The sequence below is a fragment of the Lactuca virosa genome, chromosome 9 (assembly GCF_052849685.1).
Source record: "Lactuca virosa cultivar CGN04683 chromosome 9, Lactuca_virosa_CGN04683_v6, whole genome shotgun sequence".
NCBI classification, from domain to species: Eukaryota; Viridiplantae; Streptophyta; class Magnoliopsida; order Asterales; family Asteraceae; genus Lactuca; species Lactuca virosa.
The window spans coordinates 10,258,486-10,329,148 of NC_136434.1; the positions used below are offsets into that span (position 1 = coordinate 10,258,486).

General features: G+C 36.2%; 7 protein-coding genes and 1 pseudogene across 29 annotated transcripts in view; 2 read left to right on the forward strand and 6 right to left on the reverse strand.

The window, feature by feature from the left end:
- Positions 1-9,510: 9,510 nt before the first annotated feature.
- On the reverse strand, positions 9,511-11,691 carry LOC145136362 (aluminum-activated malate transporter 13-like). Its single transcript, XM_079070489.1, has 6 exons — positions 11,374-11,691; positions 11,103-11,243; positions 10,716-10,991; positions 10,520-10,626; positions 10,208-10,351; positions 9,511-10,097 (listed from the first exon to the last, which is right to left on the reverse strand). The coding sequence occupies exons 1-6, from the start codon at positions 11,657-11,659 to the stop codon at positions 9,777-9,779; spliced, it is 1,275 nt and encodes a 424-aa protein (XP_078926615.1). The 5' UTR covers positions 11,660-11,691; the 3' UTR covers positions 9,511-9,776.
- A 2,971-nt stretch (positions 11,692-14,662) lies between these two features.
- Positions 14,663-19,234, reverse strand: UVH6 (RAD3-like DNA-binding helicase protein). Of its 2 annotated transcripts, none has more exons than XM_079071748.1 (12): positions 18,522-19,233; positions 18,040-18,320; positions 17,860-17,942; positions 17,377-17,780; positions 17,091-17,284; positions 16,840-17,020; positions 16,645-16,769; positions 15,994-16,083; positions 15,531-15,609; positions 15,363-15,439; positions 15,092-15,200; positions 14,663-14,909 (listed from the first exon to the last, which is right to left on the reverse strand). In XM_079071748.1, the coding sequence occupies exons 1-12, from the start codon at positions 19,053-19,055 to the stop codon at positions 14,796-14,798; spliced, it is 2,271 nt and encodes a 756-aa protein (XP_078927874.1). In that variant the 5' UTR covers positions 19,056-19,233; the 3' UTR covers positions 14,663-14,795. The 2 variants fall into 2 exon arrangements, with proteins under 2 accessions (XP_078927874.1, XP_078927875.1); XM_079071749.1 differs by having other exon boundaries at positions 14,731-14,985; positions 18,522-19,234.
- A 1,484-nt stretch (positions 19,235-20,718) lies between these two features.
- Positions 20,719-23,267, reverse strand: LOC145138633 (non-structural protein). The gene is made up of 7 exons (XM_079072681.1): positions 23,011-23,267; positions 22,240-22,297; positions 21,858-22,166; positions 21,732-21,780; positions 21,549-21,643; positions 21,311-21,435; positions 20,719-21,116 (listed from the first exon to the last, which is right to left on the reverse strand). Exons 1-7 carry the CDS (start codon positions 23,238-23,240, stop codon positions 21,059-21,061), a joined length of 924 nt encoding a protein of 307 aa, XP_078928807.1. The 5' UTR covers positions 23,241-23,267; the 3' UTR covers positions 20,719-21,058.
- A 9,643-nt stretch (positions 23,268-32,910) lies between these two features.
- On the reverse strand, positions 32,911-36,682 carry LOC145138828 (preprotein translocase subunit SCY2, chloroplastic-like). 2 transcript variants are annotated; one of them, XM_079072848.1, is made up of 13 exons: positions 36,410-36,682; positions 35,496-35,999; positions 35,326-35,414; positions 35,176-35,255; positions 34,992-35,087; positions 34,824-34,915; positions 34,654-34,737; positions 34,443-34,581; positions 34,237-34,353; positions 33,942-34,071; positions 33,709-33,832; positions 33,482-33,588; positions 32,911-33,368 (listed from the first exon to the last, which is right to left on the reverse strand). In XM_079072848.1, the coding sequence occupies exons 1-13, from the start codon at positions 36,492-36,494 to the stop codon at positions 33,279-33,281; spliced, it is 1,737 nt and encodes a 578-aa protein (XP_078928974.1). In that variant the 5' UTR covers positions 36,495-36,682; the 3' UTR covers positions 32,911-33,278. The 2 variants fall into 2 exon arrangements, 1 of the variants encoding a protein (XP_078928974.1); XR_013721744.1 differs by lacking the exon at positions 32,911-33,368 and having other exon boundaries at positions 33,938-34,071.
- A 3,498-nt stretch (positions 36,683-40,180) lies between these two features.
- LOC145135841 (pentatricopeptide repeat-containing protein At4g02820, mitochondrial-like) lies at positions 40,181-42,318 on the reverse strand. Its single transcript, XM_079070044.1, has 2 exons — positions 41,966-42,318; positions 40,181-41,698 (listed from the first exon to the last, which is right to left on the reverse strand). The coding sequence occupies exons 1-2, from the start codon at positions 42,269-42,271 to the stop codon at positions 40,442-40,444; spliced, it is 1,563 nt and encodes a 520-aa protein (XP_078926170.1). The 5' UTR covers positions 42,272-42,318; the 3' UTR covers positions 40,181-40,441.
- A 13,498-nt stretch (positions 42,319-55,816) lies between these two features.
- LOC145138757 (preprotein translocase subunit SCY2, chloroplastic-like) lies at positions 55,817-59,588 on the forward strand. 2 transcript variants are annotated; one of them, XM_079072782.1, is made up of 13 exons: positions 55,817-56,089; positions 56,500-57,003; positions 57,085-57,173; positions 57,244-57,323; positions 57,412-57,507; positions 57,584-57,675; positions 57,762-57,845; positions 57,918-58,056; positions 58,146-58,262; positions 58,428-58,557; positions 58,667-58,790; positions 58,911-59,017; positions 59,131-59,588. In XM_079072782.1, exons 1-13 carry the CDS (start codon positions 56,005-56,007, stop codon positions 59,218-59,220), a joined length of 1,737 nt encoding a protein of 578 aa, XP_078928908.1. In that variant the 5' UTR covers positions 55,817-56,004; the 3' UTR covers positions 59,221-59,588. The 2 variants fall into 2 exon arrangements, 1 of the variants encoding a protein (XP_078928908.1); XR_013721706.1 differs by lacking the exon at positions 59,131-59,588 and having other exon boundaries at positions 58,428-58,561.
- Positions 59,589-66,285: 6,697 nt separating this feature from the next.
- LOC145135915 (pentatricopeptide repeat-containing protein At4g02820, mitochondrial-like) lies at positions 66,286-70,261 on the reverse strand. Of its 19 annotated transcripts, none has more exons than XM_079070112.1 (6): positions 69,685-70,261; positions 69,463-69,544; positions 69,215-69,291; positions 68,528-68,642; positions 68,007-68,360; positions 66,286-67,726 (listed from the first exon to the last, which is right to left on the reverse strand). In XM_079070112.1, exons 4-6 carry the CDS (start codon positions 68,630-68,632, stop codon positions 66,470-66,472), a joined length of 1,716 nt encoding a protein of 571 aa, XP_078926238.1. In that variant the 5' UTR covers positions 68,633-68,642; positions 69,215-69,291; positions 69,463-69,544; positions 69,685-70,261; the 3' UTR covers positions 66,286-66,469. The 19 variants fall into 19 exon arrangements, with proteins under 19 accessions (XP_078926238.1, XP_078926241.1, XP_078926237.1 ...); XM_079070115.1 differs by having other exon boundaries at positions 69,532-69,580; XM_079070111.1 differs by having other exon boundaries at positions 69,463-69,580.
- Positions 70,262-70,540: 279 nt separating this feature from the next.
- The window catches only part of LOC145135760 (pentatricopeptide repeat-containing protein At4g02820, mitochondrial-like), a 2,019-nt pseudogene continuing 1,896 nt past the window's right edge, over positions 70,541-70,663 (forward strand). The window contains exon 1 of the transcript XR_013720027.1: positions 70,541-70,663. This exon is cut by the window's right edge and continues 207 nt beyond it. The product of XR_013720027.1 is annotated as a pentatricopeptide repeat-containing protein At4g02820, mitochondrial-like (transcript).

Genomic DNA, 70,663 nt, shown 5'->3' on the forward strand with positions numbered 1-70,663 from the left:
TCGGGCACGTTGGATTGCCCTCTAGAGGTCGAGATTGCGGACGACCGGTCGGTACGAGCGTCAGAGGTCTACCGGGATTGTGTTTTGAGGTTGTTCGAGGAACGTTACCTGGTGGACTTGGTTCCCATACCTTTGCGGGGGAACAAGGTTATTATTGGTATGGATTGGCTGAGCCCCAATGGGGCAGTGATTGACTGCGTGCAGCAGTCAGTACGGATTAGGACCCCTAGTGGGGGAGAGCTGGTGGTTCAGGGCGAAAGGCCACAGCAAGGACCATCTTTATGTTCGGAAGCGAGGGCTAGGCGCTACCTCCAGCAGGGTTGTGCAGGTTATGTCGCCTATGTTATGGATACCCGGGAGGCGGGTAGGGCGATGGTGGGCGATGTGCCCGTGGTACGAGAGTGTGCGGACGTATTCCCCGAGGAGTTGCCTAGAATACCTCCGGAGCGACAGGTGGAGTTCAGGATCGACCTAGTCCCTGGTGCGGCTCCGATAGCCAAGGCACCGTATCGGTTGGCTCCTCCTGAGATGCAGGAGTTGTCTACACAGCTGCAGGAGCTGTTAGACAAGGGATTCATTAGACCGAGTAGTTCTCCCTGGGGAACCCCGATTTTGTTTGTGAAGAAGAAGGACGGGTCGCATCGGATGTGTACAGATTATCGGGAGCTGAATAAGGTAACGGTGAAGAACCGTTACCCACTCCCGAGGATTGATGACCTCTTTGACCAGCTACAGGGAGCATCTTGGTTCTCCAAGATTGATTTGTGATCAGGGTATCATCAGATGAGGGTCAGAGAGGAGGATGTACAGAAGACTGCGTTCCGGACGCGCTATGGCCACTATGAGTTTGTGGTGATGCCTTTCGGGCTCACCAATGCTCCTGCCGCGTTCATGGACCTCATGAACCGCGTGTGTAGACCGATGTTAGACTGGTCTGTGATAGTGTTTATTGATGACATCTTGGTTTACTCCAAAACGCGAGAGCAGCATGAGGAGCATCTGCGAGAGGTTTTGGAGACTTTGAGGAGGGAGAGCTTGTATGCTAAGTTCTCCAAGTGTGAGTTTTGGTTGCGCGAGGTGCAGTTTCTTGGGCACCTTGTCAACCAGAACGGGATTTCGGTAGATCCGGCCAAAGTGGAGGCCGTGATGAGACGGGAGGTTCTAAGGTCTCCATCTGAGTTTCGGAGCTTTCTGGGATTGGCAGGCTACTATCGGAGATTCATTCAGGACTTCTCCAAGATAGCCTTGCCCCTGACCAGGCTGACGAGGAAAGTCGTGGTCTTTCGCTGGGGGCCTGAGCAGCAGGCCGCATTCAAGACACTGAGACAGAGATTGTGCGAGGCGCCAATCTTAGCCCTACCAGAGGGCATGGAGGATTTTGTTGTATACTGTGATGCGTCCATCTCAAGTTTGGGCGTAGTATTGATGCAGAGAGGTCAAGTCATTGCTTATGCTTCGAGGCAGCTGAAGCCTCACGAGGCGAGCTACCCGACGCATGATTTGGAGCTGGGGGCTGTGGTGTTCGCCCTCAAGATTTGGCGTCATTACCTCTATGGTGTTCGTTGTACCATCTACACGGACCATAAGAGCCTGAGGTATCTCATGGACCAGCCAAATCTAAACATGAGGCAACGTCGGTGGTTGGACGTGGTGAAGGATTACGATTGCGAGATCCTGTACCACCCGGAGAAGGCCAATGTGGTGGCCGACGCTCTTAGCCGCAAGGTAGCGCCGATCAGGGATATTTGTCTGAGGATGACAGTGGTGACTCCGCTGTTGGAGCAGATTCGGGAGGCCCAGCAGGTGGCCATGAAGGAGGAACATCGGAAGAGCGAGCGGATTGTGGGGCAGGTTTCCTCCTTCGACTATGATAGCCGAGGGTTATTGATTCTTCACCATAGGGTGTGGGTCCCATATCATGGAGGCGTGCGCCAGATCCTGATGGAGGAGGCACACAAATCCAGATTTTCTATCCATCCCGGAGCGACGAAGATGTATAGAGATCTTCGTCCTGATTATTGGTGGCCCTGCATGAAGCGGGACGTAGCATGGTATGTGGAGCGGTGCTTGACCTGCAGGAAGGTCAAGGCCGAGCACCAGAGGCCACACGACAAGATGCAGCCGTTGGATATCCCGTTGTGGAAATGGGAAGACATTACGATGGATTTTATCACAAAGCTTCCCAGGACCGCGCGGGGAGTGGATTCGATTTGGGTCATCGTCGATCGATTGACCAAGAGCGCCCACTTTATCCCGATTCAGGAGAGTATTTCGGCCGAAAGGTTGGACGATATCTATATCAGGGAGGTAGTGGTGCGGCACGGGGTGCCAGTATCAGTGATTTCAGACAGGGATGTGCGGTTCACTTCCAGGTTTTGGAAGAAGTTTCATGACGAACTAGGTACTCGTCTGCATTTTAGCACCGCCTTTCACCCGCAGACGGATGGTCAGATCGAGCGGACCATCCAGACATTAGAGGATATGATGCGGGCATGTGTTTTAGACTTCGGAGGTAGCTGGGATACCTACCTTCCGTTGGCGGAGTTCTCGTATAATAATAGCTATCATACGAGTATCGACCGTCCTCCCTTCGAGATGTTATACGGGAGGAAGTGCAGAACCCCGATATGTTGGGGTGAGGTTGGCCAGAGGGTCATGGGGAGCACCGAAGTGGTGCTCAAGACAACAGAAAGAATTCAGCAGGTTCGGAGCAGACTTCAGACTGCTCAGAGTCGGCAGAAAAGTTATGCCGACAAGCGCCGATCGGACCTGGAGTTTCAGGTCGGGGATATGGTTCTTCTGAAGGTGTCGCCATGGAAGGGCGTCATCCGATTCAGGAAACGGGGCAAGTTGGGTCCCAGGTATATTGGAACCTTCAGGGTTATAGCCCGGGTGGGCAAGGTGGCATATAGGCTGGATCTGCCAGCCGAACTCAGCCAGATCCACAACACTTTCCACGTCTCTCAGTTGTGTAAGTGCTTGGTGGACGATTCAGCAGTGGTACCCTTAGAGGATATTCAGGTCGATGACAGCCTGAATTATATTGAGCGGCCAGTGGCGATCCTCGACCGGAAGTCGAAGGATCTGAGGAACAAAAAGGTGGAACTAGTGAAGGTGCAATGGCAGCACCGGAAGGGCTTGGAGTGGACTTGGGAGCCGATGGATGAGATGATGGAGCATTACCCAGAGCTATTCCAGGATCGAGCAGCAGACTTCGAGGACGAAGTCTAAAATAAGTGGGGGAGATTTGTAGCACCTGGTTCTTGGTATGTATTTTTATTTAAGTATTTTGCATTTTTGACCTTGGACTCGGCGAGTTGAAGGACCAACTCGCCGAGTAGAAGCGGGATGAGGCGCGGGATTTAAGTGATGGTCTCGTCGATTCGGGTCCCGGACTCGACGAGTAGGCTCTGACTGGACAAAACCCTAATCTGAGGGTTTGCACCCTATTTAAACAACCTTATGCAGCCTCCGTCGCCCCTTTATGCTCCCAGAAACCCTCCATAGCAAACCCTAAGTGTTTTGGTGCAAGATCTAAGGCTTTTGAGTGATTTTGGTGGTTTTGTTCACAAGGAAGAAGGAAGAGCATAGAAGGATCAAGAGGGAACTGAAGGATTCGAGTTTGGTTCATCATTTGCAGTCTTTGAGAGGTATAAAGTCTGTACCTTGCTCTTTCATTTGATAAATCCCTTTTTGGGGAGATTTAGGGCTTTTATAAGCCATTTTTGGTAACCAACCATGATTGCAAACATGGTTGGGGGTTGAGGCTTTGGAATCAGGTCTTTAAAGGGGTCACAAGGCAGATTTGGGTTGCTTTTGCACCCAAGGAAGGCCCCATGCAACACTAGAGCCATTTTAGAGCCTTTTTGGCTCAAAAGTCCCATGCATGTACGTAAAGTTCGTAACTTTACGTGCTAGATCGAGCTTAGGGGATTGGATCTATCATTTGGTCAAGTGTTGTACATCAGAAATCGAGGATTTAGGGTGTGGATGTTATCGACTCGGCGAGTCCGTTCTTGGGACTTGACGAGTCCAAGGCTTTGAGCCCCATATCTGTTGAGGGTCAAAGAACTCAGTTGGGTGTTAGAAGGGTTGTAGCAGGACAGAAAGGGCGACCCAACGCATTGGACTTAGTTTTAGACCTGGAGTTCATGGGACTCGACGAGTGCTAGACCAGACTCGGCGAGTCCAAGGCAATCTCCTTATGATTGAAGATGAACTCGACGAGTTGTTCATACAACTCGGCGAGTCAAGGTTAGAACTTGTTCATCTGATGAAGGTGAACTCGACGCGTGTTCATACAACTCGGCGAGTCGGATGAAGTTTCATTCGATGTTCATATCGAAGAGGAACTCGTCGAGTCGTCGCTAAACTCGACGAGTAGAATCGTGGATGAGGACAGTTGAAGAGATAGGGACTCGACGAGTTGACGGCCCAACTCGGCGAGTCGGGTCAACTGGAAGTTGACTTTGACTTGGACTTGGTCAGGGGTAAAATGGTCATTTTACCCTAAGAATAGATTTCAGACTCTGATTAAGTGTTTTGTGGGGATTGTAGCCGGAGGATTTCCGGAGCGGCAGCAGACAGAGGTTTCCCGCACAGATTATCAGCAGCTACTTGTACGAGGTGAGTTACCTTCCAGTAGGGGTGGGTCTAAGGCCACAATGTCGGCCCACCAAAGAGGAGTATTTGGAAGATGATTGTCTTTGTGATAATTATCTTGGTCTGGTTACATGCTTTGGTCATGAGTTTTATTTGTATGATATGTTACGTGTATGATAGGGATTGGTTTCCCTGATAGCGGTCCTTAAGACCAAAGGGTAGGTCAGTACCCGGATATGCCTGACTGTATGTTTATATCATGTTGTTGTATGCTAGTGGTAGGGGGTGGAATAGTCCCCAGTTACCGGTTGAAAGATACCGATGACAGTTACCGGTTGAAAGATACCGATGATGATTACCGGTTGAAAGATACCGACGATGATTACCGGTTGAAAGATACCGAGGATATTGTATAGTACGTGATGATTACCGGTTGAAAGATACCGATGATGATTACCGGTTGAAAGATATCGACGATGATTACCGGTTGAAAGACACCGAGGATATTGTATGGTATGTGGTATGATGGGGGAACTCACTAAGCATTATGCCTACGGTTTCGGTTTTGGTTTCAGGTACCTCTTCGTCTAAGGGGAAGGAGTCGGCGGCGTAGCATCGCATCACACACACACATGATTTCCGCATGGAGTTTTCTGGGATTGTACTCTGATATGTTATGATTTTATGACTTGGGTCTTCAGACATGATGCATGGTTTTATGAGATGATGTGTTTCCATAGTATTTTCTTATGAATGTTTTTATGAGTCAATTAATTAAAAAGAAATTTTTGGACTTGAAAATTGGGATGTTACATCATTTATGAAAAATCTGTCAAAAAACAAAATCATACACACATCCAGATCTGAGTTCGTGTTCTGAACAAACACACACACTCAAATATGAAGAAGCCCTCAAGAACATGATGAATAACCCTGATGAACTAGATAAAGATCTGAAACACACAATGAACAAATCCATACGAAAAACTCCAGACTGCGAGTTTATTTTAGAAGAATCCATCTGCAATTCGAATTCTTTCCACATTATGCTCATAAACTCAGATTTGGGGTAAGTTATTTTTTTCAGAAATCGAACACAGATGGAGATGAATACATACACGTGATGAACACACATGCACACGCCTTCGATTTTTTTAAAGCTTACAAACTCGAGGATTGGTATGGTATTCCAGAAACACATACAGACGAAAAATCAAACTCAAGACCAACCCTTAGTCGAGTTAGGGTTTTCAAACCCAGAAATCGATTTCCAAGAACAAAGAAGAAATCGATTTTGTGTGTTTTAGGTTCCTTGAAGATGAACACACTCACATGTGGAGGTTTTCTCAAAATTGAGCTTGAAGATCTGGCGAGTTCTTGAAGGTTTGACGAGCTTGAAGATGAACTCGAGTTAGGATTTTCAAACCCAAAAATCAAGGTTAAAGATGAACTTGAATCTGGAATATATATATATATATATATATATATATATATATATATATATATATATATATATATATATATATATGGGCTAGGTTCAAATGTTCCTGACATCTATTGTGTGCCCGTAAGCACAAATCTAGACCACCGGATGGAATAGAATCAATGGTCATGATCTAGGGGTCTATGATATTAAAATAGGGTAACATGTACCATATAATCACATAAATTTCAGCATAATGATGTTTTGGTCAATTAACCTATATTAAAAAAGAATTTTCCAGATTTTTTGGAATATTTAATACCCTTATTTTTAAAAATCTGAATTTTTTAAATTAATTCAAATTTAATTCTAATATAATTTTTAATAATATCCGATTTCATTCTGTTAGATTGGCATAAAATCAACCATAAACTAGTAAATATATATTTGATTTTATTCTTGCAGAATATGGTTATATTCAACAGTAACATTTTATAAAGAATACAAGTCTTCTTGCACTAATAATATATCAAATAATTACATTGTATGATTGTGATACAAAGAACATTCTTGAATAATAACAACATTCTGAAAGAATAACAAGTGTAATTCTTAAAAAATAACAAGATTCTTAAAATATGAGTGTAATCAATCTTTAATTCATTCTTCAAGCCTTTCATATCATGTCTTCAAACCATTCTTCAATCCATTCCTATCACAAATGCAACAAAAACTAAGAATGGTTAAAAAAAATATCATATTCTTTAAGAATGAGTTTACTGAACCTGTTCATTCTTTGAGAAAATATCATAGCAAATCAATTACAAAAAAGGAAAACACAGATTCTAAAAGAATGATTAACTCTAAAGTGCAATTTTCATCTATTCTAGCAGAATATTCTGACAGAATATATATGTCATTTTAAATTTTGGCAGAATGCATACAATATTTTAAAATGACATATATATTCTGATAGAATAATCAGGGCAACAACATTATCAGTTAATAGTAATTGATCCATTCTACAAGAATAATCAAGTAACACATTGGATCATGAATGATTCAAATCTTTATTGTTTTTTTAATTATACTTAAGCCATTATATAGGAACGTATGCATAAAGAATTACACACAAACTCCAAAGACAAGTAATCATTACACATCAAAAAACAATTAATATATTGATTAAAAAAGTCACTACAATATTTATCATCTTAACTTACGAAAGCTTTAGCATTCCAAATCCAAAACAAAATACACAAAAGAATTAACTTTTCAATATATACTTATGATTTGATAAAATTCTTCTTTTTATACTACACGAGATAATATTTACTAACTATTACAGATCTTGTTTTTGTGTGTTTGGATAACAATACAGACCATGCTTTTAATTTTAGTATTCTTAATTTCTTTAGTTTAATAACCATTATCTAAAAATGTATTGGGGTTTTACTCATCGACTAAACCACCCAACATTTTCAAACGCTAATTGGAAATTTGGAATAAATAGAATAACATACCTTCATTTTGATACCTGCACTATGGAACGCCTCTTCTAATTGGAAATTTGGAATCCTCCTGTTCTTCAAATTACAATGAAAAAAAAAGAGAAATCAACACTAAATACAAGTTAAAAATTTGGCCGATTTCTTGTGTCCTTACCTTCTTATATACGAAGACCCATCACCTATAGGTGGTATCGGAATTTAGAGGAGATAAATGATTGCGGCGAGAAAGAGGTAGAAGTGGCCGACGGTGGAGAAAGAGGAGGAAGAAATTGGGTAGAGTAATGAGTCGCTGATCATTATTCCAGGGAAAATGACGACAACGTCGGTAGCTGTAAGAAAGAAGGAGGTTGCAACGGGGGTGAGGGATGAAGTCGCGAACAGAGGAGAACGGCAATAACGTAGATGCAAATGTGAAGGTAGGGTTTTGAATTGATTATCCTTATTTAAAGGGTATTAAATGTTTTAAATAATTACTAAACTTAAATATGGTAAAGATTACTATTATACCCTTTAACAATTTAATAAATATTTAATATTTCCTAATTTTTGATTGGAGCATTCAGGAACACAATACTTGTGAAAAACATATGAACCTATCTTATATATATATATATATATATATATATATATATATATATATATATATATATATATATATATATATATATATATATATATATATATATATATATATATATATAGGGGATAGAGAATATACATCACAGTCCCACCTAAGCTTAGGTACTAAACCTATAAAATATATCGTTTTAACTTAGTAATTATACTCGATTTGGTTTTCACTTGGTAAATATATTGTCCCTAATAACATTTCTTCCATCTATTATCATTTTACCATCCTTGTTTTCTTTCCTCCATTATCGTTTGTTACTTCATCCTAGTGAACAGTATTGTTTTCCATCGTCACGAAGGAAGAAGATAATCAATATTCTTGCTTCCTTATCAAAACTATTGTGTACATCATGAAACTACATCTTAAAGTGTTATTCGTGAACCCTCTAATTGTAATCTTTATATAGTAAAACAACGTATTTTCATGAGGTTTAATACCTAAGCTTAGGTGGTGTTGTAATGTATATTCACTTTTCCCATATATATATATATATATATATATATATATATATATATATATATATATATATATATGACCAGAGCTTTGTCATATGCCGGAAACCGGCTAAACCTACAACTACAGGTTATAAGGATGTTTTTTAAATGATTCAACAAATTCAATAGAAAAATATTATTCCTTTTTGAAGGGAAAAGTCCTTTTTGTAAAAGGACTTTTTGTAAAAGACGTTTTTCCAAAAGATGTTGTTTAAAAAGTGTTTGGGATTCCTTTTTGCTTTTCCAGCCTCAAAAGTTCAAAAAGACAAAAGTCAATGATCTTTTGCAAATGCTAGTTTTTGTGCTTTAGTAAAAATTGATTTTAAAAGTCTTTTTCCATTTACCATACAACTTTTGGACTTTTCTAACTTTCTGAAAAAATTAAAAGTTGATTTAAAAGAAAAAATATGTATAAAAGGAACCTTTTGAGTCATTATCCCTTGTTTAACCCAAAAATAAAGAGACATGCCAATAGAAATTTGAAAAGGGAAATGTACCGATCCAACGCGCCCTAAGTTAACTAGCTTTGAAATTTTAAATCCATAAATTTTTATTTTAAAAATCATACCTACCCGATTACTGTATATCTGCAATTGAAATTGAGGAGCGAAATGTACCGATTCTGGCAGCTGGAATTCCTCTCCCGCCTTCCCGGACATAGTCATATTTGGCCTTCTTTTGAATTACGAAAGTTTTATGGTTGAATTGCAGATTCATGAACGAAAAATGCAAATAGATTACCACGCTGTTGTGGATGCAAATTCGATTCGTCAATGGAAAGGTCAGTATTACAAATTTCTTAAAGTTTTGGGATCTTAATAATGCTTTGCCGTTCGTTTTACTGATTTATATATTCGATGAAATCAGTTAATGTATCATAAGAACATGTTATAAAGGGTGAGGCGTCATTATTACACAAACGAAAAGTAAAATTACTAGTCCAATCAAACAGTTCAAGAGGATTCGGTGGAAATCCATGAATTTGATAAAATTACACCGAACATAGTTACAGGTTACTATGGATGGTAATCAGTTAATCTATAAGGGGATATTGTTCATACCTGATACACAACCACTGAGCACCAATCCGATTATTCAAGTACAGTCTTTATAAGCTATTTTGTTTGAAAACCAGCAACCTTTCCAAGTGCTTCGACTTCTTTAGCTAGGAGTTCCACTTTATCGATCATCTCCATTACCAGAAACAAGAAATTTGCTATCGCAAGATCTTCAACATTTTCAATTGCTCCTAGCTTTGAAGTAGAAAGCAGGATCAACTCTAGTTTAATGGATTGCAATTCTGGCATTATTACGACCTCTAAATTGCTCCTTTTCTTGTTCATGATGTTTTCCCCTAGCTCTCGCATGGTAAGTCCAAGCAACAGCCCAACATTTTTGCATGGCTCTTTGATTACTTCTAGCAGCATTGATGAGGGCTGTGTAGAGAAATGAGTGATTTTAATACCTTTTTGTGCTCTGATTTTATCTTTATTTGTTGCATTGGTCATAATTCATAAGCTAGATCCTGGTAGATAGTACTGTGGACCTGTAATGCTGATTTAAGACACCCTTGAAGTGACAGAATGTTAGAAGCAAACTCCATCAGCAATTCTGTTATCTGTTGATGTTTCTCCCAAGGATTACAAAACCAAAATCTTCCATGTGTAGGTTCCCACCTTGCAAAATTCACCTGAAACTTATATGGAATTTCAATACCTGCTCATAATGATAACTTCACCACAGGTCTTGGATTTTGGTTAGTTTATGAAATTTACAAGTGAATTTAAGACTTGTAACAACTTAAAAACTTGATATTTGGTGCATGGTATTTAAGTTTGATATGGATAAGAGATATCACCAGTGATTCATCACTTGAGTTTGAGTGCAAAACTGAGTTGCAACTGCTGACATGAATGATTGGGCGACTTTCCTTTTCACCAACTACCAAGAATGCTTCCATGCATTCTAGAATTCATCATTGATAAGTTTACATTAGATCCTACTAAAAGAACGTCGTGTATGGTTTTTCATGGGTGTAACTTGTAAGTAAGTACCTTCAATGCAGGAAGCTAGTTGTTTAAACTTGGAGGAGGTGAGTTGATGAAGTTCATCAGTAGCCCACATGGGAAATACAAGTAAGCTGATGAATATACAGACAGAAAAACCCATGGCAACTGCTGAAAGACGATGGTGGGCTAATTCCATGACTTGATGATCACCATGCAAGCTTGATGCTGCTACAAGGTTAAAGGTAAGGATAAAGATTGTAACCCCATAATCATATCTTTTGTTTATGCTTGGAATAAGTCGACAGTATGTTGCCATGGCACCTATAATCCATTATACAATATCTTTCATTCATTAACATGCTTCATGACATAGATCAGACAAATATAGGAAGTAGATGAATATTTATTCAACAAGTTTTGGAAAATACTTGCCAAAAACAAATATTAAAGTGCCAACAACTATAGTGTATTCTATCTTTCCCAGATCACTTGCCAAAGTTGATGCCAAACACCCGAGTCCACCACCAAGTAGAGTTCCAATTCCACGAAGTAACCCTTTGCTTAATGTGGCACCTGGGATATATATATATATATATATATATATATATATATATATATATATATATATATATATATATATGTATTGATCAAACTAAATTCTAAAATTAATATATAGTTGTAGAATAATTCCATTATAACAAACCTCCAAAGAAGTCAAAGATAACCTCAATAGTCATGATAGCCCACATTGCATTTTCCCCAACTTGCTCAAATAGTGGATCAAGGATATACAGAAGTGAAACCAAGAACAAGGCAAATCCAACCTTGAAGCTGTGAATGAGTTTTTTTATGTCATGTTCACATATTGTGGGTAGTATAGGAGAAAACAGAGTTGAAAAGAAACAAGCTTTCTTTTGCTTTGTGTGGCTAGGAGTAGGAGAAGTTTCATTTCTGATGGAAATGTGAACGTTGTCTATTTTGGTGCTCATTACTCTTAATTTTACCCCCTTTCTCTTGGTTGGGTTTCATTTTCTTTTGAGATAGATACACGTATATATATATATATATATATATATATATATATATATATATATATATATATATATATATATATATATATATATATATATATATATATAGAAGGCCATTTCTTGAGAGATATGGAATGGAACATAGGTAAGTGCAAACGTCAACATTCCTTTTAGGGTTTGACACAACATTAATTTGCACCACAAACCCTTACATGAATAAATATTCAACTAGGGATAAGATAGTCCCATGAGTGCACTTGGCACATCCATCATCATAAGCCAATAAGCACCACAAACTAAGTAGTCACAATGGCTAATTCATACCATTATATCTAGCCTAGCCTAGCCATGCTGGAGTTGGACTTATAATCATCCCATGTGTTAAATTACCATTACACATGAAAAAAATAAAACATGATTTATAACCTTTTATTTAAAGCATTAAATGACTCATTTAGCATGCAATTATATATATATATATATATATATATATATATATATATATATATATATATAACTCTTGAGGGTAATTAACTTTTGCGTTTGTACTCATTTGGTCTCTTTCCTTTTTTTTGTATTCAATATACCATCGAATTTGTTGTTTGCGTTCACCATAACCCTTTTGACTGGCTTTTGACCTGTGATAGCCGGTCAAAGGGTTATGGTGAATACAAACAACAAGTTCGATGGTATATTGAGTACAAAAAAAGGAAAGGGACCAAATGAGAACGAACTCAACAGTTGGTTACCCTTCTGCGTCATTTTCCCCGAAAAGTTAAATGAAATTAAAGTTGCAAAATTATCAAAGACTGCAACCTTCTTTGGCTATAACGTATATGAAGAGCGTTTCAAAAGGGTAACCTTGTTAATCATGGTCTATGTTATGCTTACTGTGGTTAGCTGTCAACACCTCTCTGCAAAAGGATATGACTGTGTATGAGAGGTATATTTATCAGCATAAACGTTTACCTCAAGGTATATTATGGTGATGTGTCTACAAAAGCAGCATGATATTGTACATATTGATGTTGTATCTTATCCCATGAATTCAATCTTAAAGCTAAGTAAACTCAAAAATCACAGCACTTGTGATTCCACTCGTTTGTAGACTTGTCTAGAATCCATGATACGATAAATCATTTGATTGGAAATGTAAATGTAGTCATGAAATGCGTCTGCTTAGTCAAGATTCCCCTAATAAATATTCAAGTGCATTACAAAGTTGTACATGTATGAATAATGTTCTTTCGTGGGTTATGTTTTGAAGAGAAGCAAGAATGAATCTCATAAAGTCATTAATATCATTAGGAGATGACGTGAGATTTGCTGTAAATGAGTAAAGGGAAAATGAATCAGGAGGGTAACCAACTGTTGCATTTGTTCTCATTTGGTCCTTTTCCTTTTTTTGTACTCAATATATCATCGAACTTGTTGTTTGTGTTCACCATAACCCTTTGACCGGCTATCACATGTCAAAAGCCGGTCAAAAGGGTTATGGTGAACACAAACAACAAGTTCGATGGTATATTGAATACAAAAAAAAAGGGACCAAATGAGTACAAACGCAAAAGTTAATTACCCTCAAGAGTCATTTTCCCATATATATATATATATATATATATATATATATATATATATATATATATATATATATATATATATCATCCCAAAACAACGTAAACAAGTGCAAAAATCTGAACATGTGTAAAGTAGTGAACTGATACAACAGATTTACAGTTTACCTAATTACCTCTCTCATTCAGCCAACTTTTTTTTTTACAATTTCATTTTGCCAAATCCGTTTTTACATGTTTTTCCTTAAATCAGATTTTACATATTTTTTCATAAGTTGCTTTTACAACTTTATGTTTACAAGTTTTTTTTTTTTACTTTGTTTTAATAAAACGTTTTCGGCTTTACAGGGTTTTTTTACAAGTTTGTTAATGCTTCTGGAAACCCTATGGCTCCATAGAAGACACGTAGAACACATTAACTCGACCTAGAAGAGTAGTTTGTGTAGGAATTGGGATGAGGCTTACACACACACAGAGACAAGAGCATCTATATTTATGGTTTGTGAAGAGTGTATGGTTTCTCACCCATCCCAATGAAGCCAGATTTTTAATATTAATATAATGATGTACAATAACTTCATAGGTAATTGACATGTCTTATCTATCAATCGGACTTGCATTTTATGTTGTTGGAGTCATGGCTTCGATTATGAAGACATGAAAGGAAGAAAAGCATAAATGATAATGATGATAAGAGGATATAGATATATCGTGCACCAAAGAATTTTCCCATGCACAGGATAAATAAGATGGGACTTATGAATATGATGGAACAGAATTACCCTAAATCATAACGAGGGCACTTCACTTCACTTGTATCCAAAGTCCCAGACTCACATTGCCCTTCTCAATTGGGCACGCGTATATAAGAATGTTTAAGGTTGAATATGTAAAAATCAACTTTTAAAAAGAAGTTTGGGACTAAATTCATAATAAAAAAAAAAACTTGGGACAAATTTGTAAAAAAAGGTCATGTAACATGTGAAAATGCTATAGCAAGTCACCAGGGTATCATGGATACAGTTTTTTAAAGTTACCAACCACAGGTCTTCGAAACAACATGTGGGGGAGCAATATCAAGAAAGGTTAAATGGTCTAGGATTAGGAATGATACTGTAAAAAATTTCATAATGTTTAGGGTCCATATTTTAGTTTAGAATTTAAGTTGAAATGAAGCCTTAATAAATGGAAGCACTACGGATCAAGAAGAGTGGATCTTAAGATGATGATTTTGAAAAAGTATAGTAATAGTATAAATCATAAATTAGAAGCGAGTGTATACTTTTCCTTGCAATTTGGTTTATTAGGAATCTTGAAAAACTTAATGTGAGGTGAGTTGTGTTGTGTTGTGTTGTGTTGAAGAAATTGTAGATAGTAATACTAGATAAAGCAAAAAATGTAAGAGAAGTCCATCCATAATAATAATAATAAATTAGCAACAAAGACAGAAAATGAGACTTTGAAAAGCGGATGGCAATAAAGTGGGCAAAACTTTTTTGTTTTTGCAGTTACACTCAGAGTCAGAACATGATCCCTTCAGTACCATTCATCTTTTCCAAGTCTTGTTGTGAGAGGAGTGTTTTCTTTCCACTACCACCCGTTTTATCATAAGGCTGTGCCATTTTCCTCAAAAACTGCATTTAAAATACACCATAACTTCAAAGGAGGAGGGGAGGGCATTCCTGTCTTTTTGGGCCATTTTTTGTCTCACTGATATCAATCCAAGTCCAATGCAAGTACTGTTATGTTACGTCCTGTGTAACAAATAAATGGGGGCCCACAACTGCAACTACAAGATGTGTGTGTGTGTGTGTACCTCTCTTGCTATATGGACAGCCATATCTGTACTCAAGTTGAGGTGGGCATCACGCAGATGAGACAGAATCCACCCAGGCAATTTTGACCGTTTGTCATGTCGGGTATATCTACATTTTTATATATATATATATATATATATATATATATATATATATATATATATATATATATATATATATATATATATATATATATATATATATGAAATCAAAAAATATGGAAGAAATAAATATAAATAATTAACTATAAAAAACAAGGGAGGGAACCACCTCTTGTCAGCAAATATCATCATTCCATAATCTGCCTTTGAACGGATAACTCGTCCCACACATTGAGCAGCTTGTCTCTGTTTAGATGTACACAATATTTTTTTTCCTTACAAACAATTCAAGATTCATCAAAAAGAAAAGAAAAGAAAAAAAAAAAAAAAAGGGTACCAATGCATCGAAAGTCAAAAAGTCCCCTTCTTTTATCTGAAAAGTCTCTCGCAGGTACTCCAACCGAGCAAGTAATATCCTGCAACCGCATATATGATATATCAATCAGAATCCCCCACCTTTTATTTACAAACACACTTTCATTTATTATAGCATATCCTACTTTCATTTGTTTCTATTATTAGAGCATATATACATACGGTCTATTTCTTTTCTAGATTGAATAAACCGTTTAAATGATCATTTTACCTTTGATAAAATGCAACAAACAAATTTTCACAAGATTCATTGACTTGAATGTTGGGAAAGGGTTGGTGTCTTAATAATCTTGGCTTATTAAGTCAAAAAGATACATGTATATATATATATATATATATATATATATATATATATATATATATATATATGTATTGTATAGGGTATTAACTATAGCATAGCCCCTCAGTTAATCTTGATTACTCACCTGCTTAATGTGTACTGGAAAGGAATGCCAAACATGATTACAAGTCTCCCATAATGTCGGTCAAAGTCTATACCTTCTGCAACTTTTCCCCTGCAACATAACATTGTCAATACAAATAATCATACATGGATTCAAACTGCAATAATGCTATAACTATTAACTAGGTAGATTGAACAAAGTTAAGTATGATTCCTCCTTAATAGTTAATAATAATGTAATGTAAGTAGAATGCTGTTGTTGAGAAGGTTACTGATAAGCCCCAACTTTACTGGTTTATAGCATAGGGGTATTTCTGTCTTTTATCTATTTATTTTCCTATTAGTGAGTCTAGAGCCAATCATAGGTGGAAAACAACGTTAGTGGGGATATCACCTCGCTAAGCTGTTATTCCCTTTTGTCCTTTTCTTTAGTAGTAGTATATATGGTAGTTAGAAGGTAGAATGAGGGAGCTAAGAAATTATATTGTTAAGAACTTTGTTCGTCCATTCCTCTCGAATGAATGGGAAAACCCTAATCTATCTTATCAGTTCATAGTTTGATTATCAATGGGAATTCTATCCTAATTTTCTAGTATTATTGAGTGTTTTGTTGCTGTGAATCTGTTAGCATGCCTGGAGTATACGATAGATTCAACAAGGGTCTATCAGTTACCTAGCAACAGAGAAAAACACAGCACCTCTCCCGCAATCACAGGCTTTACGATAATTGTCCAGTGCTAAAGTAGTTTCAACCACATCTTGTGTCTCAATAAACACCAGTTTACGTTGCATTATTTCCTGGACCATATCATAATAAATTTCAAATTTCAAATAATACCAATAACTGAAAGAGAAGAGGGTTTTGTACCTTCAAGATCCCTGTTTCATTCCAACTGTTGACAATGGCATCCATATACGAGTAACTCACAAAGAAACAAACAATTCCATCAGGAACCACTGACACCATCTCCAATAAAAGCCTTCCGTAATTTCTTTCCACTCCAGGGTCACTTCTCAAATCAAATTTTGTGCTAACTGGAAGCTGATCACTGTCATTCACAACAAAAGTAATAAATAACTGAAATCGAGCAAAATATACACATTTGTCAATCAATTTACCTTCCACGTGTGAGAACCATGGGGCATATGCAATCCCTTGTCAAAGACATGGTAAAACTCCTACTAACCACTGGATTAAAATTAAGAAGCCGAGGATACAGATCAATGGGGCTTAGTGTTCCAGATGTGATCACAACCGACTGAAATCTGTCAAACACCGGCTTTATTGCAAGAGAAGCATCATGGCAGCTAAGCTGAAAAAAAAAAAAAAAAAAAAAAAAAAAAAAAGTACTTTACTATGATGTAACAGATTTGATTTCCTGATGTTGGAAACTTGTATAAATACCTGCAAGACTGGATCAGGAATATGGGGCATTCTCTCATCATAAGGTTCAATTATGATTGAAAACCCTCTGGTGTATGTCCCCACAAGTGTTGCAAAGTCGCAAATTGTTTGAATGTGCAGAAATTCATCCGTATCAGTTATTTCCAAAGTCAACATAAGCGAATGCAGACGATCATAGCAGAATTTCAGCATTTTTTGGTCAATTCCAACATGTGAATTCACAGCATTAACAAATGTAAGTGGGCCCTCCTTTTCAACATTGTCAGTATCCAAACGCCCTTTCAAATACTGCACTAATCTGCGCAAAACAGACAAGAAATGCTCTGCTCTCCGTATATTTCCAGGCACTGCCTCCTTCAAGATATCATCAGGCAATGCAGGATTTGCAAGCCACGTGTCACCAACTGTAAAACTCAAGATTTAAAAAAAAATTATAATGAAAAAATGGAAAAGTGTTGTATAAAAAAGTTGGTGTGTACATACGGGGTAAGTTCCCTCTTTGTGCTAAACCATCAACAAGTCGGTTGTATTCAGCACGCAACCTACCAGCATCAGTGGCCTTAAACCTTCCTACCAAGTTGAACAAAGTTAAAATAAAGATTATCAAACAAAACAATTATCAATGAGAGCTGCCTAAATGATTAGAAGTTGTAAAAGGATTACCTTTCAATCTCTTGAGACATTTTATTAAGGTTTCTAGTTGCCCCTTCAAGTGTTTGTTTGCGTACACTCACACTTAGGGCTTCAATGCAGACATTATCAATATTGTGAGCCTCATCAAACACGACTACAGACTCTCTTTGCATCTCCTTTGATATGAAGCCAGCTACTTTGGGATCAAGCAAGTATTGGTAGCTATAAACCACCACATTTGCAAATTGGATCATGTGGCGGGCTAGAAAGTATGGGCACCACCCTTTCTCCTTCCCAAACATCCTCAGATCCTGCCACCAGTTTAAATCATCATCATAACATCCTCAAATCACACCAAGGTTAAGATATCGTCATTGCAGTGCATTCATGTGTTAAAGGTAATTCAATGTTTAATCTTAGCAAATTACTAGCTTAGTTATTCCAATTTCAGTACATAAGTGACACACAGGACTATGAAAATGCCTGTATCTCTTATGAAAAAAACTACAAACCTGTAAAGTATACACTCCAGGAGGCAAAACAGCATCAGAGCCAGCCTTCTCGTAGGTCTCAAAGAACGAACAAGTTGGAATATTAGGGTTTTCAATAGCAAGCGCCCTAACCCAACTAGCGGTAAGTTTCCGACATCCCGCATCAACGGAATCCCGATTCTCCGCAGAAACCACATCGGGATTTATACACAAATTCTTTCTCGACGAAAGCCCAAGGGCAAGCATCCGAGCAGAAGGACCGATATTCTCGAGCTGGTACTTGTGAAGGAGCTTGAGCTCGGCTAGGGTTTTTTCCATTTCGTGCACCGTGCGAGTACAGTAGAGTAGTTTAACGGGATTAGATGGTTTAGAAAGAGTGTAGCTGGTGATCAATGATAGAAGGGCGATGGTTTTTCCGGTACCGGTGGGCATTTCAAGGAGGCAATGGCCTTTGGCGTCTAGGGCTCGTTTGAGCTCGATCATGTAGGAGTACTGTTCGGGATATATGTGATCGTAGGGGAAGTAGACTGTTACATCTTCGATTTGGAACTTCATCTTCCCCGTATATTCACACTAGTGTTCTTTGATATGATAATGATTCTATTGTGACTGTTTGAGAGTGCGATCTGCGAGAGAAAACGAAGATTGCCGGAAATGGCGACGGACTGAGAATGTCTGACGGCGCCAGGGGATAATGAAAGAGAAGCCGCAAGCGTAAATTTTTATAGTTTGAGCGCAAGGTGTTCTTTTTGGGAAAAAAAAGATTGCGAATTTTTACATAATATTATTTTTAGAGGAAAAATCAAGAAATTGACTAATATATATATATATATATATATATATATATATATATATATATATATATATATATATATATATATATATAGTCAATTTCTTGATTTTTCCTCTAAAAATAATATTATTTTTCCACAATATTTTCACAAAAGATGTAAAAATTCGCAATCTTTTTTTTCCCAAAAAGAACACCTTGCGCTCAAACTATAAAAATTTACGCTTATATATATATATATATATATATATATATATATATATATTATTTTTTTTTTCTTTTAGAAATTAGACACGACACTGGATGCGAATAAATTGGTTGAAATTATGTTTTCTAATTTTTGTACACTTAATATTTATTTTTTAGACTATGTTTATTAGTTGTTTGATAGACATTAATAGATTGGATGAGACTAAACAAATCTTTTAAGGCATTTTCAAATAAGAGGATGAGAAAGTCGTTCAAATAAAATGTTGTATTTTGTCACATTAATATTGATTCGGTCTATTTTATATAAAATACAATATAAATGTATGTAATGTATTACTTAGCAAACAAAGCTTTAGATTGTGTTTGGGAAGGGTGTGGTATCAAATAATTATTTTCTTACAAATATGATAGTCAAATACTAGTATAATGAAATATTATTTACATTTTTTGAACTAATTAATCCCTATATTCTCATCTTCTAACAAGATTATTATTTTTATCTATGATTTTCATGCATAGCCAGAATTTGTTAAGCATTCACATAATTGTCTATCAAATGGTAAATAAAATTATCATTCACATATTCTTTAACCTGATTTGAGAGGGGTTTACACTAATTTTACAAGGAAACCTCATTTTTTTATCACAACAATGTCATTTTTGGTAATTTTATATGTTATTTTCTTAAACAAAAAATTTATTTAACACTCAAACAGCTTATTATTACAACTTTGAACAATAAACATGTCCAAATACTATCTTTTTAATTGACATGGTGAGGTAATTGGTTCATGAGAACGTCTCTTTATACAAACCAATAAAAGAAAGATCTTTTTCTTTTTCTTTTTTTCACAAATAACAAAGTACTTTTATTTTTTACCCATAATAACAACCTAGTTACATTTCACTACCAATAAGTATGCAATATACTTTATTTGGTACACAATGCTATTATCAGTAAGTACATTAGTATTATTATAGTAAAGAACTAATTCACATATTGCTATTATGGTAAAAAGTAAAGTACATTGTTTGTATAGGTAAAATGATTAAAGTAAATTGTGATTTCCTGCTATTTGCCCTTTTTTAAAGACATATCCATGTTTAATAAACAAACATCATTTTGATCCACAAACACAACTATAACTTCCCTAGTATTGGTTGGATTAATACAACTTACAAAATTAATCAAACATCACATCCATTAAAGAGGGAATATAAGGAAAATAAATAAATGAATTTTGCAAACCAATTACGCCATCAATTTATGCATATCCATGCATTGTTTTTACCATGAAATAAGTCTACACTTTGAAAGATATAAGCAAAGATGCCAAATGGTTATGGAGATCATATCATGCTACAATTTACTGATTTAGACATATGATGAATACTAAACCTGTTGTTCTTCAGCTTCAGAACAACCCCAACAACAGTGGTTTTGAAGTTGAATGAATTGATTGCTTTTGTTAGTTCCATGTCATGTTTCTTGAAGTAAGTTTGCTTTTGTTTAGAATGTGGGCAACATCAACCTCTGTCATATCATAAATCATAATGTTCATTCTTCTGGTGATGTCTTGCAAACCAAACCCTTGATAACATGCCGACATTGAAACCTACAATAAAAAGTAAAAACATTTTTTTTTTTCATTTGGAAAAAGTAACGAGAAGATACTTGTAGTTAGTAAAGATGTTTAAAGTATTTCTATAAAAGCATATATTAAATATTTCCCCCCCCCCCCCCCCCCACCTCCCAAAAATGAAGACAATTATAATCAACTAATAAATTTCAATTTGAAAGGAGTATTACCAGATGTAATCATTTGAAGTAGAAGGCATCATATTATTAGAGTCTGCAGGTTGAGGGTCAGAACTTAGAGCAGGAATCTCATAATCTTGGTTTCTACACTTGATTCTTAATCTCATAGGCACTACCTGCAAATGAAGAGCAATATTTTATACTTGTAGCCTTGTAGGTGTAGTCAGCAAAGATCTCACAGACAGAGGAGTATAAAATATGATCTGCATGCTTCTTTATGAAAAATTACCTTTTTATTGTATCTAAAGTCACGTTTGGGTAGAAAATGCAGAGGCATATTGAAAGAAGAATGAGCTTTGACCAACAGGAACAACTTGGAAGGGCCTAAAAATGGCAAAGCTTCAACTCTCACCATTTCCAAGAAACTCAAGTTTTTTTTTTTTGTTTATGACAAAAGCTGATCAAAAAATACCTCCATAAGAAGCAGATCCAGCACCTCTGGATACAAGTGTCCTGATGGCCTGTTGCAAAGGTGAAATATTACTATATTAGCCCCTAGAATGCTGGGAATATATTATATGGAGCTGAGATAACAAACCTTTCTAGAAATCCCTTCTGCTGCTTTAGTTTTGGTAAAATCACAAGCATCAGAGAGGGGGGTATCCTGTCCATGTGAAAAGCAGAGCTCATATACATGTTGAGGTCGAGCAGGACTACCTCCAAGAACCAAAATGACAGCCTCAACATGTGGGATCTCACTGAATACCAGTTTGAGGGCAGTTTGGGCATTACTGATATTGTTCATCAGCTTTTGGAGCCTTTTTATGCCATGTTTCACTTCTCTCTTTCTTCCATTTTGAACTCTTCGTTGAGACGCTTTCATTTCTGTCTCTGCAAGAACTACCTCCTGAAAAGGAATTTTTAAAAGGTCCCCAAAATGAAATCATCATCTTTAAGAAAACTGTGCAAGCTTAGCATACCAGATCTTTATACTCTGTATGCAGTGCATCAAACTCAAGATTGACATCTTGTAAGATCCTGCAAAGAAAAAAGGTATAAAGGTTGACCATTTCTAGCATACAAAAGAGCACCATTACAAGTTTAATAGGAACTGAAGATTGAATTTATAGTAACTAACAGATTAAAACAAGTGCAGTTGTAACAAGAATCATCATGATTTTCCTTCATACAGCTTCAAGCAAGCAAAAGAACGTTTTTTCATGCTTCAAAAGTCCTATTTGATGTGAGTGGAGAAAGAGAGAATTAACTTTTTAACTTTTCTTTTTAATCTAATATAAACAGGAAGCTTATACTTGAGAAACTATCAGCTTTCTTTGTCTTTTTTCACAGGTCCTAGTAACGAGCTGATACCTAAAACATATCACTTTGTTTCTTCCAACTTGAGAGAGAACAGTTGAAACAAGATTATTGCAGTCATAAAGTTGCAAAATAGAGATGGAACTGGAACCAGAAATATTCACATTGTTGAAGCTCCACACGACCAATTACAAAATTCAGGACAAATTACTCTCATAACAGATAATCTTCCTTAAATTATGCAAATAAGAGTCGAGATACATTATCCTTTCACACATACGTCTAATTTTCGACTTCCAGAGACACATGCCTAACATATAATCTCAATATTCAGGTTATTCAAGCACGGATGTTCAGCAACTCAATCAAATGTCAGAAATCATGAAATAAAATCTGATATGTGATAAGGAAAGTAGAACTGATATGGAACTTACGAAGGGATCTGTTGGTGCATGTAAAGAACAAACCCTAGGATGTCCATAACGAGATGAAACATCACAGAGGCGTCGATAGAGTCCGCCGCAACTTCGAGGTCGGCGAACTCCATCTCCGAGCTACCTCCTCCTTCCATCGGTTCTCTATCATTTGGCATTCTGAAAATCGACACTTGCGTGCTCAGTGCTCTGCTCCTAATTTTGAAAAAAGCCAAGAGGCGGGTAAACATTCGTGAATCAAGATCAAGCTTTGATTTTCAACATAATACTATAGTTTTTGTAACCGCATTTTTAGAATAAGGTTATATTCGGCATTTTAACTTTTTTTGAAACGAGTTTATAAAATTTAAAAAGTTCTTTAAAAAGAACTAATATATCGTTTATTAATTATAAAAAATCATTACTTATCTTAATTATGATAATTTAAACTATTTGAATAGGAAATAATTAAAACCTTAAATAATAATTGTAATCATTTTCATGATTGTTCCTAAAAATCTAAATATCTTCTATAATAATTGTAATCATTTTCATGATTGTTCCTAAAAATCTAAATATCTTCTATATTCTAAAATTCACAAAATATATTTATATTATTTACTGAAATTAATATAAATAAAATAATAATCATTATATATAAAATATATAAAGATAGTATTTTTATAAGCATGTCAATTATCAAAATATATAAAGGTGACATTATTGATCCAGGTTAACGACATGTCTAATCAATGAATTCATAACCTACCATATTTTCATAAAATTGTATAATATGCTATGCTTCAAATGACTTATTTAATTTGATTATGTGTTTGCAATGCAAGACCGGAACAACAAGGCAAAAAAGAAGAGTACATTCAGGAAGAAAGAACACTAGGCAACACTAATATCAGACAATGTCTTTGTAAGGTTGTCGATGGACATTTTACAGCAGCATTGAAAGTTTTTTGTTCCTCAGGGCTTGCTCCATTTGGGGGTGATACCACGAAGGCTTTTGAGGATAAACATTCATACAAACCACCACCTTCCATGTCGAACACCATATTTTCAAAACCTCTCTTTATAATGGATGTTGGCAATGCCCTTGGGGACATTATGTCACAACTAGCATTTTTGGCTAGGAAATTTTGTCCTCATGTACTCAACTTTTGTGTAATTTGTAACTTTAAGTTGATATTATGCTCTATGCTCATTCAAAATCAACCATTTGAACTAAAAACTCACTCGTGAAGTTCAAAATCTAACTCAATACATCTCATATACTCAACTGTAGGTTTGAAACCCTAATATCCCGGTTCAAACTCAGAATGGATTTGGGTCATCTTATTGGGCCTAATGGGCTAGTAAACTTTCAATTTAGCTATTTTGGGCCAAGGAACTCCATTTGGGCTTTAATTGGACTCACATTCATTAAACTATAACATTTTAAAATTCATAAGTTATGAGAAATGAAAAGTTTTGAAAGTTTACAAAACTTGCCCTCAAGTTTTGGAACAAGTAAAGTCATATTTAAACTTTAGTTCCAACCCTTAGAATTTTAAAAGTTAAAATTCAACCCTTATACTTTATATTATAAGTTAATAATATATATATGTATAAGATCAAGTCGTCTTACCGCTAGTACGCCTCATTCACGAAGTCGGTCTATAAGGGGGGTATAAGGTTGTTGCCTATAAAATGCCAACTTAATGGGTGTCCACTCTCACCCACCGCTTCCTTGACTGGTGGAGGGTCGTTAGCCGAACGGGTAGGACAATGACTTATAAATTCTCATTAAAAGTATGATGAATATTATAAAGTAACTAAATGTTTTATTAAATTCCCAATCTTAGTTACTTTAGGAAAAAAGTGAATAAGGTGCTAATCCATGAAATTACACTTTGCACTTTGTTTAAGTCGTTGGTGGAGCGTGTGTGGTTTACCGGCACACTAACTTGGACTTAACAAGGTAGGCAAAGGGTGACTTAAGGTTTTCCATAGGGTCGGTGGAGCGCGTGTGGTTTACCGGCACATCGATTAAGTGAAAAACATTAAGGGTACCAAGTAATTTGCATGGTTACTTCACACCTTGTTTTGTGATCCTCGGTATCCCAGTCACAAAACATGAAGGGCACACTCGAGATTGAAACATGCCATTGAAAAGTTCAATGAATCTCAAAAGAATCTAGGAATTTCTTAAAAACCAAATAAAACCTAATAATTCATATTTCGTTTTCATGGTGGAAATTGGTGAATCGTCATTCACTTACCTTTCAAATATGTTATAGCTTGGATTACGACATCCCTCTTCTAAGTTATAATATATTGTGATTGGATCCTAGCCTTAATATTACATTTGGATGTTTTATTAAGGATCATCCCTATATCTAAACTAAACTTGTTTTCTTCTTTTCAGATGTCTTCCAACACTGCCACTCCTGGTTCAAACCCTACTGGCTCCTTCTGTCTCATGAACCTTTGTGGGAGAGTCATCTTTGATGGATCCAACTTTACTGACTGGATCAGAAACATCAGGATGGTCACTCGATACGAGAACAAGGAATATGTTCTCGATAAGGAGCTTAAGGTACCTGAGCCAACTGCTACTCCTGAGGAGTTTGTTGAATATGAGGCACATGAAAGAGATGCTACCAAAGTGGCATGCATCATGATGGCCACTATGACAGCCGAGCTCCAAAAGTCCTATGAGGACTACTATCCTTTTGAGATGCACCAGGATTTGATGGACCGCTACCATCAGAGTGCTCGTCAAGAGCGATATGAAATCATCTCCTCTATGATCACAACCCGGATGAAAGATGGTGAACCCATCACAAGCCACATGCAGAAAATGCAAAGGTATGTGGACCGATTGATGAAGTTGAATGTGAACTTCCCTGAGGAGTTAGCAATAGATATTATTTTGCACTCCTTACCTTCGTGTTATGATCAATTCCGCATGACATACCACATGAACAAGGAGGAAGTTACACTTAGCAAACTTCAAGGACTCCTAAAGACCGCAGAATCAGGTCTTAAAGGTAAGTCGGTTGTGACCACTCCTACTACTACTCCAAACTCAACACCTGTCCTGGCAATCGGGAAATGTAGAGGGAAGAAGAGGAAGAACCCTTCGAAGGGTACCAAGGGTAAGACTCTTGATGGATCCTCTTCTAGCGGAACCAAGAAAGGTTTCGTTACACCTTCTTCTGATCCCAAAGAGGTTGAATGCTTCTACTGCCACGAAAAGGCGCACTGGAAGCGTAACTGTCCAAAGTACCAGCAATATTTGAAGGATGGGAAAGTGAAACCCAACCATGCAGGTATTTACACTATCTTATCTAATAATTCACTCTATTCTAACTCTTGGGTCCTTGATACCGGTTGCGGTATTCATCTTTGTTCTGAATTGCAGGGACTAAGAAGAAGTGAGAATGTGGAGCATGGAAAGATAAACTTGATTATGGGGAATAGGAAAGTTTCACCTGTCACCAAGATTGGAGTTTATACTTTGTTGCTTAGTAGTGGATTTACTTTAGATTTGAATAAATGTTGTTATTCGCCAGAAATGGCAAGAAATGTTATTTCCTTTCATGCTTTGTATAAACAAGGTTTTACCTTTTCCTTTGATAATGAAAATGGTGGAATAAATGCTTTCTTTAATAATGTGTTTTATTTTAAAGCATTACCTTGTGATGGTGTGTATGAAGCTGTGTCTGTTGTAAATAACTTAGGAAATAATGTGTTGTGTATTGATTCTAATGATAATAACTTGGATAAAGCATCATTATGGCATTGTCGTCTTGGACATATATGCAAGAAACGCATAGGCCAACTCCAAAAGGATGGTGTTTTGGAATCATTTGACCTAAAATCAGATGATAGTTGTGAATCATGCTTACTTGGAAAAATGACAAAGTCACCCTTCACAGGTTCTTGTGAGAGAGGTGAAGGTTTGTTGGATCTCATACACACAGATGTGTGTGGACCCTTCAAACATCCCACAAGGGATGCTAATCGTTATTATGTGACTTTTACAAATGATTATAGTAGATATGGATATGTCTACTTAATCAAGCATAAGTCAGAGACTTTTGAAAGGTTTAAAGAGTTTAAACAGGAAGTCGAGAATCAATTGGGCAGGAACATTAAGATGCTTCGATCCGATCGTGGTGGTGAGTATCTTAGTACTGAGTTCCTCGACTATTTAAGGGAATGTGGGGTAGTCTCACAATTGACACCTCCCAGGACACCACAGTTGAATGGTGTAGCTGAGAGGCGTAATCGAACCTTGTTGGACATGGTTCGTTCCATGATGAGTCGAGCTACGCTACCAATCTCATTTTGGGGGTATGTCTTAGAGACTACCACCCATATCCTTAATCTAGTCCCTACAAAGAAGGTTGCCAAAACACCTCACGAGATGTGGACTGGAAAAGTTCCTAGTCTAGCCCACATCAAGATTTGGGGTTGCGAGGCTTTCGTGAGACGTGAGACTCATGACAAGCTCGAACCTCGAAGTGAGAGGTGTATTTTCATCGGCTACCCACAAAAATCCTTTGGTTACCTCTTCTACAGACCTAGTGAGAATGTGGTCTTTGTAGCAAGGAGGGTTGTCTTTCGAGAGAGAGAGTTCATAAGCCAAGGAAACAGTGGGAGGCAAATTAACCTTGAAGAAATTCAAGAGTCAAGTGGTGAAGGAACCTCAAACCCTAGCAGTCAACTTGAGGAGGAAACTCCTGTTGATCCAATTGATGAATCCGTACCTCTAAGGCGTTCCACAAGGGTTAGAAATGCACCTGAGCATTACTATGGTTTCCATATTACTGCGGAAGGTGAGACACTTATCAGTGATGAGACACTGGTAAGTCTGGATGAACCTAACAGCTATACGGAAGCCATGGCAGGCCCCGAGTCTGCTAAATGGAAAGAGGCAATGGATAGCGAGATACAGTCCATGTATGACAATCAAGTCTGGGACTTGGTTGACAATGTACCAGGTCGTAAGACAGTTGGGTGCAAGTGGATCTTCAAGAAGAAGACCGACATGGATGATAAGGTACACACTTATAAGGCACGACTGGTTGCAAAGGGCTTTTCTCAAACTCCAGGAGTTGATTATGATGAGACCTTTTCACCAGTGGCCAAGATTAAGTCTATTAGAGTACTGTTAGCCATAGCTGCATTTCATGACTATGAAATATGGCAAATGGATGTCAAAACCGCTTTCCTCAATGGGAAGTTGGCTGAGGATGTTTACATGAACCAGCCAGAGGGTTTTGTCAGCACAGAGTACCCTAATAGAGTGTGTAAGCTTGAGAAATCCATCTATGGATTAAAGCAAGCACCTCGCAGATGGAATCTTTGCTTTGATGAGAAAGTCAAAAAGTTTGGCTTTTCGAGGAGTGAAGATGAATCTTGTGTATATGTCAAGGCTAGTGGGAGTATAGTTAGCTTTTTGGTACTGTATGTGGATGACATACTACTCATAGGAAATGACATCCCAACCTTGCAGGAAGTTAAGTCCTGGCTTGGGAAGTGTTTCGCTATGAAGGACCTTGGAGAAGCTGCCTATATTCTAGGGATAAGGATTCTGAGAGACCGGAGTAAAAGACTAATTGGACTTAGTCAGAGTACATACTTGGAGAAGGTGCTGAAGAGATTCAGCATGCAAGATTCCAAGAAAGGAGAGTTACCCATCCAGAGTAACGCTAGACTGAGTAAGACTCATACCCCGAGTACAGAGGTTGAGATAGCAGAAATGAGTCGAGTACCTTATGCTTCGGCAGTAGGCTCGATCATGTATGCTATGACCTGCACTCGTCCTGATGTAGCCTTTGCTTTGAGCATGGTTAGCAGGTATCAGGGGAACCCTGGTAAGGCTCACTGGACAGCGGTAAAGAATATTCTCAAGTACCTGCGGAGGACTAAGAACTAGGTCCTTACCTTTGGTGGGAGTAATGACTTGAGAGTTGTAGGGTATAGTGATGCTAGATTCCAGACTGATAGGGATAATTTCCGCTCTCAATCAGGCTGGGTCTTTACCTTAAATGGAGGAGCAATCTCTTGGAAAAGTTCCAAGCATGAGACAATGGCTGATTCGACTTGTGAATCAGAGTATATAGCGGCAAGTGAGGCAGCAAAGGAGGCTATATGGCTAAAGAACTTCACTGGAGACCTTGGAGTTGTACCAACTATTAAAGAGCCAATGGAGATTTTCTGTGATAGTGAAAGCGCAGTTTCCTTAGCAAAGGAACCAAGGGATCATGGGAGATCCAGACACATTGACAGAAAATACCATTTCATCAGACATCGTATAGAAGAAGGACTCCTCGTGGCAAAGAGGGTATCATCGGATGAGAACCCGGCAGATCCCCTCACGAAGGGACTAGGTAGGGTTAAGCATCTCCAGCATGCTAAGAGCATAGGGCTGAAGGATGATATTAGTTTTAGTAGTTAGATAATTTTTGAAATATGTAAAGTGTAATTGACATTTGATGATGAATAAAAGTTGTGTTTATTTATGGGTAAAGTGTTGCTATCTCTTGTCAATCGTTTACTATTATTTCTTTTGCATGTTTTGACTTCCCGAATATTTATGTTGTATTTTTACATATTATTCAAATTATCCACAGTCAGTCATATGTTGGAAGTAGATATGAAGTAAGACTGTCATGAGTTGGTTGTAGAGGTCTAAGATGTTGGACATGGCCTCAACACTCATGAGTGCTCATAAGTTCTGAGTATTGGATTCAACCCACGCTCGCTGGTATCACTTCATGGAATTTATCTCGAGTGATCGCGAGACGGTAATATCATATAAGTCTTCAAACCTAGAGATATGACTTGTTAACTATGAGTTAGTCATACATTGATCGTGCGAAAACGCATTGGTAACTCGATGTTATAAAACGCGCGTTTGTGTGTGATTTAACAAGTAGTAGGACAAGCATATGAGTCGAAGTTTATCTGTTCCTTCTTGGATTAGAAGCTGATATCTGGGCCCCTCGATGATTTTGTTTTGACCCATGTATCGGGCCCGGTCAGAACTAAGTTGATATGTTCAATTAAGTTCTATGTCAAACAAATCGGAAATCGGGAAACAAACTGCTGGACAAAAGTAAGACATTGTTCCATGTATTTGTCCGGCTGATATCTAGAACAGAGGATTATGTGATCACTTATCTGAAATGGCGTACCATCATCTTCTCAGTTCCGAGAAACCTTGAAAAGAGCTACGATTGCCGATCGGTTCCTGAAGTCATACTTGCAGAAATAGTTATTAGACTTATCCAAGTGGGAGACTGTTGGATAAGGTGTCTAAGTCCATAACTATTTCTGGTATGTACTTGACCCGACCCGGCATGGTCCATTTGGGTTGCATGGCACCATGTAATTGGATAGACTAAATGAGAGAAATAACACTTGTGGTTTATTAATATATTATAAGTTCTAATATATTAATAATATTATTTAATTAGTTTGATCAAGAATTAATTTAGAATTAATTAAGTGATCAAAAGATAACTAATTAAATATATGGGTTGATTATGTAAATCATCCATAACTTATATAGTGGGCTAAGAGGCTCCATGGATAATCAAGTTGGGTTAAACCCATTGGATGCTCCATGGAGGCTCCATGGGAGTTATAAACCCATGGGTCATGGAAATGAAGAGTCATGGAAATGAAGAGTCATGGAAATGAAAGGTCATGGAAATGAAGAGTCATGACACATTAGGTAACCCTTGATGTGTCAACACTATATAAAGCTCATGGTTCTCCCAAAATCGGAAGAAAAAGCATACTTGAGGGCTAGAGCCGATTTTAGAGTGTTATACTTTCTCTCCAAGTTTACTCCATAGCATTTGGTGTTGTGTGAAGCATTTGAGGCATCACACTTGGGGTGCTAGGCTCACAAGGTTTCAAGGATCAAAATCAACAACAAGGTATGTAGTTCTATCTTTCATTCAAGTTAAAATTGTTCCCCATGTATGCTAGATAGAATCATAACCTTGGAAATCAACTTTGCATGAAAATTAGACAAACATAGATCCAAGGTTATTAGGGTTGCATGTACACTTAGGAAGTGTTAGAATGCTCAAAACCCATCAGAAACATCACAGAGGCGTCGATATAGTCCGCCGCAACTTCGAGGTCGGCGAACTCCATCTCCGAGCTACCTCCTCCTTCCATCGGTTCTCTATCATTTGGCATTCTGAAAATCGACACTTGCGTGTTCAGTGCTCTGCTCCTAATTTTGAAAAAGCCAAGAGGCGGGTAAACATTCGTGAATCAAGATGCCAACTTTGATTTTCAACATAATATAATTATAGTTTTTGTAACGACATTTTTCGAATAAGGTTATATTCCGCATTCTAACTTTTTTTTTTTTTTAAATATATCATTGAAACGAGTTTATAAATTTTATTAAGTTCTTTAAAAAGAATTAATATATCGTTTATTAATTATAAAAAATCATTACCTATCTTAATTGATGATAATTTAAACTATTTGAATATGAAATAATTAAAACATTAAATAACAATTGTAATCATTTTCATGATTGTTCCTAAAAGTCTAAATATCTTCTATATTCTAAAATTCATAAAATATATTTATATTATTTATTGAAGTTGATATAAATAAAAGAATAATCATTATATATAAAATATATAAAGATAGTATTTTTTTATAAGCATGTCTAATATGCGATGCTTTAAGGTTAACGACATCTATAATTAGTGACATTATTTATCCAGATTAACTGACATGTCTAATTAGTGAATTCATAAGCTATCATATTTTCATAAAATTGTATAATATGCGATGCTTCAAATGACTTATTTAATTTGATTATGTGTTTGCATATTTTGAATTAATTATAAAAATTCTCTCATGTGTATTAGATATTTCTCTTATAATAATAAATCTTTTTTTTTCTGAATTTTGAATTTTTGTTTATATCATTTTCCATTTAACAAATAAATTATCAGTTAGTTTTTAGTTACATAACATCATTTTTATCAACTATTATTAGGTAGCAGCTAGTTTCTTAATCGATCTGTAAAATATAATCTTGTCATTTTTGCTAACTATATCATTATCTTATAATAATTACTAAATGAAAAATGTAATTTTGAATCAAAACTATGCAAAATGAAAAATATATATTATGAGATAACAAAGTACTTGTTATACTTTTAAGATTTAAAAAAATGTTAAAAGAGACATTTTATTTCATCATATCTTCTAAAAAGATATATTTTTTCTTTTTATGTTGTTTTAAAGAATATAATGTTTTCTTCTTTTGGTAATGACATAAGAAATAGTTTATAAGTTAATTTTTGTTTTTTTAACAGTTAGACTAACGTTTCTATTTTTGAAACGGCAAATCTAACCTACTCCTAAACTACACCTTAAATCTGACATGATTTTTTTAAATATATCATTTATTTATTAATTATAAAAACTTACGACGTCGATGATCATTTAAACTATTTGAATAGAAAAATAAGTAAACATTGTTATAACAAATGTAATCATTTTTATGACCAAAAATCTAGGTACATTTTTATATTCTAAAAATCATCAAATGTCTTGATATTGTTGATTAAGTTGAAATAAATAAAATAATAATCATTATATGTAAAGATAATAGTTTATCGGTCCTATCAAAATACATGTTAATGACGTCATTAATCCGGATGATGGTTAACAATATCTTTACTCAGTGAATTCATAACCTTGTCGAATTTTTATAAAATTGTCACATATACGGCGTTTAGTTTTTTCGAATGACCTATTTAATTTGATTACATGTTTGCACATTTTGTTTTTTATTATAAGAATCTCCCGCATTATTATGTATTTCCTTTATGATATTGAAATATTTCTCCTAAATAAAAACAAACATTGATGTAGATCCAAAATGGTCATACATACCTATGACAAGAATTTCATTTATACAAAAGAAAATCATATAATCAAAACTTTCCCCAAAACATTAAAAAAAAAAATAATAATAATAATAATATTGATGACCCGACGAGGCACTGGGACAACAAAACATATACCAGCATATAATATAACCAGAGAGTATGTTTGCCCCCACAAATGGTTCATATCCCAGACGTGAAACTTTGTTTTTTTTTTATTGTCTGCTCAGAGTGGAGCCCTTTGTTGCAACACATCATCATCCATCATGCAATAAGGCAATAAGACAATATGCATGCTGCTTCCCTTTTTGTGTTTTAAATTGGTAGAATATGTATCAATCTACGTGTGTATCATACACCGTATCGCTTTAAAGCTTTGGTTAAACTTGGCATGACATTGTAGGCTTCATAAGATCTTTTTAGTTCGATGATTGAACCCACCTGCACCAAGTCACCAACAACATGTCATGTCATGTCATTGTCTTCTCTTCCATTTTGCACAAACAAGATGTGGAATTAAGAGCTAAAAATTGAAACTATATAATAAGACTTACGATGATTAGAACAGATGTAAACCCTATCGAAAATCCTTCATTTGTTTTTCGCAGATAATGATCAAGAATTGTTGATGATGTCGCCAATATACTCAACAGCAAACCACCTGAAAAAAAAAAAAAAAAAGTTTCAGTTAATTAATTATGCCATGCAACAAAACACATAACATAATTTTAGCTGGAAAGGTTTGTTTGTGTTGTGGACAGAGAGAGAAGAGATACCATACCCCAGAAACGGGTTGAAGCTTGAATCTTGGTCAAATATTCAACAGTCGCCTTTCCAGGCTTTATATTTGGTATCCTTGCCCCCATTTTATTCAAGTACTCTGCAATTTCCTTTGGCATGTTCGCCTGACAATAATAACACAATTAGTCAATTAGTCAATTACAAATATATGTTTAAACAAACACGGAAACACCCTTGTATCATCATATTCATAAATAAATATTACTTACTTACAATATCAAATATGTTGAAAAGGAAAACAAAGAATGCATAGACTGTATAGTACACCCATGGTGCTGCTCCAAGAGATGATTCAGGATTTAGAATCTCTCTCACATTTCTCCAAAATCTTGAACTAAAAAAGCTGCCAACAACAGGGGTATGTATCAATATCTTCCAACTGATGGATCAAATTTTAAATTAAAATCACCACCAAAACAACCAAACATCAAACAGATCCAATCACAATCAAGATGTTTGGATATTTTCATGCTTTTGGATATTTATAATTATATAAATATGATCAAACCTGGCAACAATTGCAGGAAAGCCTAATAGGTAGCTGGTAGTGAGGACAGGTTGCATTCCAGATGGATTAATATTGAATGGAATATATTGCTCCACCTCTGTAACTGGGGAATCTTCTCTGTCCACAACATAAATATTTCACAAATTAGTAATCTTCATTCTTTACTTGTACTACTCAAATCAAAAGTATTCAAAAAACAATATGACCTTGTGGAAGATGCAAGTTTGAAGCCATAGTATTGCAGCTTGATTTTTCTGCAACCCTGAGTTACAACAACCGCCCACATAGTAACAACAACAAACACACCCGACACTCCAAATATATATTGCCACCATCCACTGCCACCTACACCACAAATTTTATTTAATATTATACCAATTTTTCATGCATTTCAATTACAAACAAGATGTTACTCACCTGAGAGCTGAGACAACATTTTATGTAATGTCTCTATGTAGCCATTCAAGATATTCACACATATCAGCAAAGATGATCCATGACCTACATCATCATAGTCATACATTCTATATCAAACACCTGAAAATTGAACCCAAAACACAGTAAATTGTTAAAAAAAAAAATCATACCAAAACCAGAGTCTGATATTTTGTCACAGATCCATGTTGTAGTCATTGCACCAGAAACCAACAAAATTGTTGTCAACATGATGTGCTTCAATCTGCAAGTAAAATATCAGACCTGTTTATTTAACAATAAGCAAATTCCAAGGTGTGTAAATCAATACTAGAAATTACCTTTGACTTGCATTTGCTGCATAAATCGAATACGAAAGTGAAAAATAAGAAATGATCAGTGCCTCTACTATTGCAAACCCAAGCGACATCCACCATCTGGAATCAAGTAAGAAAAACATGGGATTATTAACCTTTCTATAATAATAGCATAAAACTATTTTTAAGAGAATGTGAGTAAACATACATATAACCCTTTATTTTCTCATTAGCATCCAACCCTTCTTTCCTTAGCTTGACCAATGAAGGAAGAACATAGCAAAGTACCTGATCCCATAATCACTCTATAATTAGCTTAAATATATATGAAATCAAATTCAATTTCAATAAAATCAACCTGCATAACAATAGATGCTGCAATTTGGGGACTGATTCCAAGTTGGAATAGGGAAAGCTTAAGTTCTGGTGCCAGCTCACCAAGCTCCTCTGCCATTTCAGACAATGAAATTATAATAAGTAAAGGAAGAAAAGATAATGATGATTAAAATTAAAATATCATTAACATACCAACTGAACCCGAGACAAAACTAAGGTAATTCTCTGGTACTAATCTTCTATCAAAACCAGGAAGAGGAATAAAATATCCTACACGACTAATCACAAGTAATGCAGCAGTAACAAATAATCTCCTTCTTATCTCACTCTTGAAAAATGATTCAGCAGCATTATTGATGACTGAACCAACACGTGCAAAAATAAGGAATCTGTTTTCATATTTGGGTTTTGGTTGTGATTTCTCAGGATTATATGAACTAACTTCAAACTCGTGTTCAGAAGTTTGCTCGATAAGTTTGTGGCTTAGAGACTCTGCAGATGCTGAATGGATTCTCATATGGCTTCTTTTGGGCTGATTGTATATCAACATTGGTGAATTGTGGCATTCACTTGAATGAAAAGGTTTTGCTAAATTTCCAAAATGTAGTTTGTAAAGTTCTGAATTCGTGGTCTTGAGGGAAAATCTTTTTCTATCATATGGTACATGCCATAACTGGAGGCTATGTGCATGTCTGCCTGTTCATCAGAGAAAAGGAATTACATATTACACCCATAAGAATAAGATAACAATTTGATTTAAACTCAATAGTTGGATAATTTTAGAATTATTTTAATAATCAGTTTATTTTGATCGCAAAAATCAGCAAATCCTAATCATATTCAGTTTTCCCAATCACTAGAAAGCTGAGAACTTATGCGTTACTTTATAAATCCCCATGAGTAATCTTCAACATTTTTTAATGATGAAAATGCTCGGTCAATTATCCTAAGTTCTTACGATTCTAAAAATTTGATCTTCGTCATATAATCACAGCCTCTACTCAGGATAAGTCTTAATATACCACTTACCCAACACAATTCATATAAATTCAAGAACATGATTATAAGACAAAATTCGATTAAGAAATAGGAATTATCAAAATTACCTGATACGCATAATCCACGTTGCAGAGAAAAGTAATTAGCGGATAGTGAATTAACGTCGCTAAAACATGGGTTGATGCTCTGCATTTGCAACTTCTTTGAAATGTAAACCCTAGTCCTTATAAACAGTCGAGTAATAGCTATATCTCGTTAATTAACTATTGACGGCTTAGACCAGCGGCGATAAAGATTACGGCATCCGGCTGGGGTCACAAGGAAGTGGACGGACTGTGGACGTTGGTCGTACCTGGGGCTTGGGGTTTTGCTTCGACAGTATTGGGGTTTTAAGATGATTGTGATATTTATATTGTTGGTCCAGTTCTTATATTTTTCATAGTTTTGCCACATAACGTTTATCAAAGTTCAATAGAATCACCACTCCGGTCCCAATACAAAATAACTAACATATAAGGTCTAAGTCATAATGATTTGGTTTGTTTTTTTTTTTAACAGTAAAACGTTGGCCAATTAAGTCGGTTTAGTTTATAATGTTCCAAACCAAATCATGGATTTTACTGGACTAGTTTGGCTTGGTAGAAAAAAAAAAAAAAAAAAAAATATATATATATATATATATATATATATATATATATATATATATATATATATATATATATATATATATATATAGGGTTAGGTTATTTTGTTTCTAGTAACTATTGTGTGCCAGAATGCACAGATCTGGACCATCAGATGGAATATAATCAAAGGTCATGATCTGAGGGTCTATGATAGTAGAATAGGATAGCATGTACCATATAATCACACAAATTTGAGCATAAGGGCATTTTAGTCAATTAACCTATATTAAAAAAGGAAATTTTCGGATTTTTAGGGATAATTAATTCCTTTATTTTTAAAAATCTGAATATTTAAAATTAATTTAAAATTATAAATCCGATTTTATTCTGTCAGAATGATAGAATTTTAATCATAAACCAGTAAATATATTTTTCGATTTTATTCCGTCAGAATGACTGAATGTAAACCATAAACTAGTAAATATATTCTGAAAGAATATACAAAATCGATTCTTGAACTAATAATATACCAAATAATTACATTGTATGATTGTGATTCATTGAATAATAACAAAACATTCTGAAAGAATAACAAGTATAATTCTTAAAAAATAACAACATTCTTAAACAATGAGTGTGATCATTCTTTAATTCATTCTTCAAGCATTTCCATCAGGTTTTCAAGCCATTCTTCAAGCCTTTCCCTGCCTTTTTTGGTTGTCTAGGTCTGATCAATTTGCAGGATTATATGTGAAGAATATTCCCCTTCTTCATTCTGAAAATTCTTCATTCCGAAAGAATAGTAGCCTTCTTCAAACTAAAGCCCTTTTTATTCTAAAAGAATATTGCCCTCATTCTGAAAGAATTTTCAGGTTAACATTCATTTGCCCTCATTCTGAAAGAATTTTCAGGTTAACATTCTAAAAGAATATTGCCCTCATGCTGTCATATCAGCCAAACTAATGATGATATTCACATGCAAACAAACAATAAATCATCACAAATCAAGGAATGTGAATGGAAGTATGGAATGGAGTCAGTCATTACCTTGAGAAGGTGCAGTAACATAATAAGCAAGACCACCAACTGGAACAGATTGCTCAGAGTATTCAGATTCCTTCCATTTTCCCAACATATTAACCAAGAAATTCCCACTGTACTTTCTATGCAACAACTGAAAAGGAACAACAACAACAATATAAGTAATTATTCAATTCAACAATACAAGCAACATTGAAAAGAACTGATATCAGAAAAAAAAAATTGATTCATTTGGATATAAATCATAACACTTTCATCCATAAGAAAAAAAAATAAACAGGTGTATATAACATACCTGTAACCATCAATGACCAGGATAAAATGATGAGGGCGAATAAGACCTTCAATATTACATAAAATATGATTAATTTGTCTACACATTGTTCATCCATGGAAGCTATTTCAGACACCCTATTCATGTTATCGCTACTTTGGAGTAGAATCAATCAAAAGGGAAGATCCTAACAAGTTGAGTCGATGGTGGTATAGAGCTCGACCCCTAAATTTAAAACCTTAGGAAACCTAAAACAAAAGAAACTGTTATAACGGCATATTGTATCGATTGAGGAGCAATTGATTTGAGATTATGATCGATTTTGCTACAAACCAAAAAACAAACATAAACTATTACCTGGACCATAACAGGGGTAGTCACCGGTTATTGGGTTGTACACGAAAATTTCTTAAGCCGCCAACATTGCTTAAAATACATGCTTACCTGGTGTTGATGGGAATATTCCAAACTTCAATCGGTAGTTTACGGTGGCAAATTCGAAGTTTCGACCTGTGATTGTCTTAATTTAGGGTTCGACGGAGGAGCGTCGGTGTTTCACAATGACAAAAACAAGAACGGTGATGGTGAAATCAAGTAGTCGACGGTGTGTGTTTGTTTATACCGATGGTGAGGAATGAAGTTGCAGACCTAGCCCCTTCTCATCTTCATCGCCATCGAGACTGAAAAAAAAAAGTGAATGATTACCAGAGAATATTGATTCAATGGTTACGTGTGTGTTTTTTTTGTGTGTGTGAAGACCATTGATAAATATACGGTGTTTGTTACCTTAAACTTAGGGTATATATTAATTGAATTATGATTTTACCATAATTAAATATACTAAGTTTACCATTATACCCTTTTTTAATTTATTATATGATTTATTATTTCCTGAATTCCCATTGGTGCACACATGCACACAATACTTGTTGGAAACAATTGAACCTAACTCTCTCTCTCTCTCTCTCTCTATATATATATATATATATATATATATATATATATATATATATATATATATATATATATATATATATATATATATATATATATATATATATATATATATATATATATATATACTTAAAAACTCAACATCCAATGTTGGTTTAGACCATATTTGGTAAATAATAAATTAGTTTATTGTAATTTAGTATATGGTAAAATTATAAAAACAATTTATTATAGTTTATGAAGTATTTTATAAACTAATTTATTGATAAACTAGCTTAAAATAAATTATTGATAATTTAGCTTATAAGTTGTTTTGTCAAAAAAATAAATAAATAAAATTAAAAAAAAAATTATAAGTTCATGGTTATAACTATAGAAGCACAAGTTTCTCCTTGTTTTGTTTTATATATTTTTTTTCTTTGTGCTTGTTTTGACCCACAATCACCCCTCGATTTGTCTGATTTTATTGATTTCCCTTGTCAAATATAGGAGATCGAAAGTCTAATCAGGTTTGCATATTTAGGTAAAAATAAATTCATAAGTTGATAATCCCTTTATGTCGGTTAAAGTGGTTTCTTTTCTATTTATTTTACTGCATACGAATTTGCATATGGTTTCAAGAGATTGGACTTTTTCGTATAGATCAATCGTAAAGCCTTCTACAGTACGTCTTTTGATCATGTCGAATGGGGAAAAATCCTGTTGACAATTGGTCGGCTTGTTAAATTATATTTAGTACTTAATTATTTACTAGTAATATTAATATAATATTAACAAAAAGCAAATTATATGTGTTTGCGTTTATCATGTGGCTCCCAACACATAAACACTGCAACATCATGTATGTTTATTAACACAGATATCATAAGTATCACATCTACTCAATTGCATACACATTTGGACTGGAGCACCTACCATTTCTTCATATGCTTAGAGCAACTCTGAAAATAAAACCTATTTTATTCTACCAAACACTCTGAAAATAAGTCTCACAGTAAGTTTTACTCCTACTCACAAAAAATATATATTACACGTAAACCTGTTGTCAATACAGATAACTCACACATAATAAACACCATATAAATTCCAAAAAGTAATCCCTGAGTAACTCAATGCATACACATTTGGAGCACAAACATATCATTTCTTTCAAAGGATTAAAGCAACTACATGAAAATAATCTAAGGCATACAAATTAGTAACTTGACTGTAAAAAAGGCCAATTTGCAAGACCTTTTTTTCTACTAAAGATGCGTTGAAACTTCACTAACGCACATTTTACTTGTCACCTTTATAAGTTGATATGTTTCATCATTCAATTCCACTTTATCCTTCTTCATCCTCTCACCTACAATTAATGGCATTTTTCCAGCTTTCACATACGTCTTAAGAACCAAATTATATATCTCTGTGCTCACATAACCAGCATCACGAAGAGTCACCAACACTTGTTCAGCACCCTCGACATTACCATATTCTTCAAGCATTCCATACACTTTTCTAACAATCTTTTCATCCGGGTCCCACTTTTTCACTGACCCTATAGCTTTCTTGAAACATTCCAAAACTTTATCCATTTCCTTTTCATGTACACAACCATATGTAAGAAGCTCCCATGATGTGTAACTAGGTACAATTCCTTTTTCAACCATCCTTTTTTCAAAAAAGTTTTCAGCCATTTTCATTTCGTTTTTGTTGATGTAAGCTGCAAGGATCAAATTTGGAACCCTAGAATCGCCAGTTATAGATACAGATTCCCATTCTGTATATATATTCTCTGCTTCTTTAAGCTCGTTAAGCTTTATCATAGAAGATATCATGCAATTATATTCTGCATCATTTAGCTTACGAAAGGTTGATTTCATCTTCTTCCATATGCGATCAACATCTTCTTTTTTCCCAAGACTTGTATAAAGACTGATAATTGAAGAATAAGCAACACGGACTTTTTTAGAAACCCTTTTCTCCATTTCCTTAACACTCAAGGAAGCGTCTTCATGTCGTGAATTTTTAAGATACAAACTGGTTAAAAGACTAAATGTTACCCAATCTGGATCCACCTTTCTCTTCTTCAGCTCAAGAATAATCTTTTCAGCAGTAATGATGTCATTCTGGGAGTTACATGTTGTTAACCATAGATTGTAAGTTATTATATCTGGTGAGGTATTCTTTTTCAGCTCCTGAAGAATTCCAGGAAGCTTTTGTAATTGGTCATTGGAGATGTAGCGTGACATCATATGGTTAAAAGGAAGAGGGTATTTCAAGAAACCACATTCTGACATTTTTGCCATTAAAGCTTCGACTTTGGAAGAATCTTTATGCTGGACGTAAGTATGGAGAAGAGCTGTACAGGTTGGCTGCCCTTTCATTTGATATGGGAGATCTTCAAAAAACTTCTCTGCGCTGTTTATACCACGAACTTTTGCAATTAAGTCCAAGTGAACAGCGTAATCTCCTTCTACTAACTTGATATCTTGTTGTAAAGTCATCCATTCACAAACCTTCAAAACAATCAAATTAATGTTAGAAAAAAAAAACTTAATACAAATAATTTTCAAACTGAAAACCAACACATCCACAGTAGAATTAAAGCTATTATTCTTTACAAAATGTCAGAGATACTTCTATCTGAAGCTGATAACCATTTAATCAATCATAATGTAAAGACATACAAGAGAATTCATACTAAATTGACTGTGAAAACTTCAAATAGATTTATTCGAACCGATGCGCAAAAATTACGTAATGGAGACGAGAGATATGAGTACCTCGAGGGCGTGTTTGTAACGCTTTAGCTTCCGGAGCTCTCGTACTATGCGATTAAGCTCGTACTTACGAACAACGTGCCCTTCCTCCTTCCATTTGTTTATGGTGATAACGGCACTGCGTTTCGTGTAAACCAGGCTAAGAAGACTTCGACCTAAGGTGTCCTTTCCGGTACCGGTGTTTTTCCTAGTGGCGATGGTGATGGCACCAGGGGCAAGGGATGGAGCTGGAACTTTCGAAGCCTCTGCAACCGCTGTCGCCGAGAAATATCGGACAGCGGCGAGTGATCGTCGACCAAGACGGAGCATGGCTTCCACCGTCAACAGACCCAGGCAGAGTGGTGCGGCTGCAGCCTTCTGGGTTTCATGACCATGACCAAGAAACGGTGAATCAGGGGTAAATTTTGGGCCCCCATTTCATTTGAATATGGGCTTCGAAAGAAAAAGTTGGTTTCTTTAGTTTGTTATTATTATTATTTGAATCATATCATCAAGTATGATACGATTTACTACTCAACCATAATACATGAACTATTAAATCATAAGAAATATTTTTTTGGAAAGGGAACTTTCCTAACGAGGGTTTTCGGGCCAGCTTTCGCGCACCGACTAATCTCCCGCTGCAAACATGAGACTTTGCCTCATGCCCTGGAGTCACTGCAGGCGAACCTTCATGGCCACAAGGGCTGAGTAGTGCCAGGATTTGAACATGGGTCAATAGGTTATCCACCATATCTTCCACATGCCTTACCAAGTCACCACAACCCAAGTGGTTTCATATTTCTGTTATGTATGTAGGTTAATCATAAATTTTGTTATGATTCGAAATTATAAATTTGTATTGTCTATATTTGTATAGAAAGTTAAAATACAATTTTTGATGTATTTAGTTATCTTAATAAAAATAATATTGTATAACTAAATAAAATTTGCTAAAAAACCATTCAACCAACCACTAATTATGGGGATAATGACTTAAAAGGGTAATATATTTTTCGATTTGTACACATTTCGTCACTGAGTTTTTTTTTCGTCCACATTACCCCTTCAACTTGTTAAACTGTATACATTCAGCCCTTATGACCGGCTACTCCAGGTTACCCGATAAAAATGACTTAATAGGGTAATATATTTCTCACTTTGTACACATTTAGTCCTTAATATTTTTGTACACATTTAGTCCTTTTTTTTTTTGCAAAATAAGTCATTTTTTTGTACTCATTCAGTACTTATGAATGATTTTTTAGTTTTTTCTCACGAAATCTTACGTGGGACATTGATTAATGAGGTGTATGAGGCTTTTGAAGATTATATCCATCGCTATCTCGACTATTTGGTTGCTTAGGTCATGTGTTCTGAACGTCATAACTTCTTCATATGATCTCGGATTTTAACGATCTTTATATCCATGCGTTCGTATTTTAATCTACTACAACTTTCATTTAGATAACTCCCCTTAAAAAATAATATATTTTTACTTACAATTTTTATATCCATACGCGGTGGCGGATTTAGTATGGTCCCGGTGTTGCACCGACAACACCTGTTTTTTCTGTTCTCAGTGGAAAATTTTTCGCTTTTTTTTTCGTTTATACTTATTTTCCATGTATCGGCAACACCTATTTCATCTCGGCAACACCTACTATGTATTACTGCGTCTTCCCCTGTCCATACGTTTTTTTATGAATGCATGTATGTATGTTTTTTTTATAAAATCGTTAGTAAAAATATATTACATTTTAACGGGAGTAATCTTAATTAAAGTTGTAGTAGACTCAAAAAATGAACACGTGTATAAAGATCCTTAAAATCTGATATCGTATGAAGAAGTTACGATGTTCAAAATACAAGACCTAAGCCAAACCACAAGACTTACGCAACCAAGCAGTCGAGATCGCATTGGACGTAAGCATCAACAACCCCAAGCACCTCATCAATGATTGTCTCACGTAAGATGTCGTGAAAAAACCCTAAAGAAATCATTCATAAGTATTGAATGAGTACAAAAAAAGGACTTATTTTCAAACAAAAAAAATTGTTAAGGACTAAATATGTACAAAAATATTAAGGACTAAATGTGTACAAAATGAAAAATACATTACCATATCAAGTCATTTTTCCCGGCTAACCTGAAGTAACAGGTCATAAGGACTGGATGTGTACAGTTTAACAAGTTTAAGGAGTAAATCCTTGTCACGCGCCACTACAAGTTTCTTAATAAATATCGGCTTTATCTAAAATTTAATTTTTGACACTCATTTTTATTCTTAATTAATCAAGCCCTAATAATTAAGCATAAAACACATAAAATTCACATAATTCCTTTTCATTTCTTCAAAATGAGTTACAAAGGTTAACCTAGACTATAATGTCAATATTAATGCATAGCCTAGAAACACGGGCATTACAATTCTCTCCCCCTTAGGATGATTCCGTCCCCGGAATCACACATCAGCAAACAAATGCGGGTAGCGACTCCTCATGTCACTCTCCGTTTCCCAGGTGAGATTTGGCCCATTCGTATGTTTCCAACGCATAAGCACTAAATCGACCATCTTACGTCGCAATTTCTTAGTCTTACGGTCAACGATTGTCTCAGGTTCTTCGATCAACCTCTTGTTTTCATCCAACCTTAACTCAAAAATCGGAATTATGTCAGGCACATCTCCCGTGAACTTTATCAAATAACACACATGAAATGTGTTATGAATACCCTCCAGTTCTTCCGGTAATTCTAGCTTGTAAGCTTGATTCCCGATCATCTGAAGAACTTTAAATGGTCCAATAAACCTTGGACTCAACTTTCCCCTCTTACCAAATCTTATAAGTCCCTTCCACGGCGAGACTTTAAGTAAAACCGAATCTCCAACATCGAAGGATATCGGTTGTCTTTTCTTGTCAGCATAACTCTTTTGTCGATCTTGAGCAGCTAACATCCTTTCCCTTATCACTTTCAACTTTTCAGCAGTTTGATGGACTATCTCAGGTCCCATAAACTGCTTTTCCCCAGCTTCCAGCCAGCATGATGGCGTTCGACACTTTTCTCCATACAAAGCGTGAAAAGGTGCCATTTTGATGCTCGAGTGGAAACTATTATTATAGGAAAATTCTACTAAAGGTAAGTGTTCGTCCCAATTACCTTGGAATTCTAGGGTACATGCTCTCAGCATATCCTCCAATGTTTGAATCGTTCGTTCGCTTTGACCATCGGTTTGCGGATGGTAAGCTGTACTCAAACACAACTTAGTACCCAATTCCTCTTGTAGACTTCTCCAAAACCTTGAGGTAAAACGACTGTCACGATCGGATACAATCGTTAACGGAACACCGTGTAGCCTCACAATTTCCTTCACATAAGAATTCGCAAGTTTATCCATAGACCATTTCTCGTTAGCGGCTATGAAATGCGCACTCTTAGTGAAGCGATCAACGACCACCCAAATCATGTCGTGACCGTTCCTGGTTTTGGGCAGTTTAGTCACAAAATCCATAGTGATATCTTCCCATTTACCCATGGGTACAGGTAAAGGTTCTAAACTCCCATACGGTTTTTGATGTTGTGCCTTAACCCTAGCACAAGTTACACACTCAGCCACATACTTAGCAACATCGAGCTTCATCGTCGGCCACCAGTAATAGGGTTTTAGGTCCCTATACATTTTCGTACTGCCGGGATGAATCGAGTATATGGTTTTGTGAGCTTCTTCCATCAGAAGACCTCTTACTCCTCCCGTATTAGGTACCCAAATCCTATCTTTGAATACCTTCAATCCTTGACCGTTTGTATCAAACACCAACGTTTTACCCAAACGTTCCTCCTTCCGGTCATTCTTTTCTAAAGCTTCCTCCTGAGCTTTCTTTATACTTTCCACAATTGTAGAGACAACTTCAATCTTCAACGCTCTTGGCCTTCTCTTTTCAAGATTTACCTTCCGACTGAGAGCATCAGCAACAACATTTGCTTTACCAGGGTGGTAAAGTATCTCACAGTCGTAGTCCTTGAGTAGTTCCAGCCAGCGCCGCTGTCTCATGTTCAATTCCTTATGATTAAAGAGATATTGAAGACTCTTATGATCAGTGAAAAGTTTACACTTAGTACCATAAAGATAATGCCTCCATATATTTAAGGCGAATACTACCGCTGCCAACTCCAGATCATGAGTGGGGTAGTTCTTTTCATGCTCTTTCAACTGTCTCGAGGCATACGCGATCACTTTATCCCTTTGGGTCAGAACACATCCTAACCCAACTCCAGAGGCATCACTATAGACTGCAAAGTCCTCAACTCCTTCAGGTAACGAAAGAATCGGTGCTTCACACAGTCTCTTCTTCAACTTCTCAAAGGCTTCCTTATGCTTCTCATTCCAAGCATAAGTAGCTCCTTTGTGGGTCAAAGCTTTTAATGGAGTAGCGATCGAAGAAAAGCCTTGGATAAATCTTCGATAATATCCAGCTAATCCTAAAAAGCTTCTAATCTCCGTAGGACTTTTTGGTTGTTCCCACTTTATCACAGCTTCAATATTTGTTGGGTCAACCATTATTCCTTCTTGGTTAACCACATGACCTAAAAATTGGACTTCTTGAATCCAAAATTCACATTTGGAGAACTTGGTATACAGCTTCTCCTTTTTCAGAACTTCTAGCACTTCACGCAGATGCTTCTCATGCTCCTGCTTGCTTTTCGAATAGATCAAGATATCGTCTATGAATACTATCACGGATTTATCAAGGTATAGTTTACAAACCCTGTTCATCAAATCCATGAAAGCTGCTGGGGCATTGGTTAATCTGAACGACATAACCAAAAATTCATAGTGTCCATATCTTGTTCTGAACGCAGTCTTTTCGATATCCTGCTCCCTCACCTTCAGTTGATGGTATCCAGACCTAAGATCGATCTTCGAGAAATAGTTCGAACCTTGTAATTGGTCGAACAGGTCATCGATCCTCGGCAACGGATACTTGTTCTTTATCGTCGCTTTATTCAGCTCTCTGTAATCGATGCACATTCTCATGCTCCCGTCTTTCTTCTTTACAAATAACACAGGGGCTCCCCGGGGTGATGAACTAGGTCGAATGAAACCTTTGTCCAATAACTCCTGAAGTTGTGTCATAAGTTCTTTCATTTCGGTTGGTGCTAATCGATACGGTGCTTTTGCTATCGGCGTCGTTCCTGGTAACAAGTCGATACGAAACTCAACTTGTCGATCAGGGGGCAATCCGGGAAGATCTTCGGGAAAGACTTCCGGATAATCACACACCACTGGAATATCCTGCACCTCCTTCTTTTTCTTCTGAGCATCGATCACGAACGCTAAATATGATGTACATCCCTTGGCCAAACACTTTATGGCTTTCATTAGGGAAATGATTCTAGAGTTTACTCTGCGTTTGTCTCCGTACACCATAAACGACTCTTTCCCTGGCGGGTTTACTTTTACTATCTTCTTCCTACATAGTATCTCGGCATCATTGGCGCTAAGCCAATCCATTCCTAAAACTATGTCGAATCCATTTAACTCGATAGGCAATAATTCCGCGTGGAACTTATTCCCATCCAAGTCAATGATGATGTTTCTCATACGATGGCTAACAGGTACGAACTTGCCACTAGCAATTTCGACTAATAAGGCATTAACTAGTCTATCAACAGGCAAAGCTAGTTTTCTACCAAATTCATGCGATATAAAGGAGTAATTGGCTCCAGAATCAAACAAAATTTGGGCAGGCAATTCGTTTACGAGAAAGGTACCTGAAGCGACATCGACTTCTTCTTTCGCGGCTTCAAGGGTCATCTGAAAGGCTCTTGCCTTCGGCTTTGGTGGTAGATTGGGCTTTGCTGCATCCTTCTTCTTTGGACAGTCTTTAAAAACATGCCCTACTTCATGGCATTCAAAACATACCCTCTTGTCGGACGGACACACGTTGGCATAATGCCCAGTCTTTCCACATTTGTAGCAAGTCACCTCCTCGCTACATTTCCCAGAGTGTTTTTTCTTGCACTTCTCACACCATTTCACTTCTCCTCCTCCTCCTTCAAACTTCTTAGACTTAGAAAATTTGCTTCTCTTGTTGGAACCTGAAGTTCCTTCAAATTTTCTCTTTTCACCAACTTCCGCCCTCTCCAGACCCTTCTCCCTGATCTGAACCTCCACATTCTTAGCAGCCCAGATGGCGGCTTTCAAAGTGGGTGCTTGCTTAACCATTGGACCAAAGTCCGCTGGTAATCCGAGGGCAAACTTGTTAACCCTAGAGAGTTCAGTTGGAACTAGGTAAGGAACAAGCTTCATCTTTTCAGTAAAACTAGCAGCGTATTCAGTAACGCTCATCTTTCCCTTCTTTAAATTCTAGAACTCATTATTAATTTCCAGAAGGTCCTGCTCAGAGCAGTACTACAGTTTCAGTTGTAGCACAAAGTCTTCCCAAGACATCTTACTAGCTTCTCCCTTGGGCATCGAATCAGCTAGTAACTTCCACCAGCTCAACACACCAGACTTCAACAGAGGAATTGCAAGTGCGGTCTTTTGTTTGTTGCTGCACTCACAACTTTCAAACATCGTCTCCATTTCGGAGATCCAGTTCATGACTTCCACCGGTGTCGGACTCCCAGATAGACACGACGGTTTAGATGCCATGAAATCTTTATATTTGCACCCGCGTCCATCAGCTCCTCCATCCTGGTTGTTTTGTCTAACTATCGATGGGTTGGCTTGACCAAGAGTCCCACTATAGTTCCCTCCTACTGATTTCCCTTCATTCAATACGGGCTATTCAACAGGTATCGTAGTCTCTTCCCTATTCTGTTGTAGTAACCGCCTCGTCTCCTCCATTTGGCGATCCAGCATCGCCTGTATCATTGCTTGTACCCCAGCCATCGTCATTGGCTCAGGTGCAGCTCCTACAACAGGTACTTGCTCAACTACTTGAGGTTGAGGCTGTTGATTCTTGTTTCCATTTGCGTTCGCAACTCCACTACAAGTTCTTGCCATTACAATCTATATACCGAATAAGGCGAATTAGGTCTTTATCCTTGTTAGACATGTCAATTCCCTTATCACTCCGAAACGTTTACATGTTAGTTCTAATCTCGTAATCATACGCTTAGAATCCTATACACATAAGGTTTCCAGATCCGGTCGGCAACAGACCATAGATCCGAACAAATAATGGCACACATGGCAAACACATAGCATTTAGCACATAAGGGCATTTTAGGCATATTTCCTAAAATAAACTAGTGCTCGTGTCTAAATATGGTAGACACTCATCTCACAATCAACACTTAGCATTCTAAGTTTAAGCCTAGAAATCCTATAATTTCTTAGTTCGCTTAAACTAATGCTCTGATACCAACTGTGACATCCCCTAATTTCTCGGCCAGAAAAGACCGATTTAATTTATGCTTTTTAAAATGAAATCAAAGAAATCTTTTCAAAAGATGTTGCGGAATTGGTCCCCAAACAACATATGATAAAAGTTTATCAAAACCCTTCATTAAGAAGGTATATATATATATATATATATATATATATATATATATATATATATATATATATCAAAACCTCGGGATGTCATGTTCCGATACAGATCAAAAGCATAAACAAAGCATTATAAGCCTTACAACAGTTATTTACAACTACTGGCTTATAATCAAAATCTCTTTTTGTCCTCCGACTATGCTCGGGGTCCACTACCTGTAAACATAAAAAGCTGAGTGGGCCAGGCTTGGGAGCCTGGTGAGCATATAGGGTTTTCAACCCACAATAATATTAAACTTATTAAGTTCACCAATCAATAATAACCCTGATTACCCGTTCCCGTTATCCTCACTTTACGTCCCTAAACACTTTTCACAAGGGACTAGACTAAAGAATATCATCGGGATGGACACTACTGCTAAGGGGTTTCCTCAGCCATACATGTCCTAAAGGCAACCATGAGGGGGATGGAGTACAGCTAATGAACACCCAAGTTCATTAACACCTACAGGTTGCGAACCTGCTAATGTTTCCCACTGGACTGTCTAGAAAGTCCGTGGTCGTCATCCAAACTCCGCTAGATGACTGAATCACAAATCACAACGAGGCCTCTCATCACTTTTATTTATCACACATCACTATCTACCCATGTTCTACCCAACATATTTGTAGATAAAAATACTTATACAGTTTAAAACGTGTATAAAACATCGACTCAACAGTCACCTCAAATAAACAATTAATATATTTACACATAGCACGTATTATAAGCTAAATACTTCATATCTATGTGTAAAATGAGAGTGACTATACACTCACTTGATTTGATGATAATCGGGCAGCAATTCGTTTCCTAAAACGTTCGTTTCTAATAAAACCGGGAGTTTTATTCAGAAACCGGGCTCTGCAAAAGTCGGGCTTCGAAACCGAAAAGATAAATTTTTCGGGCTTCACGGGCTCCTCGTGGCGTATTCCGGGGCTTATAATCGATACCGGGGCTTCGGGGGATTCTAGGATGAAGAAAATATGAAGAAAGGGGGTGAAAATGGCAATTTTCCAAAAGTACCCGAGAGGCTTCGCAGGTACCCTTCTATTTATAGGGTCCGAAGTCTTGTTCTAATGGATGAGAAGAGGCCACGCACCTCAGATCCGACGGCTCGCAGAGGAGGCTCGCACGAGGGCAGCATGTGCGAAGTCTCTCTGGCAGCTGCTGATTGGTCCGAAGCGAAGGTCCGAAGTCGGTTCCGGTGCGCAGGTGATCAGCATGTGCGAGGGCCTCGGTGGCACTTGCTGATTGGACCTCGGTATCGTGACCATGTGCGAGGCTCGGACTCTGGTTTGCGAGGTTCGGATTGGGCCTCCCTTCGGTCAAATCAGAATTCGACACGTGGCACTGTTCATGCGAGGGTGACTCAGCATACTTCACCACGTGGCTTCGCATGAGTCACTGATTTCGGACACGTGTCACCTTCTAAGCGAGGGTGACGTGGCATATCGTGACTATGCGAATTTTCTCGGTTTTCACGCCAAAACTTCTAAAATCCATAACTTTTGCATACGAGCTCCGTTTTTGACGTTCTTTATATGCACGCGTAGCTAAAATTACGCTCTACAACTTCCGTTTAGACTTCGTCGGCTAATTTTGACTTTAGATTTTATATTATTATTTTTAACAGACCGGGACAGGAAATCCGTTAAAAATTCATAACTTCTTCATCCGACGTCCGTTTTCATCAGACTTTTTACCGTTGTGCTCTTAATAACGAGACCTTCGATTCTCGTTTAGGTTGTGTCGGCTAAAAATCGCTCGATCTAAAATTCGAGTTTTTAGCTGTCTACTGCTAAGCCGAAACTTCGAAAAATCATAACTTCCTCATACGAAGTCAGATTTTGGCGTTCTTTTTATCGAACTTCTCGGTTTAACGAACACTACAAGTTTCGTTTAGATCACTAAGGCCAAAAAGTAGTTTATCGAAAACTCACTTTTTACGACATTCGGCCCCGTGCCGGTTCGTCGCGAAACTTTGACAGGTCATAACTTCTTCGTTATAACTCGGATTTCGGCATTCTTTATATATCCGTAATCCTTGTCACGCCCACTACAAGTTTCTTAATAAATATCGGCTTTATCTAAAATTTAATTTTTGACGCTCATTTTTATTCTTAATTAATCAAGCCCTAAAAATTAAGCATAAAACACATAAAATTCACATAATTCCTTTTCATTTCTTCAAAATGAGTTACAAAGGTTAACCTAGACTATAATGTCAATATTAATGCCTAGCCTAGAAACACGGGCATTACAATTCTCTCCCCCTTAGGATGATTCCGTCCCCGGAATCACACATCAGCAAACAAATGCGGGTAGCGACTCCTCATGTCACTCTCCGTTTCCCAGGTGAGATTTGGCCCATTCGTATGTTTCCAACGCATAAGCACTAAATCGACCATCTTGCGTCGCAATTTCTTAGTCTTACGGTCAACGATTGCCTCAGGTTCTTCGATCAACCTCTTGTTTTCATCCAACCTTAACTCAGAAATCAGAATTATGTCAGGCACATCTCCCGTGAACTTTCTCAAATAACACACATGAAATGTGTTATGAATACCCTCCAGTTCTTCCGGTAATTCTAGCTTGTAAGCTTGATTCCCGATCCTCTGAAGAACTTTAAATGGTCCAATAAACCTTGGACTCAACTTTCCCCTCTTACCAAATCTTATAAGTCCCTTCCACGGCGAGACTTTAAGTAAAACTTAATCTCCAACATCGAAGGATATCGGTTGTCTTTTCTTGTCAGCATAACTCTTTTGTCGATCTTGAGCAGCTAACATCCTTTCCCTTATCACTTTCAACTTTTCAGCAGTTTGATGGACTATCTCAGGTCCCATAAACTGCTTTTCCCCAGCTTCCAGACAGCATGATGGCGTTCGACACTTTTCTCCATACAAAGCGTGAAAAGGTGCCATTTTGATGCTCGAGTGGAAACTATTATTATAGGAAAATTCTACTAAAGGTAAGTGTTCGTCCCAATTACCTTGGAATTCTAGGGTACATGCTCTCAGCATATCCTCCAATGTTTGAATCGTTCGTTCGCTTTGACCATCGGTTTGCGGATGGTAAGCTGTACTCAAACACAACTTAGTACCCAATTCCTCTTGTAGACTTCTCCAAAACCTTGAGGTAAAACGACTGTCACGATCAGATACAATCGTTAACGGAACACCGTGTAGCCTCACAATTTCCTTTACATAAGAATTCGCAAGTTTATCCATAGACCATTTCTCGTTAGCGGCTATGAAATGCGCACTCTTAGTGAAGCGATCAACGACCACCCAAATCATGTCGTGACCGTTCCTGGTTCTGGGCAGTTTAGTCACAAAATCCATAGTGATATCTTCCCATTTACCCATGGGTACAGGTAAAGGTTCTAAACTCCCATACGGTTTCTGATGTTGTGCCTTAACCCTAGCACAAGTTACACACTCAGCCACATACTTAGCAACATCGAGCTTCATCGTCGGCCACCAGTAATAGGGTTTTAGGTCCCTATACATTTTCGTACTGCCGGGATGAATCGAGTACATGGTTTTGTGAGCTTCTTCCATCAGAAGACCTCTTACTCCTCCCGTATTAGGTACCCAAATCCTATCTTTGAATACCTTCAATCCTTGACCGTTTGTATCAAACACCAACGTTTTACCCAAATGTTCCTCCTTCCGGTCATTCTTTTCTAAAGCTTCCTCCTGAGCTTTCTTTATACTTTCCACAATTGTAGAGACAACTTCAATCTTCAACGCTCTTGGCCTTCTCTTTTCAAGATTTACCTTCCGACTGACAGCATCAGCAACAACATTTGCTTTACCAGGGTGGTAAAGTATCTCACAGTCGTAGTCCTTGAGTAGTTCCAGCCAGCGCCGCTGTCTCATGTTCAATTCCTTATGATTAAAGAGATATTGAAGACTCTTATGATCAATGAAAAGTTTACACTTACTACCATAAAGATAATGCCTCCATATATTTAAGGCGAATACTACCGCTGCCAACTCCAGATCATGAGTGGGGTAGTTCTTTTCATGCTCTTTCAACTGTCTCGAGGCATACGCGATCACTTTATCCCTTTGGGTCAGAACACATCCTAACCCAACTCCAGAGGCATCACTATAGACTGCGAAGTCCTCAACTCCTTCAGGTAACGAAAGAATCGGTGCTTCACACAGTCTCTTCTTCAACTTCTCAAAGGCTTCTGATCGAAGTTTGGTATATTCCCATCAACTCCAGTCTCTTCTTCAACTTCTTCAACTTCTCAAAGACAATCACAGGTCGAAACTTCGAATTTGCCACCGTAAACTACCGATTGAAGTTTGGTATATTCCCATCAACACCAGGTAAGCATGTATTTTAAGCAATGTTGGCGGCTTAAGAAATTTTCGTGTACAACCCAATAACCGGTAACTACCCCTGTTATGGTCCAGGTAATAGTTTCTGTTTGTTTTTTGGTTTGTAGCAAAATCGATCATAATCTCAAATCAATTGCTCCTCAATCGATACAATACGCCGTTATAACATTTTCTTTTGTTTTAGGTTTCCTAAGGTTTTAAATTTAGGGGTCGAGCTCTATACCACCATCGACTCAACTTGTTAGGATCTTCCCTTTTGATTGATTCTACTCCAAAGTAGCGATAACATGAATAGGGTGTCTGAAATAGCTTCCATGGATGAACAATGTGTAGACAAATTAATCATATTTTATGTAATATTGAAGGTCTTATTCGCCCTCATCATTTTATCCTGGTCATTGATGGTTACAGGTATGTTATATACACCTGTTTATTTTTTTTTCTTATGGATGAAAGTGTTATGATTTATATCCAAATGAATCAATTTTTTTTTTCTGATATCAGTTCTTTTCAATGTTGCTTGTATTGTTGAATTGAATAATTACTTATATTGTTGTTGTTGTTCCTTTTCAGTTGTTGCACAGAAAGTACAGTGGGAATTTCTTGGTTAATATGTTGGGAAAATGGAAGGAATCTGAATACTCTGAGCAATCTGTTCCAGTTGGTGGTCTTGCTTATTATGTTACTGCACCTTCTCAAGGTAATGACTGACTCCATTCCATACTTCCATTCACATTCCTTGATTTGTGATGATTTATTGTTTGTTTGCATGTGAATATCATCATTAGTTTGGCTGATATGACAGCATGAGGGCAATATTCTTTTAGAATGTTAACCTGAAAATTCTTTCAGAATGAGGGCAAATGAATGTTAACCTGAAAATTCTTTCAGAATGAGGGCAATATTCTTTTAGAATAAAAAGGGCTTTAGTTTGAAGAAGGCTACTATTCTTTCGGAATGAAGAATTTTCAGAATGAAGAAGGGGAATATTCTTCACATATAATCCTGCAAATTGATCAGACCTAGACAACCAAAAAAGGCAGGGAAAGGCTTGAAGAATGGCTTGAAAACCTGATGGAAATGCTTGAAGAATGAATTAAAGAATGATCACACTCATTGTTTAAGAATGTTGTTATTTTTTAAGAATTATACTTGTTATTCTTTCAGAATGTTTTGTTATTATTCAATGAATCACAATCATACAATGTAATTATTTGGTATATTATTAGTTCAAGAATCGATTTTGTATATTCTTTCAGAATATATTTACTAGTTTATGGTTTACATTCAGTCATTCTGACGGAATAAAATCGAAAAATATATTTACTGGTTTATGATTAAAATTCTATCATTCTGACAGAATAAAATCGGATTTATAATTTTAAATTAATTTTAAATATTCAGATTTTTAAAAATAAAGGAATTAATTATCCCTAAAAATCCGAAAATTTCCTTTTTTAATATAGGTTAATTGACTAAAATGCCCTTATGCTCAAATTTGTGTGATTATATGGTACATGCTATCCTATTCTACTATCATAGACCCTCAGATCATGACCTTTGATTATATTCCATCTGATGGTCCAGATCTGTGCATTCTGGCACACAATAGTTACTAGAAACAAAATAACCTAACCCTATATATATATATATATATATATATATATATATATATATATATATATATATATTTTTTTTTTTTTTTTTTTTTTTTTTCTACCAAGCCAAACTAGTCCAGTAAAATCCATGATTTGGTTTGGAACATTATAAACTAAACCGACTTAATTGGCCAACGTTTTACTGTTAAAAAAAAAAACAAACCAAATCATTATGACTTAGACCTTATATGTTAGTTATTTTGTATTGGGACCGGAGTGGTGATTCTATTGAACTTTGATAAACGTTATGTGGCAAAACTATGAAAAATATAAGAACTGGACCAACAATATAAATATCACAATCATCTTAAAACCCCAATACTGTCGAAGCAAAACCCCAAGCCCCAGGTACGACCAACGTCCACAGTCCGTCCACTTCCTTGTGACCCCAGCCGGATGCCGTAATCTTTATCGCCGCTGGTCTAAGCCGTCAATAGTTAATTAACGAGATATAGCTATTACTCGACTGTTTATAAGGACTAGGGTTTACATTTCAAAGAAGTTGCAAATGCAGAGCATCAACCCATGTTTTAGCGACGTTAATTCACTATCCGCTAATTACTTTTCTCTGCAACGTGGATTATGCGTATCAGGTAATTTTGATAATTCCTATTTCTTAATCGAATTTTGTCTTATAATCATGTTCTTGAATTTATATGAATTGTGTTGGGTAAGTGGTATATTAAGACTTATCCTGAGTAGAGGCTGTGATTATATGACGAAGATCAAATTTTTAGAATCGTAAGAACTTAGGATAATTGACCGATCATTTTCATCATTAAAAAATGTTGAAGATTACTCATGGGGATTTATAAAGTAACGCATAAGTTCTCAGCTTTCTAGTGATTGGGAAAACTGAATATGATTAGGATTTGCTGATTTTTGCGATCAAAATAAACTGATTATTAAAATAATTCTAAAATTATCCAACTATTGAGTTTAAATCAAATTGTTATCTTATTCTTATGGGTGTAATATGTAATTCCTTTTCTCTGATGAACAGGCAGACATGCACATAGCCTCCAGTTATGGCATGTACCATATGATAGAAAAAGATTTTCCCTCAAGACCACGAATTCAGAACTTTACAAACTACATTTTGGAAATTTAGCAAAACCTTTTCATTCAAGTGAATGCCACAATTCACCAATGTTGATATACAATCAGCCCAAAAGAAGCCATATGAGAATCCATTCAGCATCTGCAGAGTCTCTAAGCCACAAACTTATCGAGCAAACTTCTGAACACGAGTTTGAAGTTAGTTCATATAATCCTGAGAAATCACAACCAAAACCCAAATATGAAAACAGATTCCTTATTTTTGCACGTGTTGGTTCAGTCATCAATAATGCTGCTGAATCATTTTTCAAGAGTGAGATAAGAAGGAGATTATTTGTTACTGCTGCATTACTTGTGATTAGTCGTGTAGGATATTTTATTCCTCTTCCTGGTTTTGATAGAAGATTAGTACCAGAGAATTACCTTAGTTTTGTCTCGGGTTCAGTTGGTATGTTAATGATATTTTAATTTTAATCATCATTATCTTTTCTTCCTTTACTTATTATAATTTCATTGTCTGAAATGGCAGAGGAGCTTGGTGAGCTGGCACCAGAACTTAAGCTTTCCCTATTCCAACTTGGAATCAGTCCCCAAATTGCAGCATCTATTGTTATGCAGGTTGATTTTATTGAAATTGAATTTGATTTCATATATATTTAAGCTAATTATAGAGTGATTATGGGATCAGGTACTTTGCTATGTTCTTCCTTCATTGGTCAAGCTAAGGAAAGAAGGGTTGGATGCTAATGAGAAAATAAAGGGTTATATGTATGTTTACTCACATTCTCTTAAAAATAGTTTTATGCTATTATTATAGAAAGGTTAATAATCCCATGTTTTTCTTACTTGATTCCAGATGGTGGATGTCGCTTGGGTTTGCAATAGTAGAGGCACTGATCATTTCTTATTTTTCACTTTCGTATTCGATTTATGCAGCAAATGCAAGTCAAAGGTAATTTCTAGTATTGATTTACACACCTTGGAATTTGCTTATTGTTAAATAAACAGGTCTGATATTTTACTTGCAGATTGAAGCACATCATGTTGACAACAATTTTGTTGGTTTCTGGTGCAATGACTACAACATGGATCTGTGACAAAATATCAGACTCTGGTTTTGGTATGATTTTTTTTTTTAACAATTTACTGTGTTTTGGGTTCAATTTTCAGGTGTTTGATATAGAATGTATGACTATGATGATGTAGGTCATGGATCATCTTTGCTGATATGTGTGAATATCTTGAATGGCTACATAGAGACATTACATAAAATGTTGTCTCAGCTCTCAGGTGAGTAACATCTTGTTTGTAATTGAAATGCATGAAAAATTGGTATAATATTAAATAAAATTTGTGGTGTAGGTGGCAGTGGATGGTGGCAATATATATTTGGAGTGTCGGGTGTGTTTGTTGTTGTTACTATGTGGGCGGTTGTTGTAACTCAGGGTTGCAGAAAAATCAAGCTGCAATACTATGGCTTCAAACTTGCATCTTCCACAAGGTCATATTGTTTTTTGAATACTTTTGATTTGAGTAGTACAAGTAAAGAATGAAGATTACTAATTTGTGAAATATTTATGTTGTGGACAGAGAAGATTCCCCAGTTACAGAGGTGGAGCAATATATTCCATTCAATATTAATCCATCTGGAATGCAACCTGTCCTCACTACCAGCTACCTATTAGGCTTTCCTGCAATTGTTGCCAGGTTTGATCATATTTATATAATTATAAATATCCAAAAGCATGAAAATATCCAAACATCTTGATTGTGATTGGATCTGTTTGATGTTTGGTTGTTTTGGTGGTGATTTTAATTTAAAATTTGATCCATCAGTTGGAAGATATTGATACATACCCCTGTTGTTGGCAGCTTTTTTAGTTCAAGATTTTGGAGAAATGTGAGAGAGATTCTAAATCCTGAATCATCTCTTGGAGCAGCACCATGGGTGTACTATACAGTCTATGCATTCTTTGTTTTCCTTTTCAACATATTTGATATTGTAAGTAAGTAATATTTATTTATGAATATGATGATACAAGGGTGTTTCCGTGTTTGTTTAAACATATATTTGTAATTGACTAATTGACTAATTGTGTTATTATTGTCAGGCGAACATGCCAAAGGAAATTGCAGAGTACTTGAATAAAATGGGGGCAAGGATACCAAATATAAAGCCTGGAAAGGCGACTGTTGAATATTTGACCAAGATTCAAGCTTCAACCCGTTTCTGGGGTATGGTATCTCTTCTCTCTCTGTCCACAACACAAACAAACCTTTCCAGCTAAAATTATGTTATGTGTTTTGTTGCATGGCATAATTAATTAACTGAAACTTTTTTTTTTTTTTTTTCAGGTGGTTTGCTGTTGAGTATATTGGCGACATCATCAACAATTCTTGATCATTATCTGCGAAAAACAAATGAAGGATTTTCGATAGGGTTTACATCTGTTCTAATCATCGTAAGTCTTATTATATAGTTTCAATTTTTAGCTCTTAATTCCACATCTTGTTTGTGCAAAATGGAAGAGAAGACAATGACATGACATGACATGTTGTTGGTGACTTGGTGCAGGTGGGTTCAATCATCGAACTAAAAAGATCTTATGAAGCCTACAATGTCATGCCAAGTTTAACCAAAGCTTTAAAGCGATACGGTGTATGATACACACGTAGATTGATACATATTCTACCAATTTAAAACACAAAAAGGGAAGCAGCATGCATATTGTCTTATTGCCTTATTGCATGATGGATGATGATGTGTTGCAACAAAGGGCTCCACTCTGAGCAGACAATAAAAAAAAAACAAAGTTTCACGTCTGGGATATGAACCATTTGTGGGGGCAAACATACTCTCTGGTTATATTATATGCTGGTATATGTTTTGTTGTCCCAGTGCCTCGTCGGGTCATCAATATTATTATTATTATTATTTTTTTTTTTAATGTTTTGGGGAAAGTTTTGATTATATGATTTTCTTTTGTATAAATGAAATTCTTGTCATAGGTATGTATGACCATTTTGGATCTACATCAATGTTTGTTTTTATTTAGGAGAAATATTTCAATATCATAAAGGAAATACATAATAATGCGGGAGATTCTTATAATAAAAAACAAAATGTGCAAACATGTAATCAAATTAAATAGGTCATTCGAAAAAACTAAACGCCGTATATGTGACAATTTTATAAAAATTCGACAAGGTTATGAATTCACTGAGTAAAGATATTGTTAACCATCATCCGGATTAATGACGTCATTAACATGTATTTTGATAGGACCGATAAACTATTATCTTTACATATAATGATTATTATTTTATTTATTTCAACTTAATCAACAATATCAAGACATTTGATGATTTTTAGAATATAAAAATGTACCTAGATTTTTGGTCATAAAAATGATTACATTTGTTATAACAATGTTTACTTATTTTTCTATTCAAATAGTTTAAATGATCATCGACGTCGTAAGTTTTTATAATTAATAAATAAATGATATATTTAAAAAAATCATGTCAGATTTAAGGTGTAGTTTAGGAGTAGGTTAGATTTGCCGTTTCAAAAATAGAAACGTTAGTCTAACTGTTAAAAAAACAAAAATTAACTTATAAACTATTTCTTATGTCATTACCAAAAGAAGAAAACATTATATTCTTTAAAACAACATAAAAAGAAAAAATATATCTTTTTAGAAGATATGATGAAATAAAATGTCTCTTTTAACATTTTTTTAAATCTTAAAAGTATAACAAGTACTTTGTTATCTCATAATATATATTTTTCATTTTGCATAGTTTTGATTCAAAATTACATTTTTCATTTAGTAATTATTATAAGATAATGATATAGTTAGCAAAAATGACAAGATTATATTTTACAGATCGATTAAGAAACTAGCTGCTACCTAATAATAGTTGATAAAAATGATGTTATGTAACTAAAAACTAACTGATAATTTATTTGTTAAATGGAAAATGATATAAACAAAAATTCAAAATTCAGAAAAAAAAAGATTCATTATTATAAGAGAAATATCTAATACACATGAGAGAATTTTTATAATTAATTCAAAATATGCAAACACATAATCAAATTAAATAAGTCATTTGAAGCATCGCATATTATACAATTTTATGAAAATATGATAGCTTATGAATTCACTAATTAGACATGTCAGTTAATCTGGATAAATAATGTCACTAATTATAGATGTCGTTAACCTTAAAGCATCGCATATTAGACATGCTTATAAAAAAATACTATCTTTATATATTTTATATATAATGATTATTCTTTTATTTATATCAACTTCAATAAATAATATAAATATATTTTATGAATTTTAGAATATAGAAGATATTTAGACTTTTAGGAACAATCATGAAAATGATTACAATTGTTATTTAATGTTTTAATTATTTCATATTCAAATAGTTTAAATTATCATCAATTAAGATAGGTAATGATTTTTTATAATTAATAAACGATATATTAATTCTTTTTAAAGAACTTAATAAAATTTATAAACTCGTTTCAATGATATATTTAAAAAAAAAAAAAGTTAGAATGCGGAATATAACCTTATTCGAAAAATGTCGTTACAAAAACTATAATTATATTATGTTGAAAATCAAAGTTGGCATCTTGATTCACGAATGTTTACCCGCCTCTTGGCTTTTTCAAAATTAGGAGCAGAGCACTGAACACGCAAGTGTCGATTTTCAGAATGCCAAATGATAGAGAACCGATGGAAGGAGGAGGTAGCTCGGAGATGGAGTTCGCCGACCTCGAAGTTGCGGCGGACTCTATCGACGCCTCTGTGATGTTTCATCTCGTTATGGACATCCTAGGGTTTGTTCTTTACATGCACCAACAGATCCCTTCGTAAGTTCCATATCAATTCTACTTTCCTTATCACAAATCAGATTTTATTTCATGATTTCTGACATTTGATTGAGTTGCTGAACATCCGTGCTTGAATAACCTAATTGAACATATCAACTTAGTTCTGACCGGGCCCGGTACATGGGTCAAAACAAAATCATCGAGGGGCCCAGATATCAGCTTCTAATCCAAGAAGGAACAGATAAACTTCGACTCATATGCTTGTCCTACTACTTGTTAAATCACACACAAACGCGCGTTTTATAACATCGAGTTACCATTGCGTTTTCGCACGATCAATGTATGACTAACTCATAGTTAACAAGTCATATCTCTAGGTTTGAAGACTTATATGATATTACCGTCTCGCGATCACTCGAGATAAATTCCATGAAGTGATACCAGCGAGCGTGGGTTGAATCCAATACTCAGAACTTATGAGCACTCATGAGTGTTGAGGCCATGTCCAACATCTTAGACCTCTACAACCAACTCATGACAGTCTTACTTCATATCTACTTCCAACATATGACTGACTGTGGATAATTTGAATAATATGTAAAAACACAACATAAATATTCGGGAAGTCAAAACATGCAAAAGAAATAATAGTAAACGATTGACAAGAGATAGCAACACTTTACCCATAAATAAACACAACTTTTATTCATCATCAAATGTCAATTACACTTTACATATTTCAAAAATTATCTAACTAGTAAAACTAATATCATCCTTCAGCCCTATGCTCCTAGCATGCTGGAGATGCTTAACCCTACCCAGTCCCTTCGTGAGGGGATCTGCCGGGTTCTCATCCGATGATACCCTCTTTGCCACGAGGAGTCCTTCTTCTATACGATGTCTGATGAAATGGTATTTTCTGTCAATGTGTCTGGATCTCCCGTGATCCCTTGGTTCCTTTGCTAAGGAAACTGCGCTTTCACTATCACAGAAAATCTCCATTGGCTCTTTAATAGTTGGTACAACTCCAAGGTCTCCAGTGAAGTTCTTTAGCCATATAGCCTCCTTTGCTGCCTCACTTGCCGCTATATACTCTGATTCACAAGTCGAATCAGCCACTGTCTCCTGCTTGGAACTTTTCCAAGAGATTGCTCCTCCATTTAAGGTAAAGACCCAGCCTGAATGAGAGCGGAAATTATCCCTATCAGTCTGTAAACTTTCAAAACTTTTCATTTCTCATAACTTATGAATTTTATTAGAGTATTAAAATGAAGACTCTTCATCTTCATAACTCTTGTGTTCTTTTAATGGTTATAATTCAAGTGTGACTCTTGGTTTTCCATAACTTGAGGACAAGTTATGGACTCCATTAAAACACATTATGATCAAGAATTAAACTACCAAGTAGGTTACAAAAAATTCCTATGATCATCTAATCTTCATAAGTTCAAGAACATGAATATGAACACTTTCAAGAATCATAAATTACACTTAAAACTTGTAATTTTGATAATAGCCATTGAAAATGGATAAGCATAAACATTACACCAACTACAACGAGTTTTATAGTACCAAAACAGCTTAGGGTAATCTTTCTAGTCCGTTTCCAGCAGCAACACACGAGAAACTGCATTCTGCAAGCTAAACTCGTCGAGTTTTGCAGTCTGTGCAGTTTTTGGTTTTGAAAAATCAAGTTTTGCATCAAGCATCATACAAACAAGCCTAGGCTCTGATACCACTGATGGGTTTTGAGCATTCTAACACTTCCTAAGTGTACATGCAACCCTAATAACCTTGGATCTATGTTTGTCTAATTTTCATGCAAAGTTGATTTCCAAGGTTATGATTCTATCTAGCATACATGGGGAACAATTTTAACTTGAATGAAAGATAGAACTACATACCTTGTTGTTGATTTTGATCCTTGAAACCTTGTGAGCCTAGCACCCCAAGTGTGATGCCTCAAATGCTTCACACAACACCAAATGCTATGGAGTAAACTTGGAGAGAAAGTATAACACTCTAAAATCGGCTCTAGCCCTCAAGTATGCTTTTTCTTCCGATTTTGGGAGAACCATGAGCTTTATATAGTGTTGACACATCAAGGGTTACCTAATGTGTAATGACTCTTCATTTCCATGACCTTTCATTTCCATGACTCTTCATTTCCATGACTCTTCATTTCCATGACCCATGGGTTTATAACTCCCATGGAGCCTCCATGGAGCATCCAATGGGTTTAACCCAAGTTGATTATCCATGGAGCCTCTTAGCCCACTATATAAGTTATGGATGATTTACATAATCAACCCATATATTTAATTAGTTATCTTTTGATCACTTAATTAATTCTAAATTAATTCTTGATCAAACTAATTAAATAATATTATTAATATATTAGAACTTATAATATATTAATAAACCACAAGTGTTATTTCTCTCATTTAGTCTATCCAATTACATGGTGCCATGCAACCCAAATGGACCATGCCGGGTCGGGTCAAGTACATACCAGAAATAGTTATGGACTTAGACACCTTATCCAACAGTCTCCCACTTGGATAAGTCTAATAACTATTTCTGCAAGTATGACTTCAGGAACCGATCGGAAATCGTAGCTCTTTTCAAGGTTTCTCGGAACTGAGAAGATGATGGTACGCCATTTCAGATAAGTGATCACATAATCCTCTGTTCTAGATATCAGCCGGACAAATACATGGAACATTGTCTTACTTTTGTCCAGCAGTTTGTTTCCCGATTTCCGATTTGTTTGACATAGAACTTAATTGAACATATCAACTTAGTTCTGACCGGGCCCGATACATGGGTCAAAACAAAATCATCGAGGGGCCCAGATAGCAGCTTCTAATCCAAGAAGGAACATATAAACTTCGACTCATATGCTTGTCCTACTACTTGTTAAATCACACACAAACGCGCGTTTTATAACATCGAGTTACCAATGCGTTTTCGCACGATCAATGTATGACTAACTCATAGTTAACAAGTCATATCTCTGGGTTTGAAGACTTATATGATATTACCGTCTCGCGATCACTCGAGATAAATTCCATGAAGTGATACCAGCGAGCGTGGGTTGAATCCAATACTCAGAACTTATGAGCACTCATGAGTGTTGAGGCCATGTCCAACATCTTAGACCTCTACAACCAACTCATGACAGTCTTACTTCATATCTACTTCCAACATATGACTGACTGTGGATAATTTGAATAATAAGTAAAAACACAACATAAATATTCGGGAAGTCAAAACATGCAAAAGAAATAATAGTAAACGATTGACAAGAGATAGCAACACTTTACCCATAAATAAACACAACTTTTATTCATCATCAAATGTCAATTACACTTTACATATTTCAAAAATTATCTAACTAGTAAAACTAATATCATCCTTCAGCCCTATGCTCCTAGCATGCTGGAGATGCTTAACCCTACCCAGTCCCTTCGTGAGGGGATCTGTCGGGTTCTCATCCGATGATACCCTCTTTGCCACGAGGAGTCCTTCTTCTATACGATGTCTGATGAAATGGTATTTTCTGTCAATGTGTCTGGATCTCCCGTGATCCCTTGGTTCCTTTGCTAAGGAAACTGCGCTTTCACTATCACAGAAAATCTCCATTGGCTCTTTAATAGTTGGTACAACTCCAAGGTCTCCAGTGAAGTTCTTTAGCCATATAGCCTCCTTTGCTGCCTCACTTGCCGCTATATACTCTGATTCACAAGTCGAATCAGCCACTGTCTCCTGCTTGGAACTTTTCCAAGAGATTGCTCCTCCATTTAAGGTAAAGACCCAGCCTGACTGAGAGCGGAAATTATCCCTATGTGTGAAAGGATAATGTATCGCAACTCTTATTTGGATAATTTAAGGAAGATTATCTGTTATGAGAGTAATTTGTCCCGAATTTTGTAATTGGTCGTATGGAGCCGCAACAATGTGAATATTTCTGGTTCTAGTTCCATCTCTATTTTGCAACTTTATGCTTATTATAAAGTTTGTTAATTTTATATGATTTCATCCCCCTATTGGGAAAAAAATAGAGATATAGAAAGCAAAAGACGACAATAATAATCTTGTTTAAATTGTTCTCTCAAGCTGGAAGAAAGAAAGTGATATGTTTTAGGTATCAGCTCGTTACTAGGACCTGTGAAAAAAGACAAAGAAAGCTGATAGTTTCTCAAGTATAAGTTTCCTGTTTATATTAGATTAAAAAGAAAAGTTAAAAAGTTAATTCTCTCTTTCTCCACTCACATCAAATAGGACTTTTGAAGCATGAAAAAACGTTCTTTTGTTTGCTTGGAGCTGTATGAAGGAAAATCATGATGATTCTTGTTATAACTGCACTTATTTTAATCTGTTACTATAAATTCAATCTTCAGTTCCTATTAAACTTGTAATGGTGCTCTTTTGTATGCTAGAAATGGTCAACCTTTATACCTTTTTTCTTTGCAGGATCTTACAAGATGTCAATCTTGAGTTTGATGCACTGCATACGGAGTATAAAGATCTGGTATGCTAAGCTTGCACAATTTTCTTAAAGATAATGATTTCATTTAAGAATTCCTTTTCAGGAGGTAGTTCTTGCAGACAATACTTGGCTCCCAACACATAAACACTGCAACATCATGTATGTTTATTAACACAGATACCATCATAAGTATCACATCTACTCAATTGCATACACATTTGGACTGGAGCACCTACCATTTCTTCATATGCTTAGAGCAACTCTGAAAATAAAACCTATTTTATTCTACCAAACACTCTGAAAATAAGTCTCACAGTAAGTTTTACTCCTACTCACAAAAAATATATATTACACGTAAACCTGCTGTCAATACAGATAACTCATACATAATAAACACCATATAAATTCCAAAAAGTAATCCATGAGTAACTCAATGCATACACATTTGGAGCACAAACATATCCTTTCTTTCAAAGGATTAAAGCAACTACATGAAAATAATCTAAGGCATACAAATTAGTAACTTGACTATAAAAAATGCCAATTTTTGCAAGACCTTTTTTTCTACTAAAGATGCGTTGAAACTTCACTAACGCACATTTTACTTGTCACCTTTATAAGTTGATATGTTTCATCATTCAATTCCACTTTATCCTTCTTCATCCTCTCACCTACAATTAATGGCATTTTTCCAGCTTTCACATACGTCTTAAGAACCAAATTATATATCTCTGTGCTCACATAACCAGCATCACGAAGAGTCACCAACACTTGTTCAGCACCCTCGACATTACCATATTCTTCAAGCATTCCATACACTTTTCTAACAATCTTTTCATCCGGGTCCCACTTTTTCACTGACCCTATAGCTTTCTTGAAACATTCCAAAACTTTATCCATTTCCTTTTCATGTACATAACCATATGTAAGAAGCTCCCATGATGTGTAACTAGGTACAATTCCTTTTTCAACCATCCTTTTTTCAAAAAAGTTTTCAGCCATTTTCATTTCGTTTTTGTTGATGTAAGCTGCAAGGATCAAATTTGGAACCCTAGAATCGCCAGTTATAGATACAGATTCCCATTCTGTATATATATTCTCTGCTTCTTTAAGCTCGTTAAGCTTTATCATAGAAGATATCATGCAATTATATTCTGCATCATTTAGCTTACGAAAGGTTGATTTCATCTTCTTCCATATGCGATCAACATATTCTTTTTTCCCAAGACTTGTATAAAGACTGATAATTGAAGAATAAGCAACACGGACTTTTTTAGAAACCCTTTTCTCCATTTCCTTAACACTCAAGGAAGCGTCTTCATGTCGTGAATTTTTAAGATACAAACTGGTTAAAAGACTAAATGTTACCCAATCTGGATCCACCTTTCTCTTCTTCAGCTCAAGAATAATCTTTTCAGCAGTAATGATGTCATTCTGGGAGTTACATGCTGTTAACCATAGATTGTAAGTTACTATATCTGGTGAGGTATTCTTTTTCAGCTCGTGAAGAATTCCAGGAAGCTTTTGTAATTGGCCATTGGAGATGTAGAGTGACATCATATGGTTAAAAGGAAGAGGGTATTTCAAGAAACCACATTCTGACATTTTTGCCATTAAAGCTTCGGCTTTGGAAGAATCTTTATGCTGGACGTAAGTATGGAGAAGAGCTGTACAAGTTGGCTGCCCTTTCATTTGATCTGGGAGATCTTCAAAAAACTTCTCTGCGCTGTTTATACCACGAACTTTTGCAATTAAGTCCAAGTGAACAGCGTAATCTCCTTCTACTAACTTGATATCTTGTTGTAAAGTCATCCATTCACAAACCTTCAGAATAATCAAATTAATGTTAGAAAAAAAAACTTAATACAAATAATTTTCAAACTGAAAACCAACACATCCACAGTAGAATTAAAGCTATTATTCTTTACAAAATGTCAGAGATACTTCTATAGAGATACTTCTATCTGAAGCTGATAACCATTTAATCAATCATAATGTAAAGACATACAAGAGAATTCATACTAAATTGATTGTGAAAACTTCAAATAGATTTATTCGAACTGATGCGCAAAAATTACATAATGGAGACGAGAGATATGAGTACCTCGAGGGCGTGTTTGTAACGCTTTAGCTTCCGGAGCTCTCGTACTATGCGATTAAGCTCGTACTTACGAACAACGTGCCCTTCCTCCTTCCATTTCTTTATGGTGATAACGGCGCTGCGTTTCGTGTAAACCAGGCTAAGAAGCCTTCGACCTAAGGTGTCCTTTCCGGTACCGGTGTTTTTCCTAGTGGCGATGGTGATGGCACCAGGGGCAGGGGATGAAGCTGGAACTTTCGAAGCCTCTGCAACCGCTGTCGCCGAGAAATATCGGACAGCGGCGAGTGATCGTCGACCAAGACGGAGCATGGCTTCCACCGTCAACAGACCCAGGCAGAGTGGTGCGGCTGCAGCCTTCTGGGTTCCATGACCATGACCAAGAAACGGTGAATCAGGGGTAAATTTTGGGCCCCCATTTCATTTGAACAGTCGGTGTAAACATGTATTTTGCAAAAAAAAAAAAAAAAAAAAAAAAAAAAAACGTAAGCTTCCATGTGAGGTTTGGAACGATTGGTACCTTTCACCTGGCGAAGGTTGCAGATCAATGGGAAAAGTTGCTGCTTCTTGTTCTTCGATGTCGTCAGGTGGCTGAGATAACTAAAACTCTCTGTCTCTGTGCGTACCATCATCAATAAACATCTTTGATGCAACAAATAGCAGGTTTGATGAATTAGTCTATCAAGATCTTTAATATTATAGATGCAACCAAATGAAGAAATATGAGAAATACCTCTACAAATGCAGGCTCAAATCGCTAATTTTCAGCAATAGGCCATATTTAGTATCAAGGATAGAGTTGTCATTTTAAATGTAAATCAATTTTTTTTGAAAATATCATCTTCCAGTAGTTTAATAGTTTATTACAGTAAGCAATATAGTTTGTTTCATACTATGAAGACGCAATAACCAAGTAAACCTTTATCTATTTCACCAACCAAACCAGATTATCTTAACTAAAGTCCCTAGATTATCTTAACTAAAGTCCCTTGGTTGACAGTAATTCAAACTTTATACACCATTAAAATTTCAGTCTTATACAATCTCAAGGAAAAGTTGGAATTGAATGGATATGTTTACACTTCTAAGCAAGTTCAACTCACCACACGGATCAATTCAATGAACACATATCCAATATTTAACAAAATCATAATAAAGAGTAACAAAGTTCAACAAATCTAACCGGAATAAGTTAATAACAACATAAAAAGTACCTCGACAAATAGCACAGCAGCACCTTCAATCGAATATTTTCCTTATTTCCTTGCTATCTACTGCTCCCATTTACCCCCTGAAAAAAAAATCAAACATAAATAAGCTAAAGAAAGAACCAAATAATAGAATTGAACATTTGTAAATTAAAAAAAGAACCAAATAAGAAAGCTGAATCTGAAACGCATATCATATTACTTGTGATTAAAGATATAAGCAACAGAATTTAAGTAGTAACTGAATTTGTTACCAACTAAAACTACAAAAACCGAATGTCACATGTAGAAAAAGAGAGAGCAGAGCAGCGACAGTCCCTAACTGGAATATAACATCTGTGGACAATAGGTGGCTGCAATCAAGAAATCCGGCTGAAAAGGTAAAAGCGAGAAGGCACATGTGGTTATGTTCGTATGTTTGTGAAAGCTTACGAACAGAACCATATGTACCTTCGAATTTGAAATCAGCAAATCACCTTGAAATCCTTTCTCTGTTGAGGATATTTTATCTGAAACGACGTAGATAAACCCTAAAAGATCACAATTAGACATATGAATCAGCACCTTCCTACGTTTCTATTGCTGTCGATGCGGTGTGAGGGCAAAGAAAGAGTGGTGGTGCACTGGTCCGTCGATGGCGGTCGGGGAGAAGCAGAAGTGAGAACAGTAGGGTCTGATCGTTTCCCTGAAATCACCGTTCTCTCCAAACGTAGGGGAATTCGAGTATGAGAGGAGTTTAGAGGCAGAGGGGTTTCGTATGTGAGATGGAAGTGTCGGGAACTTGGAAGTCCTTCCGATTAGGTTAGATACAGAAAAAAATGGGCATATAATAGCGGGTTGGCCCAAAAGAATTGGTTATGTAGCCAGGTGGTGGAGCAGATTGACGGATGATTTACAGAATTAGAAGGAGAAGGGTAAGAATCGCATTGAAGGGATGCAGAAGGAAAAAGAAGCGGTGGAAGCTCTACGGTTATGAGGCGGTGGGTTTCTGGGATAGTGGGATGAGGAAGGATCGAGAGATAAGATCTGGATGCGCTGATAGACACATCGATCGAATTGAAGACAAACACAAAAGGACAGAAACAAAATCACAGGGGCCGGATACGTAAATAAAGGGACCAAAGGTGGACAAAGCACGTCAAGTTTACTATTCTTTTGTTCCACAATTTTAATATATATATAATAATAATAATAATAATAACAAATTAAAGAAACCAACTTTTTCTTTCGAAGCCCATATTCAAATGAAATGGGGGCCCAAAATTTACCCCTGATTCACCGTTTCTTAGTCATGGTCATGGAACCTAGAAGGCTGCAGCCGCATCACTCTGCCTGGGTCTGTTGACGGTGGAAGCCATGCTCCGTCTTGGTCGACGATCACTCGCCGCTGTCCGATATTTCTCGGCAACAGCGGTTGCAGAGGCTTCGAAAGTTCCAGCTCCATCCCCTGCCCCT

Coding starts and splice junctions, on each gene's coding strand:
- LOC145138757 (XM_079072782.1), top strand. CDS start 56,005: ATGCAGAGCATCAACCCATGTTTTAGCGACGTTAATTCACTATCCGCT. Junction 56,090..56,499: donor ACGTGGATTATGCGTATCAG/GTAATTTTGATA, acceptor TCTGATGAACAG/GCAGACATGCACATAGCCTC. Junction 57,174..57,243: donor CAGCATCTATTGTTATGCAG/GTTGATTTTATT, acceptor TTATGGGATCAG/GTACTTTGCTATGTTCTTCC.
- LOC145136362 (XM_079070489.1), bottom strand. CDS start 11,659: ATGAGCACCAAAATAGACAACGTTCACATTTCCATCAGAAATGAAACT. Junction 10,352..10,519: donor ACTCAAGTGATGAATCACTG/GTGATATCTCTT, acceptor TATAAGTTTCAG/GTGAATTTTGCAAGGTGGGA. Junction 10,098..10,207: donor GTCTTAAATCAGCATTACAG/GTCCACAGTACT, acceptor TTCTCTACACAG/CCCTCATCAATGCTGCTAGA.
- LOC145138633 (XM_079072681.1), bottom strand. CDS start 23,240: ATGTTTACCCGCCTCTTGGCTTTTTTCAAAATTAGGAGCAGAGCACTG. Junction 22,298..23,010: donor ATGCACCAACAGATCCCTTC/GTAAGTTCCATA, acceptor TTTTCTTTGCAG/GATCTTACAAGATGTCAATC. Junction 22,167..22,239: donor ATACAGAGTATAAAGATCTG/GTATGCTAAGCT, acceptor ATTCCTTTTCAG/GAGGTAGTTCTTGCAGAGAC.
- LOC145135841 (XM_079070044.1), bottom strand. CDS start 42,271: ATGCTCCGTCTTGGTCGACGATCACTCGCCGCTGTCCGATATTTCTCG. Junction 41,699..41,965: donor GTTACAAACACGCCCTCGAG/GTACTCATATCT, acceptor ATTGTTTTGAAG/GTTTGTGAATGGATGACTTT.
- LOC145138828 (XM_079072848.1), bottom strand. CDS start 36,494: ATGCAGAGCATCAACCCATGTTTTAGCGACGTTAATTCACTATCCGCT. Junction 34,354..34,442: donor AAACTTGCATCTTCCACAAG/GTCATATTGTTT, acceptor TGTTGTGGACAG/AGAAGATTCCCCAGTTACAG. Junction 33,589..33,708: donor AGCTTCAACCCGTTTCTGGG/GTATGGTATCTC, acceptor TTTTTTTTTCAG/GTGGTTTGCTGTTGAGTATA.
- LOC145135915 (XM_079070108.1), bottom strand. CDS start 68,632: ATGATGGTACGCACAGAGACAGAGAGTTTTAGTTATCTCAGCCACCTG. Junction 68,361..68,527: donor TGATCTGCAACCTTCGCCAG/GTGAAAGGTACC, acceptor CATGGAACCCAG/AAGGCTGCAGCCGCACCACT. Junction 67,727..68,006: donor GTTACAAACACGCCCTCGAG/GTACTCATATCT, acceptor ATTATTCTGAAG/GTTTGTGAATGGATGACTTT.
- UVH6 (XM_079071748.1), bottom strand. CDS start 19,055: ATGAAGTTCCAAATCGAAGATGTAACAGTCTACTTCCCCTACGATCAC. Junction 15,610..15,993: donor TTCCAGTACACATTAAGCAG/GTGAGTAATCAA, acceptor ATGCGGTTGCAG/GATATTACTTGCTCGGTTGG. Junction 14,910..15,091: donor CTGTCCATATAGCAAGAGAG/GTACACACACAC, acceptor TTTTAAATGCAG/TTTTTGAGGAAAATGGCACA.